General features: G+C 38.5%; 3 protein-coding genes across 4 annotated transcripts in view; 2 read left to right on the plus strand and 1 right to left on the minus strand.

Annotated features, from left to right (window-relative positions):
- Nucleotides 1-3,757: 3,757 nt before the first annotated feature.
- Nucleotides 3,758-6,030, plus strand: LOC142337272 (heat shock-related 70 kDa protein 2-like). Its single transcript, XM_075386437.1, has one exon. It carries the CDS (start codon nucleotides 3,915-3,917, stop codon nucleotides 5,847-5,849), a length of 1,935 nt encoding a protein of 644 aa, XP_075242552.1. The 5' UTR covers nucleotides 3,758-3,914; the 3' UTR covers nucleotides 5,850-6,030.
- A 14,089-nt stretch (nucleotides 6,031-20,119) lies between these two features.
- LOC142336430 (tubulin alpha-1C chain-like) lies at nucleotides 20,120-54,667 on the plus strand. The gene is made up of 8 exons (XM_075385262.1): nucleotides 20,120-20,747; nucleotides 34,753-35,220; nucleotides 35,792-36,011; nucleotides 36,417-36,658; nucleotides 52,197-52,395; nucleotides 53,029-53,219; nucleotides 53,580-53,744; nucleotides 54,299-54,667. Exons 1-8 carry the CDS (start codon nucleotides 20,352-20,354, stop codon nucleotides 54,503-54,505), a joined length of 2,088 nt encoding a protein of 695 aa, XP_075241377.1. The 5' UTR covers nucleotides 20,120-20,351; the 3' UTR covers nucleotides 54,506-54,667.
- A 7,191-nt stretch (nucleotides 54,668-61,858) lies between these two features.
- Nucleotides 61,859-72,089, minus strand: part of LOC142336435 (uncharacterized) — a 289,933-nt gene continuing 279,702 nt past the window's right edge. The window contains exons 6-9 of one of the 2 annotated variants that reach the window (XM_075385266.1): nucleotides 69,049-69,280; nucleotides 68,538-68,564; nucleotides 68,044-68,189; nucleotides 61,859-62,444 (exon numbers count right to left, since the gene is read on the minus strand). In XM_075385266.1, coding sequence (XP_075241381.1) covers nucleotides 62,273-62,444; nucleotides 68,044-68,189; nucleotides 68,538-68,564; nucleotides 69,049-69,280 — 577 coding nt within the window. In that variant the 3' untranslated portion in view covers nucleotides 61,859-62,272. The remainder of the gene's footprint in view (nucleotides 62,445-68,043; nucleotides 68,190-68,537; nucleotides 68,565-69,048; nucleotides 69,281-72,089) is intronic. The other variant, XM_075385267.1, reaches the window with a different exon arrangement.

The raw sequence follows: 72,089 nt of genomic DNA on the forward strand, positions 1-72,089 counted from the left end.
GCAATTTAACTTTTTGAATCCAATTTCTTGCGCTGAGTAAGTCTATAGTCGATACTCTTATATTAAATAGAAAAATAAACCTTATTTTTTGTGCTTTGAAAGCCAAGTTCGTGACTCAGTCACCCATCAGATTTCAAATGAAGGTGATACGGGAACAACAGACCTAGCTGTTCAAAAAATCGATGCTTTGTTTTTAACTTAATGCTAAAATGATCACATTTACCTTAATCTTCATCAAAATCTTTTCATCAATGTCTTACTTTTTTTAAATGATAGATAATCTCTGCTTTTTTTTCTGTTATTGCACTCCCCACGTCGATTCTCACGTCCACCTCCCACTTATACAAGTTCTAGCATTATGATTGCCTTTCATACACTCAAGTAAAGAAATCAGCAAAAATGACGTCTAAAATATGACTATGCACCCAATGTTAAAATTACCGCAGACAACAGAAATATTGTTTCGCAAAAATTTTAAACGGAAACTCAAAACGCTTGCTTCAATCAATTCGTTGTTTAATTTGTCAAAGAAAAATTTAATCAAACAATTTTTTAGTAACCGATATAAAAAATCTTTCAAAAATGCCAATTTTTTCAACCAAATGCCGTTCCCAAAACATTTATCGATTCAAACAAAAAAGGAAGTTTTTTGAGGGGGATACAATTACTGTGGCTGTAGAGGAGTGGTGGCCGAGGGGGCAAAAACAGAGAAGAGAGTGAATCCCCTTTCTCTGGTATATTTTATGGCAACCGTATTTTTCTGATATCGGATTAAAGGTCCTCGGGTTGGCAAGGGCACCCTCACTGTATTCAATGTTTTAAGATTCTGCCACCGTTAGATAATTCCGACATTTCGTATAGGTTAAAATTGCAAAAAAATGATAATTTCAGCTACTTTGGGGTTGTAATTTGGCTGAAAAGGCATCAATGTGACTCTTCCTGAACCACCGGGGTGCAAATTTGTGATGACCCATCGTTTGTGATAGCTCTGGTGAGTTTTATAAACACCCTTGGAAAATTATTAAAGACTAATCCCAAAATCGTGGAATGTTAAAAAAATTTTGAAATTCTAAATCTTCAGTCTGCATTTTTTTCAAGAATAAACTGTAATTATTTAAAGGCTGACTAGCAAGCACAGTGTGCAGGTAAGGTGGAGGGCACGAAACATTTACCTATTCAATAATGCTGAAAAATGCTGCAGATTATTTGGTCTCAATTGGCTCGAGCAACACAAATTTAAGGTGGTTTTCTAGCACAAATTGATCATTTTCACAAAACTTACCATATTCAGGTAATTCACTGATAGATTAAGTTACCTGAAAACTTAGGTTAACTTTACTTTCAACTTGCCTTGTTTTGGTGAATTTCAGGTATATTGTGCATGAGGAACTCGAGCACATTTTAGGTAATATTGCCTGCATTTGCAGGTACGTTCAGGTACCGTACAGGTAGTGTGCAGGAACGCTAAAAACATATTCATGTTTCATTTAGATTTACCTGCACGTTATTAAGAGTGTGCCCGCTTTAATAAATGGAGAAATTGTTGAAAAGGCAAAAATGCTTGATTTGTTTTGATGTTCATTGCCAAAAAATTCTTCAGTTATTCTTCTCAGAAAGTAATGAATTGCTAGTGTTGATCAGAATTTTCAAAGAGCTCAGCAAAACTTCTTCACATTTTTGTGATTTGCAGTTGAAGTGCTGCTACTAAAAAATGCGTTGAATTCTTTGCATAACAACAACTACCAGTCTCAATCAGTTTTGAAACCGAAAGTATGTGACATTAAAATGACCTCTGATTAGTTTAATTTTATATCAGCAAACCGTTAGTGACCGTGATTTTCATAGCAAGTATGTGGGATTTAACTCAAATATATTGAAAAACTATTAATTGCAGTTGTTTGAAATCGAAAAATAGAGTATCTTATTTGGCAATTGATATTAGCTCAAACCGTGCTTCGTGCCGCTAATGTGTTAATTTATCGGATCAACTTTCATTTGATTAGCTTTATTCCATTACTAGTCAATTTTACTTTGATAGCGATAATTTTGGTATAGGGACATATCAAAATATAGAACATTCAGCAATTTTGATTAATTTATTTTTTTACATTAAATTCTTGCACTGAGTAAGTCTTTAGTCGATACTCTAATATTAAATGCAATAATGATTTTTTCATACTTTGAAGGCCAAGGTCATGCCTCAGTGACCCATCAGACTTCAAACAAAGGTCACAATGGAACAACAGACCTAGTTTTTAAGAAAAATTAATAAATTTCGTTTTGAACTTAAGGCTAAATGATCACATTTACTTTAATCTTAACCATGATTTTCTCAACAATGTCCCCTTTTCATTAAATGGTAGAAAATCAGGGCTGTTTTCTGTTATTGCACTCCCCGCGTTGATTCTCACGCCCACCTCCCACTTATAGCATTTTGATTGTCTTTCATTTCTAGCATTTTGATTACTCACATACACTATTGTGCAAAATTGACATTTACAATATGACCATGCAGCGAAAGTTAAAAAAAACGCGCACAATACAGAAAAACAATAGGCAAATAACGTAAGCAGCAACTCAAAACGCGTGTTTTTTTCAATCAATTCTTCATTTATTTTCTCAATGAAATTTTTTATCAAACATTTTTGGTGCAACCGATAGCAATTACAGTGGCAGCAATAAATAACGTTTCCCTTGTTTTGGTAAATTTCAGGTATATTGTGAAGGAGGACCCCATGCACATTTTAGGTATTATTACCTGCAATTTCAGGTACGTGCAGGTACCGTGCAGGTAGTGTGCAGGAACGCTAAAAAAGATATGCATAGTTCTGGTAAAATTACCTGCACGTTATTAAGAGTGTACCCTGTTTTACATAATGGGGGTAATTGTTGAAAAAATCCACCTTCACATCCAAAACGGGAAATCAGAAATCAAAATGTTTTTCCCTAATTCCGTCTGGCCAGCCATCAAGTTTCTACATTTTGGGCCGTCTTTCAGGTTCACTAGCGCCAGTTGGGGGGGGGGGGGAAGTAGCGCGGAATGGCTGCTGAGAACAATGCCATAAATTCTGTTTTCTGTTTTTTTGCTACTTCTTGTTGAGTCGCCTTAACTTATTTCATAGCTGTGCTTACTTTAGATGAAGTTTATTTCTAATATTGCTCGAGAGCCAGCTTATGGACAATGCAATGCGTCCATTCAAATTGTTCATTTATAAAGCCGTTTCATTCTTGGCAAAACAAGAACGGCTGAGTTAGCCGAAAGATCTTTAGCAGAAATTTACAACCTGAGAATTAAGGCATGTAATAAAACAACGAGTTTTACAAACTGTGAGCGAAAAGCTCACTATTCGGCCATGTCAATATGATTTTTTTTTCGGACGAAATTGGCTAAAAAGTTGTTCAATACAGATTGCATTTGAATAAACTGCAAACTGTTGGTAGCACAGTGAAAATATAAACACAAGGCTCTAGAATGAATAATTCTGAAAACTAGCACATAAGAATGGTATGACGACGAAGAATATTCTAGAATTATTATTACCACAAACTAGTGCAGAATGATGGTATTACGAAAAATATTCTAGAATTATTATTACCAAAAACTAGTGCAGAATGATGGTATGGTGAAGAACATTCTAGAACTATTATGACCACAAAGTAGCGTAGAAGAGTGGTATGACAAAGAAGAATATTCCAGAATGGAATATTCTAGAATAGATTAGAATATTCTAAAACGTATAAAGCATATACTCGTAGAGATATATTGTCAATTATTTTTCAAACTCAACTTTAGATTGCACTTTATAATTACAATTCTTGGTTTTCAAGAACCATTTTGCTCGTTTTTATTCTCGATAACTCGAAACTCAATCTCATTCTTAAACTCAGTTTTCATATCAAATTGTCCAAAAATAATGTCTGGATTTGGACCAGCTATTGGAATTGACCTGGGAACGACCTACTCTTGCGTGGGTGTCTTCCAAAACGGAAAAGTGGAAATCATCGCCAATGATATGGGCCATAGAACGACTCCATCGTACGTGGCTTTCAGCGACTCAGAACGGCTAATTGGAGATTCGGCCAAGAATCAAGCTGCTATGAACCCGAACAACACTGTGTTTGACGCTAAACGACTAATTGGCCGAAAGTTCTCCGAGGATACTGTTCAGAAAGACATCAAATTATGGCCGTTCAAAGTTGTGGACAATAATGAAAAACCTCAAATCGAAGTTGAATACAAATCGGAGAAGAAAAGGTTTCACGCCGAAGAAATCAGCTCAATGGTGTTGACTAAGATGAAGGAGACAGCCGAGGCTTACTTGGGTTCAAAAGTGAAAGATGCAGTCATTACAGTTCCAGCATACTTCAACGATGCCCAGCGGTCAGCCACAAAAGACGCTGGAACCATCGCGGGTTTGAATGTCCTCCGAATCATAAACGAACCCACAGCTGCAGCACTGGCTTATGGTCTGGACAAGAAGGTCTCCAGCGAGCGAAACGTTTTGATCTTTGACCTAGGAGGGGGAACATTTGACGTCTCGGTTCTCACAATTGAAGATGGAATGTTTGAAGTGAAAGCCACAGCTGGGGACACGCATCTTGGAGGTGAAGATTTTGACAACCGCCTTGTCAAACATCTGATTGAGGAATTTAAAAGGAAGCACAAACAGGATCCCTCTCAGAACAAACGATCTCTGAGGCGTTTGCGGACTGCCGCAGAAGCCGCTAAGAGAACTTTGTCATCGAGCGCTCAAGCTGCAATAGAAATTGACTCGCTCTATAATGGTATCGATTTTTACACAAGCATCACTCGGGCGAGGTTTGAGGATCTATGCAATGATTTGTTCCGAGGAACATTGGATCCAGTTGAAAGAGCCCTGCGAGACGCACATCTGAGCAAGGGTCAAATTGATGAGGTGGTTCTGGTTGGAGGATCCACCCGAATCCCAAAGATCAGGAAACTTCTGGAAGACTTCTTCAATGGAAAACAGCTGAACTATTCCATCAACCCCGACGAGGCAGTTGCATATGGCGCTGCAGTTCAAGCTGCGGTGCTGACAAATGTGAAAGATGACGCAATCAATGATGTTCTTCTAGTTGATGTGGTTCCTTTGTCTTTGGGAATCGAGACCGCAGGAGGTGTGATGACCAAACTTGTAGAACGAACTACAAAGATACCAACCAGAGCTCAAAACACGTTCACGACATATGCCGACCACCAGTCAGCTGTGACGATTCAAGTTTTTGAAGGAGAGCGAGCGATGACGAAAGACAACAATCTCTTGGGGTCCTTCAACTTGCAAGGGATCCCACCCGCTCCTAGAGGAGTCCCGAAAATCGAGGTTTCTTTCGACATTGACGCAAATTGCATGTTGACTGTGACAGCTAAGGATACAAGTACTGGCAAGAACGAGTCCATCAAGATTACGAATGACCAGAACCGTCTGAGTCAGAAAGACATTGACAGGATGGTGGCCGAGGCCGAGAAGTACAAGGAAGAAGACGACGCATGCCGAGCAAGAGTTGCTGCCAGGAATTCCCTTGAAAGCTACATTTTCACAGTGAAGTCATCGATTGAGGACACGTCAGTTGCGGACAAGATGGACCCGAAAGACAAATCGATGGTAGCGGATGTTCTAAGGGATGCAGAATCGTGGCTGGAAAGGAACCAGCTTGCAGAGAAAGAGGAACTGGATCATAAGATGAAAGAGATCCAGACTAAAGTTGCACCTGTGATGAGCAAGCTTTACTCCAACGGGGCTGCACAGGGCGGGAATGAACCCGGGACGGGACAAAATATGGGAGAAATGAATGGACATGCAGGTACTAACATTGACGAAGTTGACTAAATAAACAAATACTCTTGTGCCAAAAACTGATAAAATGAACTTAATTTTTCAAATGAACTTATGATAATATACATTATAGCGTAGTGTATGATATTAGCGTAATGATATATAGCGTAGTGTTATGATATTTTAGACTGCTAAATAATATGTTATAGTTTCAATTAAATTATTCTTAAATTAAGTTCATTCTTTTCCGAGCGTCATTGTGAGTATCTTAGAAATGGCGCCTAAGTAGTTTTCAAACACTCTAAAAAACGTGCAGGTAAATTTACCTGCATTTTTAGGTAAATTTACCTGCACGTTTTGTCGTGGGAGGAACAGGGTTTGAGCAGGGAAGGATGCAAAAATAAAAGAAATATGATCCCCATCAAGCATCTACATTAAGTAACAAATAGATGTTCATTTGAATCAATCCATATAGCTAAATAAAGGCAGTCTAGACTATTCTGGAATAAATGAAACTTTCAAAAAACTTTGGAACAAACAGAAATTTTCAAAAAAAATTGTGTGATATATAAACATTAAAAGTGATTTTTCTGACAAAGCGTACACAGACTTAACATGTTAGCATTGAATTTAATTACCCGTGCCATATCACCAAGGATGATCAGGCGATTCAGAAAAAAATCAGAAAAGTCCCAGGCCTGATTCAAAGTCTGATCAAGTCAAATACAAGGCTGCTGAGAAAACGCAAAGGAGTCGATCTCTGAGGTTCCTATTGACTGAGAAAAATCAAGTCTTGGCAGTCTCTGCCCAGAGAAATCCCAAGTCTTGGGTCTGTCTCTGCCAAGAGAACGGCTAAGTCTTGGGTCACTCTGTGAAGAGTAGATCCAAGACCTGGTGACCTCTTGGAAGACAAGACGCAAGACTTGGAATTTCGCTTGAAATAAAGAATAAAGACTTAATTTTTTCTGGAGAGCGGGTTCAAATGGTGCATTTCTCTAGTTTCATGGGCACTTTCAACATAATGTTGAGTACCCTAATGTTCAAATAAAGCACCAAACGTACCAAAATTGATTACGAATGCTTTCAAAATTAAGTTCATAGCACTTGGTAAGATATGGTCACCTTTTCAAGGCCTAAGATGTCCTTGAAAATATAAATTCAGTACTCACTGTTGAAGAACAATCAGGCCTGATAGGCTCTGGGGACTCGGTACGGGTATTCTCATTGAAGATAAAGATAGACTAAACTGGCCATCTTTCAATTCAGCGGACTGTGTTATTGCAAGTAATTAAAATTTATAATATGCAACATATGATTATCAAATTAGAGTGAATTAAAAGTGCTTTAATGCCTTTGAAAATTTTGCAGCTAAATTGAAGCACCTTTAATGCAAATTTCCGGCAATAAAAACAAACTTCTGGAATTGCAACTGTTCCAAGGAACAAAAAATTCGCCCAAGAGTGAAGGCCTTCATAAGTAATGAGACAATTGTCAACGGACAGAAGTACAACGTACAAAACGATGACAAGTTTAGTAGTTATTTTTTGAAGATACGTAGTTTTTCAAGCCGATAACATAAAAGAATCGGCATAATTGTCTCAAATGCAGTCAAATAGTTCAACTTTTCAAAAAACATAAAATAATAAAACAGAATTGAAATGGGACACTAAAAAAACTTTCAGTGAATTTCACCAGACAACTATTCTTCAGTGTTTGTTGTCTATAATTTATACACTCGACATAAAGGTTCCGTTTGAACCCATTGAAAACTGAAGTTTCGAAAAACATTATGCCGCATAAGTTGTTGCAAAACTCAATCTGCCGGAAGGAGCTTCAATTAAGAAAAAACCGTCAAGGAAGCTTAAAAATTTAGAAAATTATGACGCACTTTTTAAAAATTTTTTGAAACAAAGATAATGTCTGCCATTAGCAGTTAACAGCTCATTGTTTTGCTGGATGGAGAGATCAACTTCCTCAAGGTTGATTAAAAAGCACTGTTTCGAAATTAAGTTTCGGAACAGATGGCTGATTGAGTACGCGCGAATTTTCAAAACTCTTTCCTCTGACTGTTACATAGATGCCTCACGCGGAGGAGACAGATGATGGCTCAAAATCTTCGATTTGTATTATAATTATTTGAAATTGGTGCCCGGATCATAGTGATACAGTAAATCAACTCTGAATGATAGTACTTCTCATTCTGTGTTTTTACTAGGTTATGAACGTGCCACTTTTTTTCCTATCCCAACAAAAATTTATAGTAACAAAGAAGTTTTTTTAGAAACTCTGAATAGTGAAAAATTGAATTCTTGTTTTATCATGGCCAGTTTACTAATACATTCTGTGAATGCTCTGGACTGCCCAATTCCAGTAACCAAAAAATGACAAAAAAAGAACGAGAAAAAAATCCTTATGAAATCTTCACATAAAAACATGGAACAGTGTTTTTGTTTGAAAGTTAAAAAGCCAGGAAACACAAAAATCAATTGTATCTCTATTGTTATGTTTGTGATCAGCAACCTTTCTTTAACATTGCTGATAATATTATTGGACATAGTAAGTTCAACCAAATATCTATTCGAATATTCGATCAGTTAGCCAACTCCCCTACCTGTTTTTTTATTTCTCAGTTTAAGTTTTTGTTAGGATAAAAATTGATGCAATATCAGTGTTCTGCAGCGCTACACAAATTTGAACAAATTACTTTCCTTTGCGTCTGTTTTTGTTACTAATAGTTTATGAGACCCAGCTAAAGTCAATGAGATCTTCCTTTATTAATCGAAAACCACGTAGATCGACATGTTAGGCCAAAAGATTTCTGGAGCATATATCAAGCAATACATTTGCAAAAAATACTCGGTGGATCCTTTCCGTTGCTTCCCTCACGTGTCAAATTTTTGCACTCTGATTTAAGTAAATGCACGTGCTCGGCACATGGGGCTGCATAACGCACTAGAGGCCAGAAGGAAAAAGGTCATTTTTTTGATTACTCATTGATTTATTTGATATTCTTCAATAAGAAATAACAAAACATTTAAGTACGAAAATTTGGATCTTTTACGTTTGCCCTCTTCAATGCGTCCTGCACCACCAGTCAGATAGCACTTACCATTGTTAAATTATTATCTAAAAATATGTACAAAGCGCTTAAGGGGGGTACAAATAGTACGCACCCAGCCCTTAAGTTTAGGGCACAAACGGAAAAATCTGAAAGTTTCCGTCGAGATGTTTCCATCAGTTTATATATAATTTCCATGGTCTCTAGTCCCAATAAACAGGTGGATTGAAATAATAAAGAACTTTTTTTAGAGACTTTTAAAGCCCAATGATGCCCGGGTCGAATTTTGGAGGAAGGGTAAGGTAAGGTAAGATTTGCGGTGAATAGAAGTGAAAATATAACTTTCACAGCAAAGCGCCCGCATCGCTTTCCTGTGAAAATTCGTTTTAGCGAGGAAAACAGCGAGCGCAGTAGATTTTGCAACAAAGGTAACTTTTAGCGAAGAAAGCGGCAAAAGCAATAAATTTTCTAAATTTGAAAGCGGTGAACTTTTAATTACAGGTGTTTTAAAACATATCTCTAGTCTAATCATTCGTTAAAAGAGCACGTCTAAGTTTCACGTTGTTGGACAAAAGAGTCAAAGTTTTTGTTGCAATTTTGGCGGTTTATTTGAATCATCTTGAAAGTTGCAATAACATTGGCAACATGCTGCAAGGGCACAAAGGGGGCATCAAGGGTTTTGGGAGGCATCAATTGAATTCTTTTGTCATCTTCTTTGAAATTGGCTCTGAAACTGTAGGCTGAAATGTTGTCAATATCATCAGTACATCAATTTGTGGGAAAGGGGTAACTCACGTTGCCTAAAACCAAAGCGAGAAATATTAAAAAAAACTAGGAACAAAAAACGCGTGCGGGACCGGAAACGGGGCGAACGTACGTGCCGTAGGCCGTTTTTACCTTTACGACTCTTGTTTCTCCATCTCGTCCAGGTGTTGTTTCCATGACTCTTCCCAGTGGCTAGATGCCTCTTGGTAATTGGTCTTTCAGCACCCAAACGATGTCGTCCACTTTGAGCGGTCGATCGTTGCTGTTTGACCATTTTGACCGTCGGCTAAGGGTTGGCAGATACTCTTTCACCAAGCGTCGCCATATGTGGTTCATCAGCGTCTGCGTGTTCTTCCATGTCTTCAAGCTTGCAGGTTGCTGGTCTCCAAATTGTCCTGGTGGCAAGCTATTGAAGGGACGCTGGATGAGAAAGTGGTTTGGAGTCCAGGGTTCCTCGTTGTCGGGCTGCTCAGCAACGTTAGTCAGTGGTCTGGAGTTGAGGATTGATTCTGTTTCCACCATGATTGTTACGAAAGTGTCAAAAGAGAGTCTTCTGGATCCTAGAATGAGGATGAGCGTTCTTTGGCGATCTGGATCAACGCTCCCAGACACCGCCAAAATGAGGGCCGTATTGGGGATTGAATTTCCACGTTGTATTGGCTACTGCTAAAGCTTTGCAGATTCTGTCATTGTCCAAGGCTTTAACAGTTTTCTTCAGTTCTTCAGTAGCGCCAACGAAAATTTTTTCGTTGTCGCTGTAGGGAAGTTAGGACTGGCATCGACAACTGCTAAATCTTCTGAAGGCATTGAGAAACGTATCTGTGTCCAGGTCCGGACTCGTTTCTAAGTGAACTGCACGCGTCACCATGCATGCAAATATCAGACAATAATGTTTTTCTATAATGCCTTTGGAATCTTCGATGTAGAGGGGTCCAAAGAAATCTACACCAAAATTAGCAAAGGGGAAATGTGGTTCTGCTGTTGGGAAACGAAAACTGGGTAATGGTGCCATAATTGGTTGAATGTTTTTCGTGTCAAAACGTCGACATAAGAAACAATGAAATCTAACGCTTGCTAACGCTTTCCAAAGGCCAATCACATGGTAAAGTTGTTGAATGAATGCTATTGTTGGTTCTGTGGACAGGTGATTACATATTTGATGGTTACGCTCCTAGTACAAACGAACAATTTCGTCCTTGGCGTGCAAAATTATTGGACGTTTTTCATAACCCAGTTGTGTTGGGGCATACTGCAAATGACCACAAGATCTGAGTAATCCGTTCTCATCCAACAGCGGATTTAAGCATCCTATTTTACTTAGAATCTAGCTTGATTCCACGTTGTAAGGAATTAAGGGTCGAATGGAAAAAAATTGTCCTGAGATAATTTCACGAGATAATTTCTTGATAATTGAATGTCTTCAGTTGTGTATTGGTGATTGTTCGTTCGCATTTTCTTTGCACGATGAATTAGGTTGAAAATTTTTGCAACTGTCAGCAGAAGTTTGTTCCATGTTGAGAATTTACTCGGATCGACTATACGTTTAATTGTCTTGGGACTTCTCGTGACTGCCGCAAATGTTGCGCGTGGTTTGTTAATCTCATTCTAGGTTGACTCTTTTTCGCAAAGAAATTGGGATGGATCTAACCATTTCTGGTGAATTTCGTTTGTCTTAGATAAGGGATTGAGATAACTTGAGATGTGATGCCATTGCTGGGGTGAAGAACTTTTATGAATTTCTTGCAATCTGTTTGAAACAAAAACGTTTTGATTCTTAATTGAGGCTATCAAGTCCAAGACTACTTGACTGTCGTACCAGAGAAAAATTTGGTCGAATGTCAATTTCTTTTTTATTTAGATCAGTTGTAGAAGGCGCACTCCTATAACAGCGGCTTCTAGTTCCATTTTTGGCACGCTTATTTGTTTAATGGGAGCAACTTTGCATTTTCCCATGATAAAACATGCTTGTGGCGGAGTGGTTTGACTATTGGTTGTACGGAGGTAGGCAACGGCTGTCATAGCTGCCATTGAGGCATCCAAAAATTTATGAAGTTGGCTGCTTGTGGTTTTACTGAAATTGTGAACAGTTCTTGGTATTAGGATTTTGGGCATGGCAAAGTAACTGTTTAGGACTTTCTGGAGGGCATTGTGTAGTTCTTGTGGTATGAAATCATCCCAGTTTCTTCCAAGTTTCCAAATCTATTGCAAAACCATTTTTATTTTAATTGTCAGAGGGGACAGCAGACCGAAGGGATCGAAGACTGAAGATAACAAACTGAATATTTTCCTTTGTGTGTACAATGTTGCATCTTTAGGAAATTGTTGTAGGGGAAACATGACAAAATCGTCAGTTGTTATGTTCCATGTTTGACCAAGGACTCTAATGATCTCTTTTGTTTCGTCTTTGTTGTCGGAAGAGATTTCAGCGAGTACATTTGGTTCGTTTGAAACAAATTTTGTCAACCTGAAGCCACCATTTTTCAGTCATCTTGTCTGTGATATGACTTCTTTGGCTTCTGAAATTGTTGGCAGGGATTGGATGCAGCCATCCACATAATGGTGTTTAATTGCATTCAAGGCGGCTGGAAATTTAATTTTGTTATCTTCTGCACATTTATTGAGCACATAAATTGCGCAAAATGGCGAACATGTTGCGCCGAAGATTAATCTAGTGAATTGGAATTGTCGAATGGAGTTGTCTATCATCCAAAGAAAACAAAAAGCAGACTGGTTTTCTTGTCTCACGGCAATCTGCATGAACATTCCTTCGATATCTGACAAAACAGCAGCAACCGGGTGTTCTCTGAATCTCAACAGAACTCCAACTAAGTTATTCAGCAAATCAGGACCAGTTAGAACATTTGAGTTCAGTGATTCACCGCGGAGTTTTGATGCTGCGTTGGCAACTCTTCTCACTTTTCCGGGTTTGTTTGGATTAGTGACTGGATGATGAGGTAAGTACCAAATTGACTCTGGAGTTGGTGCTTGCATTTCGACTGGCTTGACAAAACTTTTATCCAAGTCTGTTTGGAGTGTCTGGTTGTACTTCTGATTGAGAACGGGATCGTTTTGTAGTCGTTTTTGTAGATTTTTTAGTTAACTGACTGCTGAGAAATAGTTAATCTGGAGTTTCTTTACAGGTTTCAAAGGAAGGCCAATCTGATATCTTTCACCGTTGTGACAGATTGTGTTTTCCTTTGTTTGCACTGCTAATTGGTCTAGTGAACTGACTTCATTCTGTTCGCGTAATGTACCTACAGCTTCTATTTTCCAGAATCTTTGAACCAATTTGTCCAATGGTTCTTCTTCAATGCCTTTCCGGCAGACATGGTAAATGTATGGTTGGCGCGGGGGCTTGTTTGCGTTCATTGTTTTAGGAGATAGCTCGTACTCTCCAGCGAGATTCCAACCAAGCTTTTTTTGACGCCGAATGGACGCTTTTTGCTACCTTGGATTACTTCGACTGGGTATGTGAAGGCAAACGTATTGACACCAAGGAGGGCGCCTTTTGCACCGTTGGCTAAGTCAGGGAAATAAATGTGACTAAGTTTGTTGAACGTGTCGCATAATTGATTGAGTTCAAGAACGTTAGCGGTCGATACATTGAGACATGGCGTGCTATAGGCTCTTGCAATGCTGAATTGCTGATTGACTTTGTCAAAAATCTTTACTGTCACTGTTTCACTTATTTTGGACATTGGCATTTCATGTTCAGTGTTTAAGTACTGCAGATTTGTTGATGCTTGAGCTTCGCAGGGAAGCTCAAAAAAGCTAGTAACTTTATCCAGCAGGAAGGTGAACTGGTTTCTGAGGTCGATCAAGGCGTAGTTATCAAACACTTTACTTCCGTTTACAAATGAAACTGGTAGTATTTGTAGTTGTTCATACCATTCAGGAGGAAGAATTGTATTTCGGTTGATAGTGAAGTTCTGGATCGGATTCGAAGCATTCAAATGGGCGCGTTGAATATTTTGTTGCTGTGATTGTTGTTTACCAGAAAACGATTGACCATATCTTGTGTGCTGGCTCTTTTTTGCTGCAGACAGTGTCAGTACTTTTGTTTTGATTTTGTTGTTGAAAGCATGGCTGTGTTTGGTGGCTTGCTAGATTTTGTGTTGGCTGATTGGGATTGCTTGTTGAGAAAGCAGCGGTGGGCCGCTCAACTTGTTTCGAAGGATCATGCAAAGTTGTGTAGTGAAATCCAATCCTTTAAATGTTTGGCATCGTTTTGTGGACGGACATGACTACTTAAGTGTTTGTTGCTTAAACAGTTCGAGCAAAGATTGTTCTTGCTCACAATGTCATACCTTTGGTCTGTCGAACATTTCTGGTATTCAGGGCATGTGGCGAGTTTGTGACTTCCTTTGCATTTCTCGCAAGACTTGTTTGACTGATCAGCATCTTTACGCGGAGGAAAGGGTGGTTGACAATGCTTGTTTGCAGGGCGACTTGATTGCAATGAATTCTGTTTCCAATTATTTTGTGAATTTTTAGAATATTGATTAATAGCATTGCTGTTCCTATTATCATTATTGTTGTTAATTCTGCTAAGATTATTATTGTTTTGACCGAAAGTGTTCCAGTTATTAAACGGCTTATGAATATTTTCTCTGTTGATTCTGTCGTATACTTCAAGCCACTTCTGAAAATCGGAGACGGTTGGCTGATTACCAATTGATGTTATTGTATACTCTGTCCATTTTATCAGAAAATTATGTGGAATTTTTTTTTGCTTTTTTCATCAATGTTGAACTTTGCAAGTCAGCTTTGAAGCCTAAATATTCAAAAGCTTGCACTAGTCGTTTGAGAAAATAAGCAAAAGATACAAAATTCTCTTTGTTGCAGTCATTGCTCGGACGCCAGGCTTCCAGTTGATTGATGAAGGCATTTACAACAATGCCGGGACCTCCAAAGTGGTCCATAAGCTCTTTCAAAGCAATCGCGAAGTAAGCTGTGTCACATGAGTAGGCTTGAATTTTTTCTTTGGCTTTTCCTACGACCGAGTTCTGTAAGTAGGATATTCGGTGTGTATCTGTAAGGCTAGTATCATTGTGAGGTTGACAAAATTGCTTATCCACTCATGGTATTTCAGTGGGTTACCATTGAATATTGATATGGTTATTGGTGGAAGTTTGATGGAATTTTTGTTTGTGTTTTGAAATTAAAATAGTTTTTAAAGGGGATTGCTTCTGTTTGTGTTTCAGTTAGTGGCTGAAACAGTTGCTTTCCAAAAACGACCAATTTGGAATTTGTTTCGAATTTACCGAAACGTTTGGTTGGCTAATATGTTGAGTAATGGGGAGGGGGTGAATGGCTGTTTGGTAGTTTGTTAATGGATTTTCCGGAGTAAGCGGAAAAATAAGTGGCTGAGATGATGTACAGCAAACAAGGTTGGTACCTGGTTGTTGAGTGTTGTATTGGGAGGAAAAACAATTCCATCGTTTGGTTCTTCCGTTCGATTTCCATTGCTAAAATAAACTCCAGTTGGGTAATGTGGGTTCTGAAATTGTTGGGAAACGTTTGTTTGCGCTACTGTTGGTAACAACACTGCTGACGCCAATTTTCCGCTGTTCTGGTTTTCACTTATTTGAACAGCTGCACATTGAGTGTTTGAAACGGTTTGAGCAGCTGCACTTTGATTGTTGTCAAAATGTGAGGGATTGTGACGACTGTCTTCGTAACAATATGGATTTGGCGTGGTCTCATTTGTCACTTGTTCCTTTTTCTCAATGAAATTGACATTGAAGCATTTGCTCATTTAAATTGCATGAACTTGACGTTTGGTATGTATTGGTTTTGTTAACTGAGCAGTTATGTTGAAATGAGTTTTGTAAATCTAATGCAAGACCTTGTATGCTTTGATCTTCTCTTTTGTTATTAAAGGGAACAGAAGTTTTTTTTTGTCTAACTGTGGCACTTGCTGGTTGATTCATTGGCATATCGGGCAATGTGATCAACTTTGAACTAGAGAACTGGTTCAGTTCGCCTTTTGAAGTATGAATGAATTCCGGCTGGTTATCAAAAGATTCAACAGGAAATAAGACTGCATTTAATTCGTTGGAATGGTGGATTGTTGAATTGAAGCAAACTGGTTGAAAGTGTTCTCTTGTCCTCTGAGAACAACGTTGTGTTCTGGCGATTGCGGATTACTAAAGGCAAATCTGTCCTGAATGTTTGCTCTGAATAATAGAGCTAATGCTGGTGTTGGGGCTGCTAACAACGACATTGATTGATTTACTTGTTCAACCGTCGTAAAATTTTTTACTGATTCTTCAATCAGATCTCTAGTATCATGAGCAAATTCTCTGTTGCTTGGAAGGAATTTGGAGAGGAGTTTGGGTTTATTTTCTCCCTGCGGATGGAAAAACGATGGTTTCGCCGGTCTTGGGGGCACTGGAGGGGAGACATCGCTGGCAGGGTTCTTTACTGTCATGTTGTTTTGCTCTGAGTTTTAGGAAACCAGTGTCAATCGCTGCGACCCGAGTTGTCTTTGTGAGGACTGTGAGATGCTGCTGATGTCATCGCGCACTCGAGTTGATGATTGACTCAATTTACCATCATCGTCGAGACTGTTGACTTCTAGTTCCAACTTTTCTAGACGAGAGATCAAGTTCGATTGACGTTTCATGACCGAGTTTATGCTACTAGAGCTCACTTTTTCCTTCATGATGCTGTCAAGGTTCGTCTTCAGCTCTTCAACGCTTTCCCTGATTTTGTTGATCAACAAAGAAAGAGTGCGGAAGTTTTTTCTCTGCTCAACGGATGTCTGTAAGAGATCAAGCTGATTTTTCATGTTGAGCTCAGTCAATTTGAACTAGTTCAATGCGTATTGTAACTTCTGGCTGTTTTCTTTTGTCATCTTGATGAACCGGCTGTAGTCAACTCGTAATGGTTCTGTCGTATGTAAAGTTAAGGTAAAGAACGGCTCGAAATTTACGAAGTGACGAATTTTTTGGAAAATTAAAAAATCTTTTATGTTTATGTAGGTTAATCTGCCTAGCTTTTTTCATTCCAAAGTAGCCACGCAACCTTTCACAAAACAAGAGTCCTAAATGTGTTTTTTGGTGCTAAATCTAGCTAAAAAATTTCTTAAAAAAAGGAAAACAAAACGTTCGAGCTTGTGTACCGTTGATTTGTTGAACAGGACCAAATAATTGCTTTCAATTTTTTTAACATATATGACTTTGCAACGATTCTCCTGTAAGTGTTAGTTCTCCTTTAATCACAATCAAGGTACCAGAAAAATTTTACTGGAGTGTTTTCTTTTTTTTTGCGTGTGGAGTTTTAGGAACAAATAAAACCGAAAAACCAAACAAACTAAATCTATATTGAGACTTCCGCAAGAAAATTTAAAATTTTTTAAATTTTGAAATGCGATGCGACGAGGCAACGTGAGCTACAGACAAGCTGAGAAAACTGGTTGCTTAAATGCTGGGTCTACTTTGAAGCTCTTTTCCAAGAAATTCTGTTTTGCGATTCTTATGAAGTTAAGGACGACTGCTACCACTAAACTGCTTGTATTCGTTTCTGGATAGTATCTGCCTCCTATGAATTGCTCATATTTACTTTGGTGACTACTGCGACCCAAAGGAAACACACTCCTCTTCAGTTGGTGACTACTTAGTCCAAAGGGGAAAAAGGGACTTCTTTCGGCAACTTCTGAGACCGCTGACCGAAAAAGAAGAGAAGTTTGAGTTTTCCAAATTAAAGGGACTATATGCGTGAGCAAATTTGAGTGGGGAATTATTCGAGAGCTTTTGTTTTCCTTCTTTTTGAGAAAAAAAGAAAATAGATCTTATCTTCTCTTTTTTATTTCTCTTGAGAAGGTATTTTCAGTGTAAACTACTCAATTAACTGGATTCGCGGCTAGTAGAATGCAAAAATGAAAACAAAATAAGTGTAAATGTCGGCTTTTCTTAGGTATGCATACTACCCCATTAACTAGGCTCGAGGCTAGTAGTATGCAATTAAGATAAAAAAAAACAAACCTTTTTGTAGGTTTTTTTGCCAGAAGCTTTTCAGGAAATTTCTCTGTTCTTATCGGTTTCGCAGAATGGTTATATAGTTTCCCAGATGGTTTTGTAATGAGCTGAGGAGGTTTATCAAATAGCTCTTTTTGAAAATTGATTGACTTTTTTAATAAGAAAAAAATGTTAGAAAAAGCGTTTTTTGATTTTTATATAACAGAGAAACAATTTGGCCACTTTTCTTTTGCTTCTTTGCAGTTTTGCAAGGGGATGAAATAAATTTTCAGCTTGTTTTCAAACAAACAAAAGGGGCTTTTTCGAACGCTTTCTTGTTATCTACTGAAAATTTCCAATAAACGTTAGAAATTTGTTTTTTGAATTTTTTAAGTAAAAGAAGCAAATTTGCAAATTTCAAGTTGCCTCTTTACAAACTTGTATAATCAATCAACTAATTTCGAAACTTGTTTTCCAACCGAACCAGGGGGGCTAATCAATGGGTTTCAGTTGAACTATTAAATGTTTTACTCAAAACGTTAGAAAAACGTTTTTAGAATTTTTTGAGTCAAAGAAGCAGTTTTTGTCAAAATTTAGTCGGCTCTTTTGTAAAATGCATAGCCGATAAACTGACTGAGGCGCGTGTTTTTTGACAAACCCAGGGGGCCTACTCAATGTGTTTTTTATTTTTATTAAAAATTTTTCATTAAAACGTTAGAAAAACGTTTTTTGATTTTTGACGCTCAAAAAAGCATTTCTGCGACTTTTTCATTTTTTGAGCAAAAAATTTTACATGAGGAGTTCAACCAAAGTAAGTTGAGTTTAGGTCCAACTGAAGTGTTCTATTCAAATAAAATTTTTACTTTCATGTAGATTTTTTGCGACAAATTGAGAAAATTGTTTTTGAGTTTTTCCGATGCAAAAAACGCTATATCGCTTTTTTTCGTGCAATTTGTGTTTTGTTTTCGTTAATTGCTGACTTGTAGTTTCTGATGGCTATTTCATTCATTAACCATCAACAAAAGCTCGTTAGGGGACAATTTTTGTGTGTTTGAGATTTTTTGTCGCAAAAAAAATCATGTTTTTTTTGGATACGTCTAACCGGGGAAAGGACTTCTAAGGTGACGTCTGGAACCTTGGGCGATCATCTCTTGGTGACGTCTGTAACGAGAAATGTCAGGCCTTCTTGGTCGGGTGACGTCTAAAAACCCTTGAAAAAAAAACTGTTCGTCTTTGGTTGGCTCGTCTGCAATAAGAAACTCTTCCTCTGTCGTATTCTTGGATATTAGTCTTGGGGTGTGCCCCTTCTTTGTTTCAAACAAAAATTAAATTATATTCAGAAGTTTCTATGTCATTTTTATCAAAGTGGACGGTCACCAAAATTATTATTTAAAACATATCTCTAGTCTAATCATTCGTTAAAAAAGCACGTCTAAGTTTCACGTTGTTGGACAAAAGAGTCAAAGTTTTTGTTGCAATTTTGGCGGTTTATTTGAATCATCTTGAAAGTTGCAATAACATTGGCAACAACAGGTAACACAATTAGACGCGAAGCAAAGTAATTTACCAAAAAAGTTGTAGCGCGGCAGAAAACTGATATTGCGTAAATTTTGTTCCAAAACGAAATTTAAACATAACTTAAGAAAAATGTAAATTTGCGGTGCATTTAGCCATGACTTTGTTAGAGTTGCGTATTTTTTTTCACGGCATTCATTTAAAGAAAAATTTCGCTACCAGAAAAATGCTGAAAAAAATCACTTATTACAATAGCAAAACTTGCAAAACTTCACCGCTAAATTTACCGCGCATCTTACAAAAATTTATCGCTTGCACCGCTAAAGGATGCTAGCTAGCACTTTGCGGCGAAAATTTTTTTTCACTGCTATTTATAATTTTCCGACAAATTTCTGCTAACTGAAGATGAGGTTCATTACATTACATTCAGCGGTCAAACAAAACAACAGCATATTTGTTTTATTGACTTTGACTAACGCGGCTTTCGGCAATTTTTAAAATTTTTCAACCAGAACGTTTTGATTCTTTTAGTACATTTCTACAAAGTTAAGTTATCGATCTTTCCATCTGTCTACTGTTTGTTAAAGCGTTTTGTAAAATTGTCAAAAATAAAAGTTTTAACGCTTTCACCTCAAATCTTACATAGTTTCATTAAAAAGTTGAATCTGTAGAAATTTGTGCTAATTTAGCGGACAAACTTTGTACGGTTTGCGGTGTTTAGAGTTGGTGTTTTCAAACACTCTCAACTCATTCACAGCTATTCTTATATCTATTTTTTGCAGTATTTTCTTGGGTGAAGATTATTGGTAAATTATCTTCACCCAAGTAATTTGTAATTTTTTGTAAGATTTGCTATTCTTAGTTGTGAAGTTTTTACCGCGTTCAGCACTAACTCGCATTTCTTAATGTTTTCACCGCTTTTTTCACAATTCTTTTTCACTTTTGAGCATTTTTTAGTCTTAACATCTCGATCCGCGTGCCGAGAATATGGAACTGAAAAGTAGCACGGTTCACATTCTTGATCGGAACAATCTTTGTCTACTGAATGGACCAAAACAAACAAAAAGGAATTGTGATTTGAATTTGGTAGAAGTCAAACGCACATAATAAAATGCGGCTGCCAACGAATTGGATGTTGAATCATTTAATTCGCACGTGACTTCGATTCAAGACCAAGTCAAAAACACAGAGTGAAGAGGCTCTTTTTTGTACACCATCAATAGCTGAATTTTGCAACCGGATCGGGGAGGAGAGACAATGCGTGAAATAATCTCGCTTCACTTGGGCCAGTGTGGGTCCCAAATTGGAATGGCATGCTGGGAACTGTATTGCCTGGAACATGGAATCAAACCAGATGCTACCATGGATCCGGGCTTTGCAGAGTTTGTGAGCCAGGAATCGGTCACTAGCCGCAATGAGACGGCATTCCAGACATTCTTCCACAGGAACTCGTGCGATAAGTTTGTGCCTCGGGCTATCTTTATTGATACAGAGCCTACAGTTATAGATGAGATTAGAACTGGGGCCTATTCCAGACTTTTTCACCCGACAAGGTTGCTAACTGGGAAAGAGGATGCTGCTAATAACTATGCGAGGGGAAAGTACACCATTGGAAAAGATATGGGAGATGTTTGCATGGACGCATTGAGAAAGGTAAAATGCAGTGCCCACATTTAAGCCTCCCCGGACCTAACGGCAAGCCAATATCAGTGCTGTGTACGTCTAATTGTAAGTGCTGTATCAGTCCTGATTCAGAGCTATGATCATGTCTTTTGTACCACTTTGCAGTCAGAAACACCTGAAATGACCCATTCTGGCTCCCAGAGTACTCCAGTAACTTTTTGGTATCATTTGCCATCAGCTGGTATCAGTTTTGAAGGACCCCGGGAAAGCTGTAGAAAATTAACCTCGGAATCGTGACAGGTTACAAAATTTTTCGAAATTCAGTAATTTTCAATAGAAAATTCTTGAGAATTCGGTTTTGACTTGGGAATCAATTTGCAAGCGTTGTTATCTTGTAAGACTTGCATTTAGACTTGCCTTTGTACTGGTATTGGCTTGCAGTTATGTCCGGGTCTACCTACTTGAAAAGACCATGCTCGACTCAAACAGACCATGAAAAGACTTTGGTTTGAATTTAGTGGTCAAACGGACTTCAGCTCGACCCAAGTATTTGCTGCTGGACTATGGCTTGACCCAAGTTTCATGGTCAATTTTAGCGTAACCCAATATATATGCTTGCAAGAAATTAAAATATGAATCTTTTCCGTTTGTGCCCCCCCCCCCCCAGGTAAGTGGGTGCATATTAATTGCAACAAACAGACGCACGTGCCATATTTTTAGATAAAGATTTACTATGTGATGTTTAATTTGGGGGGGGGGGGCGCATAACGTACTGGGGGGCATAAACGGAAAAGATCCGAATTTTCAGTTGACAATATTTTGGGATCTTTTCCGTTTGTGCCCCCCCCGTACGTTATGCGCCGACCACCCCCCCCCCCCCCCCCCAATCAAACATCACGTACCATTTTCAGTGTTACTATTTCCGCAACTTCGCGTGACTTACTTATTTATTCTTCTTTATTTATACTCCTCAACCTGCATGGGGCAACTATAAGCTATGCCCCCCAATCATGGTAGTTATTATAATGGGGGCTACATGTTCGTCGGCGGAGTTATGATGGGAAAGACCCAAAATGTCTGGGCGAAGTGTATGAAGTTTTGGATCTCTTGCGTTTGTGCCCCCCGCCCAGTGCATGCATATTATTTGCACCCCCACGTGACATACTTTGACATAATGATTTACTATGTAATGGCACTTGTCTGTTTCGGGGGGGGGGGGGGGTTCATCACGCACTGGAGGACACAAACGGAGAAGATCCCAAGTTTTTCACTTGGGAGAAACAAAACTAAAATTAAGTTTTTTATTCACGTGAAAAAAACGAACCATGCTAATGTTTGACAGCAATTTATACTATTGGAATGCAAAATATTTGGACCCGTGTTTTTGTGCACCACTTCCAGATTATGTAAAAGTTATATGCCTACTAAGCGCGGGGGAGAGAAACAGAGCGAATCCAGAGAATCTTCTCAGGAATTTCATCACCGAAACTGACACACCTTTGAACAAGCTTTCCTAAGTTGTTTCATCTGAACTGTACAATACAAACAGATCTAGTTATTTTCAGTCAGATTTATTGGGTGCAAAACTTTTAGGATCCTTGGATCTTTTTTGTTTGGCCTCCCAGCTTAGTGAGTTCATATTATTTGCACCCCCAGAGGCACGTGCAATATTTTTAAATAATGACTTACTATGTAAGTAAGAACGGTGCTGTGCATTTGGGGGCGCTTGACTCACTGAGGTGAACACAAACGGAAAAAACTCCAATTTTAAAGTGTTCCCATAGGTACAAAAGGAAAAGATTCAAGTTTTTTTGCCTCCGCTTAGATGCATTAGTTATTTAAAACACAGTAAAAAAGGCCAGTCTGTAAAGGGAACCAACGGTGAAACATAACAAAATCTTGCTTGGTTGCTGTACAAAAAAATTTTCGATAGTCTTTTTACCATTCTTTTTCTCTTTGCGTTTAATTGAAACATAATTGGAATAATGTTCATATATAATTAATTTTGTTCTTGGTACATTGGCAAAAAGACGAAAGTTGATTTTCCATTAATTTCTTTAAATTTTTGTTATTTTCTGTAAAACTAGAGTTGTTGACGCTATTTAGGCTCTATTATTTGGGCAATTTAGTTTTCTCATTTGCTATAGAGAAAATTTTTTTCGATGTTTAGTTTAATTTTATCATCTGACAAAGTAATTGTTTATTTTTCATTATTGTTTCTGTTATTCTGATTTTTCCTGCTTAGACTTTGTTCAATAGTTCCTGCGGTTGAATTTAGTGTTTTTGAAATTGCGCGGGTCGTTCCTGTTAATCGCTTTCGTTTAGGCGTTTAGGGCTTGTCTGAATCTCATAATAGATCCCCCCATAGTGTGGGTTAATTTTTCCTGGGGGCTGAAATCGGAAAGAACCGAGTTTTTACCTTAGAGCTTTAAGGATTCTCTCTCAATAAGCTAAGAATTTTACATCACCCCGTCCGTTTCAACGGTTTAAAATCTGTCCGGACATTTTGTTTTTGCGGTTCGCTTCTGTAACTGTATGTCCACTGCATTCTTACCGTTGCATTACAATTCGTTTGACAATTTGCTCATCTTAATTTTTTTCAATATCAAACTCAACAGGGTTGCTACAAACCACACAATAGTGGATCTCTATATGTTTACCAGTTCAATCCGATAGATAAACAAATAGAAGACACATATAAATGACTATGATCTGTTTACACAGAAATATTGAACCTTAAACCTAAATTGGGTTTGCTTTTGTACTCGCGATTTGAAATACCAGAATCTGGGGATTGTAAATATTGAATTGCATCTTCAATAAATCGCACATATAGGACAAAGAAACAAAAAAATGGACTGCTCAAGAAAAACTTTCAATATGAGACACGGTAACAGCTTACTGCTCAATTATGTTTTAAAGGCACAGCATAGTAACATTTAAAAGCAAGACGCAGTAACAACGCTAGTATTATTTCCCCTTTTTTTCTCCACATCACGTGACTGCAACTGTATATTTAACAATAACTAAAACTGGGACTATTACAATGGCTAATGGACAACTTATACAAAAGAATCATCCCTCTTTCAGCTTTTATTCTGATGTGTTCTCCTACGCATTATCTAAAAGCTCAACTTCAACAGCTCCGGTCCTGTTTTCTGTGTGAATTTATCTTCGTCAATTAGTTTTAGATGATCAACGAATTGCCCTGCGCATGGTAAAAATGGTAGACAAACGTTTTTGTTACCAAGCAAAAGCGAATTGGGTCAATAGCTTCCAAACCATTTAGCTGACTTGGTTCAATTGTCATGCATTCAATGATTGCTCAAAAACATACATTGTGGTTCAGAGAAAATCTTCTGCAACTGCATAAATTGCCTTGTTGCAACGTTTGACAAATCGCTCCGTTGACACTGACCGTTTTTTATCGGCTTGCCTCTTCGAGATATGAACCGCAAAATTGCGTTCAGACAATTGACAGTATCCAGCTTGGGGACTATCTCTATATGCACGGCTCGCACCGTTAGACATGTGAACAAATAACACCAACATTTTTCACTTCTGCGCTCAATTTTAATTTTAATGAAGAAGGTCCGGAGTAAACTACTCCAGCATTTGCAAAAGCTGTTAAAGCATCCAGTTCTTCTATAGATAGATTTTACATCACTGGAGCCATTTTTTGTGCTCTGCCCCTTCGATACGTGATATGTTTATTCGGGTCTTTCCCATTATAGCCCCCCCAGAAAATTATAGCCCCCCAAAAATCAAGTTATAGCATACAATTAAATTCATCATTTAAGCTTACAATTGTTGGTTACAAGTTTTTGTTTTGTTCCTGTATCGAATGCTGGAATTTTCCAATCGCCGTCATTATTTCATGGAACGGGTCCAGGTTTCTACAATTTTCATTAAGTTCATAGGAGCCATTTCGTATTATCTCTGTAGCAGCTGAAATGCGGTTATGAGAAGTCAACTAAAATCAATTATAATGGGCAAGCCCATGTCATCGTCCGGCGGCTCGCCTAATGATTTCTGATTTTGTGTTAAAAAGTGGTTACTAATTTCAGTGGCTCGCCTACATCGATTTCCGATTTTGTGTTAAAGAGGTTGTTATGAATTTTCATCTGGGGGGTGGGCTATAGGTTACATGCCCACTAAGCTGGGGGGGGGGCTATAATGGGAAAGACCCGTTTATTCTTTATTGAACGTAAGTCAGTTCTCACGTCGATAATCCAGATTCGTTGCTAAACTATGTTTCTGATATGTTCAATTCCTTCGTGCTGACTTTTCTTGCGCAAGAATAAATCAACAACCTGATCCCATATAACAACATTGGATGCTTTGCATTAAAATCCAATGGACTTTTCCCCATCCTGCCTTTGGTATGAAAAAGTCCCTCATTGTTCAATAAATGAGAGCTGCAGTTTTTTACTGCCCTTTGGAATTTCCTTTCCAGCATTGAGAGATTTCATCTCTTCAGCAAACTGTTCTTGCTGTACTAATTTTAAGATGATCGACTTGGCATTTTCCTTTTCCTCAATGGCAATTAACTTTGTTGTCGGTTTCGCTTTGCTCAATGCTCGCTTGATATATGCAAATTTGGTTATCAATCGGTTGAAATTGATTAATCGTTCCACCTGAATTGCAGTTTTCATGTCTTCAGTACCAAAAATCTGGGGATCTAAACAATTGAATTGCAGCTGTAAGAATTTGTAGATACAGGACACTGTAACAAATAATAGACTGCTCGAGATTAACCTTCAGTACAACATATAGTAAAAACTTTCTGCTCAATTACATTTGAAACGCATGACACAAAAACAGGTTATTTACTTCTGAAGAAAGTGTTTTGCCATAATTTGTTCAGTTTTATGAACAAAGCAGTTTTCTGCGACTGCTATAGCTGTGTGCGGTTGTTTTGCTTGTGTTATTCCCCCTTTTCTCCACATCACGTGACTATGACTGTACTAGTGAAAATAAACAAAACGGTGACGATTACGAAAACTAATGGACAATGAATACAAAAGAGTTTTCCCCATCGCAGTTCTTATGCTGATGTATTTCCCTAAACATGCAGTGAAAGCTCAACTTCACCATCGCCGGCCCTGTTTTACTTCGTGAAAACGTCTTCGGCAATTAGTTTTCGATGATTGACGATTTCCTGGGCGCTTTGTCAATGTAATGGCTCGTGATGTTTAATTTGGGGGGGGGATATGGGCGCAAAACGTTCGGGGGGGGGGGGGGTATAAACGGAAAACATCCGAATTTTCAGTTGACAATTTTATGGGATTTTTCGGTTGGTGCCCCCAGTACGTTATGCGCCGAAAACCAACCCCCACCCCCCATCAAAAATCACGTACCATTTTCAGTGTTACTATTTCCGCAACTACGCGTGACTTACTTATTTATTCTTCTTTATTTATACTCCTCAACCTGCGTGGGGCAACTATAAGCTATAGCCCCCCAATCATGGTGGTTAATATAATGGGGGCTACATGTTTGTCGGCGGAGTTATGATGGGAAAGACCCAAAATGTCTGGGCGAAGTGTATGAAGTTTTGGATCTCTTGCGTTTGTGCTCCCCGCCCAGTGCATGCATATTATTTGCACCCCCACGTGACATAGTTTGACATAATGATTTACTATGTAATGGCACTTGTCTGTTTTGGGGGGGGTGCATCACGCACTGGAGGACCCAAACGGAGAAGATCCCAAGTTTTTCACTAGGGAGAAACAAAATTAAAATTAAATTTGTTGTTCATGTGAAAAAAACTAACCATGCTAATGTTTGACAGTAATTTATACTATTGTTTGACAGTATTTATACTATTGTTTGACAGTTTGACAGTATGCTAATGTTTGACAGTGTTTGTTTATACATACGGAAAACTGTATCCAAAATATTTGGACCCCAGTTTTTTTGTGCCCCACTTCCAAATTATTTAAAAATTATATGCCTACTAAGCACTGGGGAGAGAAACAGAGCGAATCCAGAGAATCTTCTCAAGAATTTCATCACCGAAATTGACACAACTTTGAACAAGCTCTCCTTAATTTTTTCATCTGAACTGAACAAAAGAAGCGGATATATTTAATTTCAGTCAGATTTTTTGAGCGCAAAACATTTAGGATCCTTGGTTCTTTTTTGTTTGGCCTCCCAGCTTAGTGAGTGCACATAATTTGCACCCCCAGAGGCACGTGCAAAATTTTTAAATAATGACTAATTATGTAAGAACAGTGCTCTGCATTTGGGGGCTTGACTCACTGAGGTGAACACAAATGGAAAAAATTCCAATGATAAAGTGCTCCCATAGGTACAAAAGGAAAAGATTAAAGTTCTGTTGCCTCAGCCTAGATGCATTAGTTATTTAAAACACGGTAAAAAAGGCCAGTCTGTAAAGGGAATCAATGGTGAAACATAACAAAATTTTGCTTGTTTGCTGTACAAAAAAGTTTTCGGTAGTCTTTTTACCATTCTTTTTCTCTTTGCGTTTAATTGGAACATAATTGGAATAATGTTCATATTAAATCAATTTTGTTCATGGTACGTTGGCAAAAAAAACGATAGTTGATTTTCCGTTAATTTCTGTAAGTTTTTGTTATTTTCTGTAAAACTAGAGTTGTTGACACTATTTAGGCTCTATTATGGTGTCAATTTAGTTTTCTCATTTGCTTTGGAGAAGATTTTTTGACTTTTAATTTAATTTTATCATCTGACAAAGTAATTGTTTAATTTCTGTATTGTTTCTATTATTCTGATTTTTCTTGTTTTGACTTTGTTCAAGAGTTCTTGCGGTTGAATATATATATTTTTTTGAAATTGCGCGGGTTGTTCCTGTTAATAGCTTTCGTTTATGCGTTTAGGGCCTTTCTGATTCTCATACTAGACCGCCCCATAGTGGGGGTTACATTTTCCTGGGGGCTGTAATCGGAAAGACCCGAGTTTTTATCTTAGAGCTTTAAGGACTTTTCTCTCAATCAGCTGCGAGTTTTACATCGCGCCGTCCGTTTCAACGGTTTAAAATCTGTCCGGACATTTTGTTTTTGCGGTTCGCTTGTGTAACTGTAAATCTGCTGCTTTCTTACCGTTGCACTACAATTCGTTTGACAATCTGCTCATCTTAGTTTTTTTTCAATATCAAATTCGACAGGGTTGCTACAAACCACACAATAGTGGATCTCTATATGTTTACCAGTTCAATCCAATAGATAAACAAATAGAAGACACATATAATTGACTATGATCTGTTTACACAGAAATATTGAACCTTAAACCTAAATTGGGTTTGCTTTTGTACTCGCGATTTGAAATACCAGAATCTGGGGATTGTAAATATTGAATTGCATCTTCAATAAATCGCACATATAGGACAAAGAAACAAAAAATGGACTGCTCAAGAAAAACTTTCAATATGAGACACGGTAGCAGCTTACTGCTCAATTATGTTTTACAGGCACAACATAGTAACACTTAAGAGCATGAAACAGTAATAACGCTCGTGTTATTTCCCCTTTTCTCCACAACACGTGATAACAACCGTACTATTAACAAAAACTAAAAATGGGACTATTACAATGGCTAACGGACAACTTATACAAAAGAATTTTCCCTATTTCAGCTTTTATTCTGATGTGTTCTCCTACGCATTCTCTAAAAGTTCAACTGCAACAGTTCCGGTCCTGTTTTCTTTGTGAAATTATCTTCGTCAATTAGTTTTCGATGATCAACGAATTGCCCTGCGCATGGTAAATATGGTAGACAAACGTTTTTGTTATCAAGGAAAAATGAATTGGGTCAATAGCTTCCAAAACGTTTAGCTGACTTGGTTCAATGGCCATGCATTCAATGTTTGCACAAAAATATACATTGTAGTTCAGAAAAAATCTTCTGTAACTGTATACATTGCCTTGTTGCAACGTTTGACAAGTCGTCAGTATCCAGCTTTGGGACTATCTCTATATGCAAAGCTCGCACCGTTAGACAAGTGAACAAATAACACCAACAATTTTCAGTTCTGTTCTCAATTTTATTTTAATGAAAAGGTCTAGAGTAGTCTACTCCAACATTTGCAAAAGCTGTTGAAGCATCCAGTTCTTCTAGAGATAGATTTTACATCACTGGAGCCATTGTTTGTGCTCTGCCTCTTCGATACGTGATATGTTTATTCTTCATTGAACGTAAGGCAGTTCTCACGTCGATTATCCAGATTCGTTGCTAAACTATGTTTCTGATATGTTCAATTTCTTCGTGCTGATTTTTCTTGTGCTCGTTACGCAAGAATAAATCAACAAACTGATGTTTCCCACGTAACAACATTGGATGGTTTGCATTGAAATCCAATGAACTTTTCCCCATCCTGGCTTTGGTAAGAATAAAACCCAGCTGCAGTATTTTACTGCCCTTTGGAAATTCTTTTTCAGCATTGAGAGATTTTATCTCTTCAGCGAACTTTTTTTGCTGTGGTAACTTTAAGATGGTCGACTTGGCTTTTTCTTTGCCTCCATTCTAATTATCTTTGTTGCCGGTTTGGTTTTTCTCAATGCTCGCTGCACTTATTCAATTGTATTTACCAGTCTGTAGAAATTGCTAAATCGTTCCCCTTGAATTTTATTTTTCTCTTCATTCGTGGATATGAAGGCTGTTTGTCCGTTCTGTTTGTCGGAGGCGAGGTTTAAATGCATTTGCTAAGGTCATGCGTTATTTGGTTGCTTCAACCAGGCCGGCCCGGTGAGCCACTCACTTCGCTTGAGATCATCAACATTGATGGCTCTTGTCCCACGTCGGCTGTTTGGTTGATACCACTCACATGATTCCACTGTGAAACGTCAGGTGTATCTAATATCTCCGCAACTCTGTTCACTGCAGACAATTGTTGTTCGCGAGGGGAGCTGTGTTTTTACTGCAAAACAGTAGTGAAGCGTGTCACAAAAATGCAAATGTCTTTCTTCACATCGTGCTTCTTGACAATCTGATCTTTCAATGTCACTGGCATGACTGCTGGTTGCAATTCCAAACGTGGTATTGAAAGGTGCCTCATTGGTACCACTCTGCATTTTCCAATTTTAAAAGCTAATTATGTTGATTATTTCTTGGGCTGCAAACGTAGATATGCAACTGGAAAAATTGTGTCTTCCGATGCTTCAGTGAAGACATGGAGTTCCACTTTGATCTTGGCTGTGCTGAATTATCTTCTCTCGATGCTGGTTTACTCAAATTCTGGAAGCTGGTCTTTTCATTTCAGAAACTGCTCTTCATCGGTAGGTTCCACGGAGTTGTTACAATGTTGTCCATTTTTGGTCCGAAATTTTTTCAGGAGTCATCTCATGTGAACACTGCATGGTGCAAAAAATCAGAAGATCAAACACTGAATCAACTAGAGACAACATCTTTCTCTGGGTGATTTGTGTCCTATCTTCCTTGCTAATACCTCTGCAAACTTGCAGACTATCTTCAGCAACAGTCCAATGAAACCCAAGCACGGACGAACCCAGCTTACTAAGTTCTATATCTCCAAATGTTTTGTGTTGCTGATTGGTCTTAAGTCCTCAGGGGTTTCTTCGGTCACTCCACTGCTGTTGGTGATCCGCTTTTTCAGTTCGAATCCATTTTCCGAGCGAAGGATTGCAGTTGCTCGAAAACATTGATTGCTTCTTCAGTAGTGTCGACTGCCTTGATGAAGTTTTCCTTGTGAAGATTCTTTTTGATTGCCTTTGCTCAAATGGGATGCGCAGCCTCGTTGTCATCCGCCACTTGCTTTTGAGCGTAGTTTGCAAAAATTGGCAAACCCTTTGCACCAAAAACATGACTTTTATACTCTTAAGTTTGCACAGAATCGTTCACTATTTGTCGCGAAAGGAATATCAAAAAATTTTTATCTCGTTCAGGAACTTGCACTTGGTTCAGAAACATTGATTCAACATCTGCGGTTAGGACTATCGATCCCTTTCGAAATCTGAATATTGTTTCGATCAATCCATTTATAAGATCGGGTCCGACTAACAACTTGTCATTTAGGCGTCCATTTTTGTATTTTTCATCAGCGTTGCAAACACGGCAAATTTTACCAGCCTTGTTTGAGTCTTCGACGCTGGCGAAATGGCAAACGTTTTCTGTTCTTTTGCCCTTTAATGGATCCAAGGACTCCCCATCCTAATTCCGTCAGGACAGCGACATGTTCATTTAGTGTTCCTATCTTGTAGTCTACTGTCTTTCGTGGTTCACAGTCATCTTAACTTAGAATGATGCCAACCTCCTTAACATTATAACTTCTGTTTGGAAGTACACTCAAGCCACTGAAACTTTGTTTCAAATTGCTGTAGTCATAGTTTGTATTTCCCAGTAAAATTGACGGATAAAAAAACGCCTCAAGCGAGTGCACCCTTGAATGCAATCTCCTTATTGTTAGAGGAACTTTGGGCCTGAAACTTCTCTTGAACGCTTTGATCAATGAATGATACCGTTGAGCCACTATCTAGGAAAGCATATGCGTTCAGTCCGTTACTTTCTTTCCGGATTGAAACGGGAAATATCTGAAGAAAGCTTGTAATATCGTTACTTTGATTTACTATTGCAGCGCTTTCATAGACTGCATGATTGCCCATGATAGTCTATTTGGTTTTCTGACTGCAGCAATCAGTTGTGTTTGTTGTGCATCCATTGGTACCACACGCGTTGATTTTCCAATCTTTTATTGCTGGTCTTTTTCCTAGATATCCGAAACAAAAGCGTTGATTCCTATTTGCCAAATATCTATCGTTATCATACATAATTTTGAATAATGGGCAGTTTTAAGTACAGTGGGTGCTATCAGCTAGTGGATATTGATCGCTTTGCGTTGGCTTTGTTTCTTTTATATTGGAACTCCAACTGAAAATTAATGTCTTGGAGCATCGTTTCTCTTCTTTGATATTGCGTCTGTTTACTGCAATCTTATTTAAACAAGGAGAATCTTTCTTGCTCACATGCTATTCTTCCAATCCAATGTTCGAGAAAAATCAGATCAAGTGTATCTTCATGGCAGTCATCCACTTAAAACAACCATTTTAATTGAGAATTGTGGGCAATTTTTCTATCGCGAGGTGATGTGTTGAGCTTGATTGCAAATCGCAATCTTAGATGTATTGCTTTAAGACGTTACCGAAATTGCTTATCAATATTGAGTAAATAGTGAAAGCATGTATTTCATGAGTTTTTATAGGCTGGTGTTTACGCAACTTCTCCAGCGGGGCGTCAACAATCAGATGTGGACGGCCAAATTTCCGTTCTAACAATGACTGAGCATGAGTGCAAAAAGATCCAGAACAATGCATACCGATATCGCTGAATTCAAGTGGCTTTCATTCAAGGTATTCAAGTGGCTCATTTTCTCTGAGAGAGGAACATTTCGTCGGAGCACGGTGGCGACAAACATCCTTTACTACTCTGGCCATTCAAGCGGATTACCATCGAAAGAACTAGTTTAACTTTGGGTAGTTGACTACTGCCACTGGTTTTGTTGTACACAAACTTTTCCTGATACTGGGTTAAACCGTAACGATCTTTATTTGATGATCGTGGCTTGCCTGACCAGTTTCCATCAAAAGTTACTCGTGGGTATGTGTTTTCTGGTTCCTTTTCAAAACGTTCGCAGTTATGGTTGCAGGCTTTTTCAGGCAAATCTGATCGGTCAAGCCATAAGCATACATGTCTTTTTCTAGTCTCCTTCCATTTGAACGAGGATCTACTGTGTATACTCGGAGCAGCATCATCGGCGGAGTCTAAGTCCTTTATGTCAATGGCTTCTTTTTGGTACTCTAGAGTTAGTGCATCAGTTCCGTCGAAAATTTGCATCTCTAGCTCAACTTCTTTTCTTGTCATCTCGAATTCCATTTTCTTCAATAGAAATTTCGTCAAAAAAACCTTCTCCAACGCAGCAAATTGCTCAGCTTAACTAGACTTCCGGTTTGTGGTTTTTGAACCGTTGTCTTCGTTTCCATTACCGTTCCCGCTGTTAGACAAAAGTTTTGTTCAACTTGCTCTGAATTATCTGCGGGTGGTTCTCCTCATTGATCTCTAGAACCGTACTTTTCTGCTGATTTGACAGCTGTTTTCTGTCCATGAAAATACGGTAACCACTAAGCGTTCAAAAATCGAAAATGTCCTTCTCTCAATTTTGCGTTCTCTACAAATTTTTGAATTTCGACTAGTCGGAGTTTCTTGTCCACAAGTTTCTAAACGCTGTTATCAGATCGCAGTATCTGCTGATCATTAGTCTTATGTTTTCTTGGTCGATCTCGGTTCCTGATGAGCTCAGAACTCTCTTGCTGTTTCTCTTTCAAGTGCGTTCTCAAGTTGTTAAATTGTCTTTCCAAGTTGTGCAGACTCTGTGAATGAGTCACTTTACCTTTGATTTAGGCTGCAGTTTGAATTTGTACTGCTGCTAGTGTTATTCGTTTCAGTTATGTTTCGATTTTCAACGGCTAATGCACTTTGCCTAACTAGCTTTCCGTCGTTGAGTTTAGATGTTAGGTTTTGTTTTGTTCATCGATGCCTTTAACACTTCGATTGTTATGTTTGACAGCAGTGTATATTCAACTGTCCAGGTTTGTGGACCAAATTTAACGGCTGATCTCACAATCGTTTGCAACAGGGAAAGTTCCACTCCGCTTAGTTCGTTTCAGCTGTTCAAAATCTGTCCGGATATTTTGTATTTGCAGTTCGCTTTTATAACTGTGTATCAGCTATATTACTGCCGTTGCATTACAATTCGTTTGACTATCTGCAAAACTTACTTTTTTTCAATATCGAATTGGACTGGGTTGATACAGATCACACAATACAGGATCCTTATATGAATACCAGTGGAATCCTACAGAAAAGCAAATCGAAGACACATATTTGTCGAAGACATGTTTATGCAAAAACATTTAAACTTAAATTTAGATTGGGTATGCCTTTTGTACTCACGAGTTGAAATACTGGAATCTGGGGATCATAACCACTGAATTGCAGCTGGAATAATTCGCATATAGAGGACACATTATCAAACAAATAACTGCTGAAGTATAGCTTTCAATACAAGACACAGTAACAGTTTACTGCTCAATAATGTTTTAAACGCATGACACACTATCACGTTATTTTTCTCTCAAATCAATTTATTTTTGTCATATTTTGCTCAGTTATGTGAAGAAAACCGTTTTCTGTGGCTGCTATAGCTGTGTGCTGTTGTTTTGCTAGTGTTATTTCTCACTTTTTCTCCACGTCACGTGACTATGACTGTACTATTAACTATAGCTAAAACTGGGACTTTTACGATGTCTAATGGACAATTTAGACAAAAGAGTTTTTCCCTATCTCAGTTTTTATGCTGATGTATTTTCCTACGCATGCTGTATAAGCTCAGCTTAAACAATAGCCACCCTCAAAATTACAGCTTCCATGGGATACATACGGTAGTGGGGGAGAGACCATAATGGGAAAGACCCGAATGTGTAGACTCATAATTATCGTAAATACTTTGTTTTAGGTTGCTCAATTTTGTGGGTGTCTTTCTGAAAAATCAATAACACTGGATAAAAGTGGCTCAATTGTTTGTTTGTAAGATAATTGGAGCTGAATTTGGCAATGCTTGACAAATCTTGATAATTCGCGCTGTATCTCGTGATTTCTTGTTTGATAGGATCTATTCTGCTTCGATCGCCGGCTTACTGGGCATATAATTTTCAATCCCCCCAGGTGCACGTGGTATTTTTCACATGCTAACGGGCTATATAGTAATGAAAAAAATGTAATAGGGGCGCGTGAAAAATTCTGGGGTGACAGATCCGTTTATTTTTCAGTGCTACTTATTTTCTAAAACTTGACATGTTAATCCGGTTTATATTCTCAGCAAGATCTTATTCCTTAAACGAACGCAGAGACCTGTCTTGATCGATCCTGTCTTGATAATTGCTTGCAATGTACCATCGCAAGATGGTACAATGTGCAAGATCTTTGCAAGCTTTACCATGTTTTAGTGTGTTTCTTATAGAAGTTCATTTCACAGTGTCCATAGGTAGCCGATGAATGCGATGGCATGCAAGGCTTCGTGGTGTTCCACAGTTACGGCGGAGGAACCGGAAGTGGACTCACGTCACTCTTACTCGAACAAATCACAAACGAGTTTGGCAAGAAGAGCAAACTCCAATTTCCAATCTACCCCTCCCCCCAACTGTCCACGGGGGTCGTGGAACCCTACAACAGCGTCCTATGCACACACGCAGCCTTAGAGAACTCAGATGTCGCTTTTTCAATTGACAATGAAGCTGCATATGACATCTGCAAAACCAGACTTTTTGTTCAAAGACCTACATACACAAATATCAACCGGTTAATAGCTCAAGTAATCAGTGCCGTCACCTGTTCGTTGAGGTTCGAGGGTCCTCTCAACGTTGATTTGATGGAATTTCAGACAAATCTAGTGCCCTATCCTCGAATTCACTTCCCAAGTGTGACTTATTCGCCGATAGTACCCGAAGCACAGGTAAGTTCCGGCCATTTACGGACCTGTTGGAAAGTGAGATTCTTCGACCTCTTATTATGTGGTCGAGGAGCCTAACTTTTTATGTATAATAATACGTGGCAAAAAATCATTAAGTTTTTTTTTCACTGTTTTCCACGGGAACCGTATCAATCGTGCCAAATCATGATTCGGGGAGATTTTATTCACCAGATAGGCTTTCATTCATTTCTGGATTTTGGCACGTTGATAAAATGCACGACGGAAAATCGTAACAATTGCATGCATAGATACTCGGAAAAAGGAGCTGATTGGCACTCAAAGACAAATGGCTCGAGCCAATTTTATTGCAAGAAGTTAGATCAAGTTGAGGTGAAGATGGCTTTCGGTGAAAGCATTTGGATAACTGAAAGACGCTATCATACTTACTTAGAGCAGACTAGACCGTGCAGACTGTAGAAATTGGGTTGTCACCAGAGACTCCTAGAACCCTCTGACCACAACCCAAGAAGTCTTTTCAGAACTCGATATGTGTTTTCGATATCTTGCACATCATTCTTGGACATGCTTCCTTATCTGCTCCATTATATTTGAGGTTGAACACGAAGACAACTCGACGTTTGAGATAACGAAGCAGTGCTTCAGTGAGAAGAACCATATGGTGAAGATGGACTTGACAGACCAGAAGTACATGGCTATCACCCTCCTCTACAGGGGAGATGTAGTCCCCAAGGACGTCAATGCAGCCATCAGATACCTCAAGACACTCCGTGAGGTCTGCTTTGTCGACTGGTGTCCCACTGGATTCAAAATCGGTAAACGAATGTCAATCTTATCCACATGTCTGTGCATGCACGTTCTTTATTGCATATTGCATCCGGAATGACTTAGATGCACAATTTATAATCTTACTTTCATTTTTAATTTTCCACTTATTTTTCTGTCTTCAATCAACTTTTCATATAAATCGCGTCTTTTTTTCTTTTGGTATGATCTCCGATATTCAAAATAAATTAAAAATAAAGAATTTTGATATGAAACAACTACTGCAGTTCTCTCAACTTCTCGTGCCTTCTCTCACAAATCGCCCTAGTTTCTTTGCAAAAAGATGAAATGAAATATGTTCACAAGTTTTAAAGAATCTATGAAATAGCCGGTGTCTCATCAACATGTAAAAAATGTAAATGTAAACGCAAATCCAGACTACGATCTGAATTTAGGTATCAACCATCAACCTGCAACTCGAGTTCCAGGCTCAGACTTAGCAGCCACTAAAAGAGCAGCTGTCATGTTGGCGAACACATCAGCCATAAGCAACACATTTGCCAAGATCACAACCAAGTTTGACCTCCTATTTGCCAAGAGGGCTTTTGTTCACTGGTTCGTATCAGAAGGAATGGAAGAGGGCGAGTTTCCAGAAGCGAGGGAAGATTTAGTCCAACTTATAATGGATTACAACGAGGTAATATTGTTAATTGCTCTCGTACGAAGTTTGAACCAATTACTGTAAACATGTTTCATACAATTTTTTTTTTGCTTGACCATTCGACTTTTCGAGTGACTTTTATGCCCTTGAGGTTTTCGTTTTGGATGATCTAAATTTCTCTCTCATTCACAAAAGTCGACAGCTGAACTCAAGCGGCGCGCAGTTCACTACTAAAAATCGCCTTCAAAATGCGCCGAATTTAGTTTTTAACATTAGTTTTTATTAGGTGTTATAGTGATAATAACCTCAAAGACGTCATTTGACGGTAACTAGTTTTGTTTATTAATAGCCGCGAAGCGATAGCGGTTATTTCTGGGGACATCGTGGTTTTTTCTAGATCGTCGTCTCCATCGATGATTTTTGCGACCATTGACCTTTTCAATTTGTGACTTTTACTGCTTTGCAGTTAAAATTTGTGTGCGTGACGTCATTTGTTCTGCTTTTAGGGTCAATTGCTTAACTTACCTCGCTAAAAAGTGACCTCTGAACTCACTTAAATTTTGGACATTTATTAGTTAAACTTTAAATTTTGGACATTTATTAGTTAAATTACTAATATTTTGGACTTTAAATTTTGGACATTTATTAGTTAAAGATCAATAGTGTGCATCTAAGTACTGCCAAACGTATGTACATTAATTCTTTAGTATTAGAGTCTTGAGTGTGTGATTAATTGCTCTCAATCGAAGTTTGTAGCAATTATATTAGTCCTGTCGGTCTTTTTTTTTTATGCGATTTTTCGCTTGACCGATTTTTCGTCTGACGCTTTTGACTTTTCGTCCTCAAAAACGGGATAAACAGGTAGCGCCCAGCGGGCATTAACTGCTCTTAGAGCCTCTCAGCTCAAACTGTTTTGGAGACGTATACTTAGGTTGTGAAGGGCGGTTCTTAGAGGTTGACGACACCCCCACTGTTGACCCCCCCTATTGCCCTCACCCCCCCTCACCGCGCTGTTGCCCCCAGCCCATTGTTGCCCACCCCCTCCCCATCAGACCCCCGAAGTACCCCCCTCCCACCCACCCGCCTCCCGTGGCTACTGATGAACAATCAATCGCTAAAAACACGCCATTTTATACTAATTTTCACAAATTTTTTCAAGTTTTTTTTGAAAATTTTTGTCATTTTTTGTGTTTTTTCAACCCTAGGTGTCAAGAAACCTCCTCTAGGGTTTTATATTACGTTACTGCATAGTTTCGAGTGGTAGTGGAATGGTTTCAACATTTGAACAACCCGAATTTCAGCCTTTTTATGACAAAACGTGCATTTTTTTTTCAAAATTTTTGACATTTATTTCTAATTATATACTTCTTTCCCGATGCAGGGGCCAGAAAACGTCCTTAAGGGTAAGTGTTTGATAATAAGTTACTGAAACAATTTTTTTTGCCATGGAATAGCTTTCAATTTTTTAATTTGACAAATTTTATCAATTTATTTTGATAAAATTTGCATTTTTTTCAAGTTTTTGTTGGTTTTTAGTTTTCTCTATCCTCAAGACTCAAAAAACCTCCTCTAGAGGTCAAAAGGCAGTTTCTGTATAATTTCTAAATGTAATGAATTGTTTTTCCAGATTTCAACACCACGAATTTCAGCTTTTTTTAAATAAAATTTGCGGTTTTTAAATTTTTTTTAACATTTATTGTCAGTTTATTATCGCTATTATCAGTTTATTTGTCGTTATTGTCATTTTTTCAGGTTTTTCAGCCCAACAGAAAATCTCCGTTAGGGTTTGATAATGAGTTACTGAAAAATGTTTGTTGGCCATGGATTAGTTACAACTTTTATCACAAAGTTTAGCAGTTTTTTTGCATTTTCTAATTTTTTAGTTTTTTGAAATTTTTTTTGTCAATTTCTTGGTTTCCCCAACCTCAATGGCCAAATAACCTCCTCTAGAGTTTGAGTTGAGGTTACTGCATAGCTTCTGGATGTAACGGATGGTTTTCAAGATTTTAAGATCAGCAATTTTTAAAATTATTTGCAATTTTTCAAGTTTTTTTTAGTCTTTTTTACTCTTTTATCATTTTTTTCCGGCATCAGTGTCCTAGGGACCTCCTCCAAGGCTTCTTGAAAAGCTGTCGCATAGTTTCTAGATTCATGGAATTTTTATCAATATTTTAATGACTCCAGCTTTAGCACTTTTTTGATAAAAATTAATTTTAACTTTTCGAAAAACTATGTCCAAGTTTATGTATGTTTTTGAGCCAGTAAAACTAGTTAAAGCTTGAAATAGTGATGCTGGATGGTCTCTTGAGACAATGAAATGGTTTTGAAGATTTTAATGTCTTGAATTCTAGCAAGATTTAGTTAAAAATTGTGATTGTTTTCAAAATTTTTGAGTGTTTTTGTCCTTTTCTGTGTTTAACTTTCATTACTGGCCAATGAAGTTTTTCAAGTCTTGCAGATGGGTTACTTGACATAATTCAGGAAGGAAAAAATAGTTGTGAACATTTTCACTGCGAAATCTGGAAGCTTTTTCAAATTTTGCAATAATTTGCTAATTTTTTAATTGTTTTCTATTTGATTTGTTTGCTAACAAAGCTAGAAAACTAAAAGTTGAAGAGCCGAATCAAGCAAGCGCTGGGTTCAATAAACCGTGGCTAGCTACTGACGAAGCCAACCGCTCGCCGGTCGTTTGAGAGCAATTCGCCCGACGTTAGTCGGTTATGTTTTCAAACATTAATTCTGAAAAAATTTATAAGGGCTTTCTCCTTATAGAGCCTATGACGGTCCAAATCTAGCTCAAAAAGTTTAGTGGTCTATTAAAGGACTGGGTAGTCAATCTGTCTAACTTTTTTCTCTATCTGTTTCAATTTCATGGAAAGCCACAGCCGTCTATGGCGACTATTTTCCGTTAATCTGTCGGCTATGTTGTTTTTTGGAGCATGTCGTATTTTTACCTAAAACTGCAACAACTAAAATAGGAAATTAAAATTTCCTAAAATCTATTAATATATTTCCGATTTATTTAATTTAAATACAGTCAATTTATTGAAGAGTATTTAGCCGAGTTCGTCGAAATAGATATATCCAGAATTTCAAAGTGGGGAAATATCTTGAAGGAAAATGAATACTGAAAAACTACCACTCATATCAATCATTCAACATTTAGCTCATCAATGTCAAATAATTTACACAATTCTCTGAACTTCAATCAAACTCAATGATACTCTGCAACATCTGTTAGCAACTGTTTTTCTTTGTCACAAGAAAACGGTACAGTGTTTTATCGAAGTTCTTTTGGGTTCTATTCTCATGAACTATCATTTGTTTGTTTCGTCTTTTTAGTCATGTTCCTTAAAGACCCCATCTTGCTCGTGAAATCTGTTGAGGGTTTTCATACCAAACCATATTTAGCTCTGATCTTTTCCAATTGTGACTCCATCAACGATCCACCTGCTTAATTTGTACATACTATTTGTAGAATTTGGTAAATCCTACTTTTATCACAAAAATGTCGCAATAAAATAGGATACAACTTGAATTTCGAAAATTGGTTACCATCAAATTGTTAGTAAGACTGTTGGCGTGCAATTCAATGTCATTTGACAAACCAGACTTTTATGGAACAAAAAAAGGCCGACTTAAGAATTGAGGGGGTGCAATGTTGGTTTTCTGAGGGGGCCCGAATTTATAAGAGTTAGTTATCATCCGGTATTTACCTCAGTGTGAACGAACTTGGTAGGGAGTTAGTGCATATCTTGAGGCAAGTTCCGCTGTTGTCAATTCTAGGGAATTTGTTTTAGAGATACCATGGGGGGAACTTTAGACTTCCAAATAAGGCTTAGATTCTTGAGTTCATAGTTTGACCGATTGATTAATTGGTAGCGTCATAAGTCTGATACGGCTTTTGTGTTAGTTTGAATAGCTTAAGTAGAAGTCAGCAATGTATAAAGAAGGCGTTCAGGTCATTCAATTGTTCTTTTGAAGTCATAACGAACTCTGCGTAAGTGAGGACCATTTGTTGTCCATAGCAGCGGTTTGAACAAAGTTGTTGTTCACGCGTTGTAATACGTCGTGATTCGAGTAGTTGCTAAGTGGGAGTATACCAACATGATTGTTGTTGTGGCAGCTGAGCTATAGAAGGCTCCAAATAACTCTGACATCGTAGAGGAGTTCAACTTGAGTTACAAAAAAGAGAGAGAGAACAGCTGTTGTGAAGTAAAGTTGGTCTTTATTGATAGAAGAAAGACTTTTGTAAAGAATATCGAGAGCCAAGAACAAGAGATTCGTGAGGCTGATATCAGAGCAGACAACTTTACCTATTCAGTTTGATTTAGAGAGTTTGGGATCTTGTGATAAATTCCAATATAGTAATTTGAACTACTTTCTGTTGCCTAAAACCAAATTGATTTATTCTTGAATCTATTGATTTATTCTATCAAATTATATCAATTTATCTTTGAGCAACCGAGTTGATTCCGAGCCGGAGACAGAGCAAGCCGGGGACACCGTGAGTAAACTTTGAAGAAAACCTTTCCACCAAAATAAACCTTTCAAGTTAGGATTTCGGGTGGTAGTGTCTCCCCGTCTATTAACCTAGTCTAAATACAAAATTCTACAGTAGCGCTCTTGGGTGGGCCAGTTCTCTTCGAGTACACTTACAATCAGTTGAGCAAGGTGAGTAACCCGAGCTCCATTCGAGAAGAAGAAGTCCTGAGTTCATAAGTAAGCAATGAACGAAAACGAAAGACAGTTTTTTTGCGGAGGCTGTGGTCGTGGCTCAAAACCAGTTGGCGGTCAACAACAAAGCTGGCAGGCCCGAAAAGTTCCCGTCGGCGTTGTTTCCCGATTGGTTTTCATGGAAAGCCCACTTTTCATACCTCATGGACAAACATGGTTGGACGGATGAGCAGGCTCGAAGCACAATACCTACCCTTCTTGTTGGTTGGGCGATGCAGGAGTTTAATGCCATGCCCCGACACTATCGAGTTCAGGAGCAAGACCAACCCGCTCCCACTCTAGCAAGAATGATGACGTACTTGGACCCGAGGATGTCACCCTACAGGAATCCGAGGACAGCGAGAACAGAGTTCAAGAACTTGGCTCAGGGCGAGAAAGAGGATTTTTGAGAGTTCTCCAGAAGGGTGAGGTCGGTTGGGGAAATTGCCAATGCCACCATGAATGCAGCTACGAGGGATAACATGAACCGAGAGCAGTTCATCGATGGGCTGTTTGATCTAGAGATACAGGAATTGCTTCTGCGGGAGGACCCCAACACGTTCAATGATGCTGTTGATAGGGCCCTTAACATCGATGCAATCAGTCGACGATCTAGAATGAGGCAGCGCAGGCGGTTGGCGACCACCAGGTACCTTCAACAGTCAGACCAATTCGTGGAAAGACATCATGTTCAAGCTGTGAGTGGACAAATGGAGCCCGACTTGATGAAGGTAGAAATGGACGAGATGAAGAAACAAGTAAAGAATCAGGCAGACATGATTAAAGGGATGTCCGCAATGATGATTAAATTTGTCAACTCGGTAATCCCCGGACCACCAAAAGAAACAACAGGAGATCAGGACGGAAACCCGCGCCGATTGTTCAATCCGTACCCAGAAACCAGCCGCTACGGCCAGAACTTTGGCAGCACCGATAGGAAGCAGTCTGGGACCTCAAAGCAAGGAGTCCGGTGCTACAATTGCTCTAAGATGGGACACTACGCACGAGAATGCAACGAACCGAAACAGAACCATTTAAACTAAGACGGGCTGGGAGTCTCCAAGGATTTAGGAAAGAAGGTTTCATCCCGGCCGAAAACAAACAAGATTCAACTAATAACCGTGACACTTTAAACGATATAGAAGCAGTCAACAAACTACCGGAACCACGGTTTCTCAAACCCAAGGCTGCAGTGAAGGGGGAACCAGACAAACGAACTGGAAGTATTACAGTTACAGGGGAGGTAAATGGGACTCCAATAGAGATTTTGGTGGACACGGGAGCTTCAACCAATATAACAAGATCTTCCACATTTGACCAAGTTAAGGAACCGCGAAAACTGATGCGGTACCGTGGACTCCTGGAGGCAGTTGACGGTCGGTATGTAAACGTTACAGGATCAGCAACAATTCATCTCAAAATGGGTGGTATTGATGACGAGTGTGAAGTCCTTATAATTGACGGACCCAAACGGAAATGATTCTCGGACTCAGGGATCTTCAAAAACATAACTGTGTAATCGATCTGCAGACCAACCAGTTGTGGACAGCCCCAGTGGAGTCAGCTATAATACCGTTGAACTGCGGAAAATTGTGGGGAACTTCGCAGAATGGTAACACGAGGCCGACACATGAAGCCGAAACGAAAGAAGCGGTCCACCTGATCCTGGAAAAAGTTGGCAAGGAAGACCAAGTAGAGTTACGATGGCCTCTGGGAGTATCTACGATGAGGATGGCGAGAATGACGACAACTTAGGACCCAACAGAGAAGAGGAAGAGGAGACCTTAGCTGATGGGGTGACTAGAAGCCAACAAAACTTATGTCTAAATTCAGGGGATGAGTTCAAAATGCAAGCTGGTGAGGATGTTGTTCCTCTAAATTCACCTGAACAGGAAGCCGAGCAAATGTGCCCCGGAAGCACGAGGAGATCACTGGATAGCACTGCGGGACCTTGTCATCAAATACAGAGACGTGTTTGCCTTGGATGATTCCGAGCTGGGATCTACCGACGTGGTCGAGCATCGGATTGAAACAGGTAGCAGTAAGCCTATCAAGGTACCGCCACACCGATTCTCACCAGCTAGGATACCAATCATCCGGGAAGAAATCAGAAAAATGTTAGAGAGAGGAGTGATACAGCCATCAAGAAGTCCGTATAGTGCGCCAATTGTAGTACAGAAAAAGAAAGACGGGAGCTGGAGGTTCTGTGTGGACTATAGGAAACTGAATGATGTCACTGTGAAGGATGCCTATCCGATGCCTAACCAAGGCCAAGTGATTGACGCTCTGGGAAGAAACGCATTTTTCTCTTCTGTGGATCTAGCAAGTGGATATTGGCAAGTTCCTGTAGCCGCCGAACATAGACATAAGACCGCTTTTGTTACCCCAGACGGAGGTCTGTATGAGTAGTTCCGAATGCCCTTTGGCCTGTCCAATGCGCCCGCAACCTTCCAACGACTTATGAACGAGCTATTTCAGCAGAGTATCTACCAAACTAATCTCATCTTTCTGGACGATGCCCTCACCTATAGTAAGACGGCAGAAGATCACTTGAAGCATCTCGAAGAAGTGTTCGTGACGTTACGTCATGCAAATTTAAAATTGAAGCCGACGAAGTGTCAGCTTTTCCAGAGACAAGTGGTGTATCTAGGTCACGTCATCGGAGTAGATGGAACGTCCCCGACCCCGAGAAGACGTCAAAAGTTAAGGAATGGCCCGTTCTCAAGTCAGTGAGAGATGTCCGGTCCTTTATTGGATTCGCTACCTACTATCGAAGACTCATCAAGAACTTTGCAAGCATCGCCAAACCCTTGCATGATTTGACTAAGAAGAGTGCACGATTTGAGTGGACCCCAGCCCAGCAAGCATCCTTTGACCAGTTGAGATTAGAGCTGGTGACTGCCCCCGTTCTCCAGTACCCAGACTATTTGGGTTCATTCATTGTAGACACTGATGCCAGTAATGTTAACATTGGGGTCGTACTTTCCAACGAAATCAATGGAGTGGATCGACCCCTGGTGTTTTCGTCACGAGTGTTAAGCCGGACAGAGATGATGTACTCGACCACCAAAAGAGAGGCTTTGGCGGTAATACAGGCTCTGAAGTGGTACCGACCATATCTGTTGGGCGTTCCATTCGTCCTAAGAACTGACCATGCCAGCTTGCGTTGGATGTTTCGACAGGACGCGGATGGGATGACATTCCGGATGATTCAGAAGCTTCAGGAATTTGACTTCATGTCTGTGCACAGAGCAGGCAATCAACATGGCAATGCTGACGGTTTATCAAGACGCAGGTCAGAAGAACCAGACTGGGCTCCCGGAGAGAGAGAAGAACTGATTGGTAGTTGTCCTGAGCCTGTTTCCCTAGAAGTGGCTTTGGCAAGAACCCGAGAATCTTGTGGAATGATCTGAAAAGAATTGGGAGGAGGCGCCGACTCGGAGGAAGATGCACTGGATGGTCAAGCAATAACTTGGAGTAGAGAGACGCCTGATGTAGAGAAAATGCAGCAGGAGGACGAAGCTATTAGCTGAGTTTTCCTGTGGCTTCCCTACAATCCGGGAGATCTTGAGAGTTTTGGTTCCAACTTAGTGACGCGAGAAGAAGCAGTGCAGCATGGGCCCGAAGTATTGGCATATTGGTCTAGGTGGAACGAACTCACCGTGAGAGAGGCATCCTCTACCGGCGATGGTATTGCTGGGACGGAAAACCCCCAATACTTCAAATCGTTGTTCCCGTAGTGGGTCGGAAGGAAATTCTGGATCAGTTGCACGCATCCCCAGTCAGTGGGGGGCACTTTGCTGTAGAGAAGACGTTAAGGGGAATCCGCCAACGTTTCTGGTGGAGCACATGAGACAAGATGTTGAAAAGAATTTTGCTTGGTGTCTGCCGTGTGCAGCTAGGACTACAGCTGGGAGAAAGAGGATTGGAGGACTTGGGCCATTTAAAGTTGGGATACGATTCCACATGGTTGCAGCAGATATCTTGGGTCCAGTTACGATGGACAACGAAACGCGAGCCAAGCACATATTAGTCATGACAGATTTGTTCACGAAGTATGTGGTCAGTGTCCCATTGAAGGGTACTGAAGCACCTGATGTAGCAAAAGAGATTGTGGAAGGTTGGATTTTGCGATTTGGTGTACCCGACGTACTCCACACGGATCAGGGAAAGAACTTTGGGAGTGAGCTCATGCTGGAGGTCTGCAGGCTGTTGAAAATTGATAAAACCAGGACCTCACCATATCACCCTCAAGGCAACGGGCAAATTGAGAGGCACAATCGGGTGATTGCCGATGTCATCTCGAAGTATTGTGCGGACAACCCACGAACATGGGATAAACTGTTACCCTATTTAAGTTTTATTTACAACACCACAATTCAAAGGACAACACAAGCAACTCCCTACAGCCTTGTGTATGGACAGGAGTGCCAGTACCCCATAGACTTATTCTATCCAAAGCCCCATGACGATGAACTAACAAGAGACAGCTTTGCGGAGGATTTGTCACGCTTATTCAGAGAAGCTCATGCATCCGCTAGGGAATCTCTAGGAGTAAACCAGAGGAGGCAGAAGGATGAATACCACAAGAAAGTCTATGGGAAACCATATGAAAAGCAGGACAAAGTGTGGGTTTACTCAAAGCATAAAGCAAAATCTCGGAAGTTCTTCCTGCCGTGGGAGGGTCCTTATGTAATTTTAGAACGAACATCGGAGGTTAATTACAAAGTAGCAAAACCAAGTCAAATGGCAAAATGGAGGATACTAAACTACAATATGCTCAAATCGTACCTGGAGGAAGGCGATGATTGGAGCCCACAGGAAAAGAAGAGGACTACGGCTCTCAGGTCCGAAGGGTTTCTGGAACATCCAAACGTAGATCAAGACGATTGGGAAGAAGAGGGATTCGATCTACGCCCAACAGAGCAGAATGCGAGGATGCGACGCCTTGTACAGAGAAGGGAACGAAATGAAGGGGTTGAGGAGGACGTGCCGAACTTGGAGGAACTGTTTCTCGAGCAAGTTGTAACGGAACCAGCCAGGGTACCGGAGGAAATTCCAAGAAATGGGGGCAGGCTGGAAGCGCCAGTAACTGCTGACGATGCACAAGCAGAGTCAACTCTTTGTGAACCAGAGCAATTAGCCCAGGACCAGTCATCTGGTGTTCCTGAACCTAGGGAGGTAACAGTAGTCGCTCCAGATACGGGAACTGCAAGACGACGCAGACGAGAGATCCGCCCAGTCATTCGGCTGGGTATTGACGAATAACTGATAGAAATGGGGGGAGGCACTACCACCTACTAACAATTTAACGCAACACTTTTTAGTTATCGACCCCAACTAACGACAGGCTGTTTAGGATTCATTCAACTGGACAATGTTGACTTTCAACCTCATTCTGATTTCAATTGCGGTGATGGGACCGATGGAAGCAAGGAAGTTGGACGGTATCTCTTTCAATCATACGGCAGGAGCGGTTTTCACCACGGAGACGCCAGTAATCCTAGCTAGTGCCATGGAGTCGACTTGGGTCTCCATCCCTTTTCCTATTCTTCCGGCTATCAACAAGACCCACCTAGACTTTGCCTTTCAAGATTTCCAATTCAAGTTTGCAAAACGATGGAATGGTTACTACAAACAACGAATCTGTGGAAACAAGGAACTGACGCAGAGCTATATAAATGTCACTTACATAGCACTCAAGGGGATAGAATACGAAGTGGACGACATTGCTCGAGTGCTAGCAGAGATGAAGATACGTGCCGAAACGTTCATCAATGGTTCTTTACACATTCACAGTGGGGAGCGACGATGGGTGAAACCACTATTGATTGGAGTCAAGGACGCCATCGTTCTGGCTCCGGTCCTCAAGCAGGGATTCTATCACTACTTCTCATTCTTTGGATTTTGTGGAGGAAGGCAAGCAATTGACGAGTTAGGACGGGAGGCAGAGTTTCTTGACACTGCTGTCAGGACAATAACTTTGGAAACCGGGGAGCGGATTCATTTGCTTGGGCATTCACCTAACAAGACCCAGAACCAGTTTAAAATGGTTTCTCACGATGCGAATGCGAACTTCCAAATGATCCGGGATGCGATGAATCGGTTGTTGGAGGAAACCGACGGAGCTTTGGATGGCCAGCGGCTATGCGTCAGTTCGAAACATCACGATGTCTACCAGGAGGCTTCACGATTTTCAACGGCCATGCTAAATTACTCGCAAGCTTTGAACGCACTGCGTGAGGAACTTTTTGCTTTCAAAATCGGGTTGCACAACTTTGGATACATTTTGGATGATGCGTTGTCTTCATTGACAAGGGGACTAATTCCACCTACCCTAATTCCACCAGAAGTATTGCAGAAGGTCCTTGATGGTTTGAAACTAGACAGGATGCGGGAAGCCACACCTCGATCCGAGCTGATGACCTACTACGGATTTGAGCTAGTGGATTCTACGGTTATAACGACCACGGGAATTAATGTACTCGTGAATATCCCTCTTCATCACACTAGCGGATTGTACCATGTCTACCGAGCTGTGGCGTTACCCCAACCTATTGATGATGGAGTTACGGCAACCCAATATTTGTTCCGAAAGTCTCACCTTCTAGTGTCGGAGTGAAGAGACCATTTCGCTGAAGTGTCTGAAGAGAAAATTAATTCGCACTGTGTAGGAACCAACCGTCTGAAGTTGTGTCTGAAACCATTCTCAATGTCTCGAACGAGTGAAGCCACTTGTCTATCCAGCTTGTTTTTCGACCTTCCTGCCGCCGCCTTGAAGCTGTGCCCGCAGGAAGTTGTTGTACTACCAGAGGAGCCAACAGCGGACTACTTAGACGACTCGACTTACTTGGTTACAGCCAGGTCTTCTGCTTACAAGTTCTTCAATTTTACTCATCGGTTGAAGCAGACTGGTTATCCAGTTCCTGGATGTCGTAGCTGTTTGCTCCGGCCGCCTTGCGATGGACGATTTGAGAACCCCAGTGGAACTCTAATTCTGTACCCGGACCCCAGGACATGTCAGTACAGCAGCGGAATGGTGATCAATATCCAGCAACATCCTTTGCTGCGCACCCTATTTGCTACGCTAAGGAAAGTGGAATCCAAAAAAGTGGGAGCAGAGATCCCCAATGCTTTTCGTGATCAAGCTCATGGAGAAATGCTAGAGGTTCTAAGACTTAACCTGATCGAATTGCCCGAAGAGTCTGTGGACGAGGAAAGTATGGAGCGGATCTCTCGTCCTTTTGCCGGAGGAATTTTTAACCAGCACATGCCTTTCCATTGGAGTGCGTATCATAGCCGACCAGCCAATGTCGTGGTGTGGTTCTTATTAGCCATAGTCCTGTTCTTCATGGCATACCTTTTCTATCGATCTTGTATGAAGAACCCCGCCCCGCTGTATAAGAGACTTTTCCGACAACAAATGAACCGCTTTCCGTGGTCGAGGATACCCCGAGATGACACTACTGACTTTTCATCGAGACCTGACACCGGTCAACCTGGCTTTTCACCACCTCTTGGAGCTTCACCCAGCTTCAACTCGATCTTCGAACTGAATGAGGCGGCTATCTCTCCGGCGTCGATGTCAGAGACTCCAAGACGTGACAGAAGCACGGGAATGGGTATGAGAGTGAAGAGAGTGTCGCTACCCCAGGAGAGGTCTTTCTCACCTGGTGAACAATTGCGTGGTGGGGAGTTATGAGAAGTAACCGGTTCCTGTACTAGTGGATAATACTCAGAATTAAGCTTGCATACTTTGACCTTGATTACTCTGACTTCGACTTCTTATGTGGTAGGCCTTAATCACCCTTTCATTCTAGTGTTTAATCACAGTATTACTTGCTACTTTCATTGTATATAGATTAAAAGAAATGAAGCGCCAGCCTAGAACAACCCCCCCCCCCACCAATGCAGTAATTGATATCAATTGTTTTAGGGAGTATGCAGGGTAACTCCAATGGGTTTTACAACCCCCCTTAACTTCTAGGCGGAATGGGTATAAAACTGCGCTTCATTGTAAATACTTTTTTTGTCGTGTTACTTGTATATACGAGATCTATATGATCTTATTTTAAAATCCCAAACTCTCGAAAACTGATCGATGGATAAAAGGAAGAAAAGCTAAAATATTTTAAGCATATAAGATACGTAGGCATCGGTAAGGCTACAAGAGTAAAGGAAGAAATATGTATGGATTAGAGGGTTGAAATACAGGGGAGAGGCGAGCAGGTATTATTCCTTTCTGCGGTTGGGGAACACAACTCGTGGTCTCAGATCATCTAGTAAGCTTACGACATCCCACGAGCTATTCAACTGACCCGATTTAATTAGGCCTTCGATCAAGTTGAGAAATTCGTAAGTCTCGTATGTGCTAAACATTAAGCTATCAATTGAGTCAGGGTCAATGACAATAGTGAACTCGTAATAATTTGCGGGACTTTCCTGAATTTGAATATTAGAAAATCCCTCCCCAACCAAAGTTTCTAACGCAGGAACGTAATAGTTGGTGTTGGTCATTTGTTTTTGTTTTGCGTTGATAAGATATAAGGTGTTGTTTAAATTAGAGCCTTGGAACAATGGGATATTTATACAGTAGAAGTCAAAATAAGCACGCGTTGGTGGTACAAAGAAGTGATTTCTGTTCATTTTTTTTGTTGCTGTTGAGAATTAACGAGTTCTATTCAGCTTTGAGTTGATTGTTCTGCAAGCAACCATTAAAAAATAATGAGATTCAAGAAGAATGAAACCAGTGTAAGTGACCGAGGAGAGGATAAACTGTGTAGAGAATGAGAAAGTCACAAGTAGACAATTCATTTTGTTCTCTTTATCTTAACGCTAAGTTCAGTAACTTAGACTTCAGAGAGCTAAAGAAGTGAAGTTAAAAAAGCCAACACCCGTTCGCGATGGATCTAACTATGTACCCGGTGATCCCCGAATACCACCCGGATGAGTTAGAGGATGATGAGAAATGGGTGTGGGAGTCCTTTATGTTGGGACTGAGGTTACGAATCAAAATGATCCGTGTGTCCTTCCACTATCTGATAGTGCAGTTGAGGGAAGACGGTGGATTTATCCTTCTGGAGGAGGGGAGTGGAGTGGCCCATGGCACGAGCTGAGGGGCTTCCTATTGAAGGATTGGTCGGCCAGTTCCGGTGGGATTGCAGAGGAGGGCGATAGAGCTAGTTCCTTCCATCCAAGTGTTGGCTCAGAGAGCATCGACTCGCTGAAGCTGGGGTCTACCGACAGGCTTACCAGCTACTCCTCCTACTTCGAAGAGCTATCGACGGAGTCGGAGAGTGGAGGAATTTTTGAACTAGAGACTATTTCCAGCGAAGATGACTGCGTTTTTGTCAGCTAAAGTTTCACGATTGGTGGAAAGAGGCTGATTTGATCCTAAATTCTAAAGTATATTACTATTAAAACCAAATTAAAGCAAATGGGACAGGTGGTTAAGGTAGTATGAGTATAGTAATTAGTCTCTTCCCAGTTTTAGAAATTATTCGGGAGAATAATAGTCTAGAACCGAGGAGTGTAGAATTTGGTAAATCCTACTTTTATCACAAAAATGTCGCAATAAAAATGGATACAACTTGAATTTCGAAAATTGGTTACCATCAAATTGTTAGTAAGACTGTTGGCGTGCAATTTAACGTCATTTGACAAACCAGACTTTTATGAAACAAAAAAAGGCCGACTTAAGAATTGAGGGGGTGCAATGTTGGTTTTCTGAGGGGGCCCGAATTTATGAGAGTTAGTTATCATCCGGTATTTACCTCAGTGTGATCGAACTTGGTAGGGAGTTAGTGCATATCTTGAGGCAAGTTCCGCTGTTGTCAATTCTAGGGAATTTGTTTTAGAGATACCATGGGGGGAACTTTAGACTTCCAAATAAGGCTTAGATTCTTGAGTTCATAGTTTGACCGATTGATTAATTGGTAGCGTCATAAGTCTGATACGACTTTTGTGTTAGTTTGAATAGCTTAAGTAGAAGTCAGCATTGTATAAAGAAGGCGTTCAGGTCATTCAATTGTTCTTTTGAAGTCATAACGAACTCTGCGTAAGTGAGGACCATTTGTTGTCCATAGCAGCGGTTTGAACAAATTTGTTGTTCACGCGTTGTAATACGTCGTGATTCGAGTAGTTGCTAAGAGGGAGTAAACCAACATGGTTTTTGTTGTGGCAGCTGAGCTATAGAAGGCTCCAAATAACTCTGACATCGTAGAGGAGTTCAACTTGAGTAACAAAAAAGAGAGAGATAGAGAGAACAGCTGTTGTGAAGTAAAGTTGGTCTTTCTTGTTAGAAGAAAGACTTTTGTAAAGAATATCGAGAGCCAAGAACGAGAGATTCGTGAGGCTGATATCAGAGTAGACAACTTTACTTATTCAGTTTGATTTAGAGAGTTTGGGATCTTGTGACAAATTCCAATATAGTAATTTGAACTACTTTCTGTTGCCTAAAACCAAATTGACTTATTCTTGAATCTATTGATTTATTCTATCAAATTATATCAAGTTATCTTTGAGCAACCGAGTTGATTCCGAGCCGGAGACAGAGCAAGCCGGGGACACCGTGAGTAAACTTTGAAGAAAACCTTTCCACCAAAATAAACCTTTCAAGTTAGGATTTCGGGTGGTTGTGTCTCCCCGTCTATTAACCTAGTCTAAATACGAAATTCTACACTATTTATAGCTACTCCGTGTGTACTTTAACAACCAGAAAACTTCCTTTATGAAATCATGTTAAACTTTGATGGGTGGATACGATTTCCTAATTGCTTTTTAGCATTCCGTTCAACGACGAATACGTAAGAATTTTTGAAAACAACTAGCATGATCTCAAAATTGATTAATTTGACAGGTAGTCCAGAACACAGACCAGCAGTCAGAAGATGGCTACCCGTACAGAGACAAACCCCAGAGGGTGCCAGACTCAGCTGTGGAGGAAGACAGGGTGCAAGAACCCTTCCAGTATTTCATGGGTGAACAGCAGAAGATGACTGAGCTGAGTAACAGTCGGGCAAACGAGGACTTCTTGATGGGATCCCCCATGGCACCTGGTGAGTCCCTTGTCTCAATGGTATAAGAGTATGAAGATTTGAACAAAGACCTGAATCAAAAGGGATGGTTATCTATTGAAACTCTTGAAGGCGCTTGTATGATTACGCGTCCACTTGCACGAGTCTTAGCTGATAAAGATCAGTTTTGTACTTCGACAGCATTTTGCCTACTTCCATTAATTGAGTTTAGTTAAGTCACACAGCTTTAAAAAAGTACCCTAAATAAGAAGAGCTCAGCTCAAAAAATGAGATAATGACAAAATGCCCCGAGGTCTTATTCTTTCCCTTGTAGCCATGCGTTAATTGGCTGGCATGTATTCCGGTTTCCAGACTTACTACTTTCTACCACCTGCAGAATATATGCCCATCTATAATTATTCTCTTATAACGGCAGTAATAAAATGTAATAGCTATTCTCACAAATTATTACCCCAAATCTTAGCATTAGTCTTAAAATGAGCATTACCAATAAGACTAAGGATGTGATTATCGATAAGACTATGACCATAGTCTGTTCACGCAGGCGTATTAAACCAAAAAAGGAAAAAAATCATTCTATCACTAGACCCATTTAGAGATCGCAGCTTAAAATTCGTAGATAAGTGTAAATTGGAAACAGATTTGTGTTCTTAGGTCAAGACATGCAACCGAGTGACAACAGTGTCTATCAAGTGCCATCTAATAGACCCAAAGTCACTGGCAGTTACCAGGATGCCTCAGCCTCCATGTCCCAAAGAGGTCAAGATGGTACTGGTCAGAAGCAGAGCATGTCTGTGGTATCAAGTGGAGCCCATCCTCCTCAGAACGGAATCAGGCAATCACAGGTACGAAAATCCACACTTGATAGGTACATTAGCAACACTAGAGAACACCCAGATTTTAGGCCTCGACTTATGAAAGGTCTTTAAGAGTCTTGTGGGGGGGGGTGGGTAGGGTTTACTGACTAAAATTACAATTCCAAAAAATTACACAGTCGAGCGCCGTACTTATAAATTCGAGCAGAAGTATTTTCATAGTTCGCAAAAAAAACATTTTTTTTTCAAAGAGAGTAAACTAGTTACTGAAATTGGGTATGCTGATTCATACAAAGTATCAAAAAACGTGCCACCATAATGTACTGATTCATGCGTTTTGAAAAGTTGATAATACTCTGGAGGTGCTTTTAAATACTTTGCTAATTTTAGGGTTCCGCGAGTCAGCGCGATCCCTCTGGTGCGGGAGGGAGTCTTCCGATGGGTGGCAATGGTATGCCAAGAGGGGGAGCTGGGGCCATAAGCCAGCGGGAGCCTCCAGGTGGAGGTCAACCACAACAGACTGGAAGACCCAGTTTCACGCAATACGGACCTCAGGTAATTGATCAGTTTCAAGTTAGCTATTCACTATTTACTCATGAATAGACATTTCTGAATGAGTTAAGCTTTGATTAACGTTTGTTTTTTTTCATTGTTTTCTCAAATCTTTCCCAACTTCTATCTTGAAATGTTGTCTTTTATATAACTGAATGGTTAGAATTGTTCGTAGTTTTGAGGTAATTTATATGTTTTAAGGTACATTTTTAATAGCAAGTTATATGCGAATGCGCGACAAGTTGCTACAGCTGAGCTATAAGGAGTATTAATAAAAACAAACACAATTTAACTGAAAACTCGAAACAAATCTATCGGTCAGTTTTGAAAGAGGGGTTTCAGGATTAACATTGCAAGACATAACAGAAATATCAGTACAAAAACAGGAACAAATATAGCATGCGTACACTTGCACAAACAAATGGAAGATTAATTTTTAGAGGTCTAAGCTAAAACTGAGCAAAAATTTAAATACGTTCAGCATAAACACAATCACTTCACAAGCATCTACACTAAAATCACGTGGGTTATGTTTGCAGTTCATTGTTGTTAATAAGGTGGAAATGAAGAGCAACTTGGAGAGAGAGCACGGTCAAGTGGCCAGCTGGACTGGCATCAAGGCTGCCGGATACGACTCACCCAAAAAAGAGCCACAGGATGCTGAACCCAAGGGTTCAATAGGAGGCGGAGGAAGTGCAGCCGAGGGTGGTGGTAGTGTGAACGAACCACTCGAAAGGGAGGAGCCCGAAGAACAGGATGGATGAGCAAAGAAAAGCAAAATCAAACATTTATCGGACAAGAATTGACAAAAATTGGAGATAGTACAAGCGAAAAAGCATGTGAAAAAATTTGAAACAGTCTTTCGACAAAAATGTTGAAAAACTGGGTTGTAGCGTTAACCAAGATAAATATTTTTGCTTCTCTTATCGTTCTCATAGTACAAGTTAAGCACTCCACCGAAAAAGATTCGCGAAATAAGGCAATTTTCAATTCCTACAGAACAAAAAATAGAAAATTTTTCAAATTAGGATTTTAATGGCCTTGTCAAACAATTAATTGTCATGCTGGCAGCACTGTTTGCTGCAGACACAATATTAGGGGTTCTAATTTGATGAGAATATTGCTAAGCTGTTTGATTGACAAGCTGAAATGATAAACGAACAAGATGGCTCGTGCGAGTCTGTGCGTGCCACAGTATGTTCCAACATAATTCTCAAAAACATTAATTTGTGTCAGAGAAACCATTGGGAGTATCCGACAGCAACCTATATGCATTCGCTAGAAAAAATACTTGTACTGTTTGAACCAAAAAATACGATGTCTATTTTTGGCAGAAAAAAAGGAGAACTACTTAGCATAATCTAGAAAGGTAAGTGCAGTACAATTTGAAGGACTCAGACTTAGACAATCCATACAATGACACACACCACACACAGACAAAATCACAAAAAACAAACCTCACCACAAAAACACTAAAAGAAATTATTTTACCAACTGAACTTTACTCAAGGTTCGTCACATTCAATTAGGTTTTGCTCTTTTCTTGTTTCGGTAACTGTAATTTTGGCTTTAAACTTTGAAATAGAACTTTTTTAAGTAATTTAAACAAAATTTGTCTTCTTTGATGTCTGATGATCATAATAAAAATTTGACTTTTTAAAATTTCGCAGATGTGTTACCAGCGAGATTACAAAAATTGAATTTAGTTATGAAGATAGCGAAAGCCGGACTTTCATGGAAGTACTGCATAATTTTTCCATTTGTGATTTTTTACAGTTTTTGCACTCCGCTTCTAATTCGGTCCATCACTTGAAGGAACTAACTCTGTCCTACACACACACATACCACATACCTTTGATTTCATACACACGAACTCACAGAAAACACAGAAGAGCATCCACGCAAAAAACTAAAGAACAATAACCCAACAAAAACAAATTTTTCAATTGTCTTTATGGCAACTGATCTTCACCCATGGTTCGCATCGCTCATGTCTTAGACTTAACTGGTTCACTAAATGTGAACTTCTTGGGTCAATGGTCGAGGTAAATCGAAAATTTTGTCATTTTTATGTTTCATGAGCACGATGGGACAATTTGCTTCTTTCTGTTTTCAACGTATTTCAAACCGCGATTTGTACCCAACAATAATTTTTTGTATAGTTTTAGTACTCTTCCTCTATTTATGTCCAAAATTCGAACTAACCCTCCCTCTCTTTCTCTCTAAGAGACACGCAGCAAAGGCTTTACACAGGCACGCACACATACACCTTCACAATCGCGCGAACAATCAAACTCAAATACGACAAGAATAAAAAATTTTTAAAACTTTCTATTTAGCAACTGATCTTTACTCAAAGTTCGTCACTGTCCAATTAAGTCATGTTTGCTTTATTTAATAAAGAAGGTGTGGTTATTTGAGACAATTTTAGCGGTAATTACAAAACAAACAAATTCTTAAAGGAATTTTTTCTGAAACTTTTTGTTTTTTGATTTTAAATGAGAATCATGGGTAAATTCATTTTTAATATAAAATTGCAGAGGTGCTACCAGCTATATCTATTACGCAGTCTTGGTTTTCAAGATATTTATAACACAAATTGAAGCGAAAATGACGTAATTTTTAAAAACTTGAGATTTCCGACAGGTTTTTCACTCTGCCTCTATTTGCGTCTAACATGTAATGGGACTTTAAAGGCTGACCTTAAACGCTCTTATTTAGTGGTACTGAAGAACTTTTGTCATCATTATGTTTTGAATTTCGGCTTTTTCATTCTTTGATTTTTTCATATAACAAAAATTTTTAATAACTTTGTTAAGCACTGAAAAAGGGAAGTTTTTTTTAATTTTCAATTATAAGGATTATCACCACTATTAAAATAATTAAATTTTCAATGTACAGAATTGTCCACAGTCTGGAATAGATCATTTCAAATTGAAATTTCAGAGCACAAATTTTCATTTAGAAGTCAAACATTTTTCCAATTTTTACAAACTATAAAAAATTTGTTTTTGGCTATCCATAAAACCTCTAACCCTCAACTCGTCTGTGTTGCATTATATTAATGGAAGTTAGTTCGAATGATTTTCTCTGGCAAAATAAAGAATAGAAATAAAAAAAAAGATAAGAAAAGATTTCCAACTATACTTTTCAACACTAAATATGATTGATTTGTTATTCATTGTATGAAAAAAGTTTTTTAAAGTCACCGCGATTTGAAGATACTGAAATTGTTAATTCTGATGAGATATTTTCTTGCAAAAAAGATATTCGAATTTAGAAATGAGTACATTTTTCTGGCTTTAGTTTTACATTTACTGGCTAAGTTAATTTTTTGCTATTTTGACGCTCTGAAGACGTCTATTTTCCCCAAACATGAAAAAGATGAAAATTTCAGACAAGTTTGTTAGAAAAAAATTTTTCGAAATTTTTGGTCAAATACTGAAAATCGTCAACTTTTGGGCTTGAAATTGCTGAATTACTCCTGACGATCAAAACTCCCTTCAACTCAACTAATTTACTATGAATTTCTTATTTGTTTTCATCCTAACTTCCAACGCGATCTCATTCCCCAAGTGACTTTCCTTTTCAAAATTGTCGTTACAACTGACAACTTTTTATTTAAATCAAAACTGAATCTTGAGGCCTACAAAATGATTTTTTCCTCTACGATGCGTATACCGAAACTTAAAATTTGGCTGAAATAAAGCCAGCCTCGCATAAATATTCGCCCATTATGAAAAAATGTTGGAACAATGAGCTTATCTTAAAATTATTGTCATTACGAGCCAGCACCACTAACAAATAAGGAAGGCCCATTCAGCTTTTATTTCACAGAAAATATCTTAATACAGGTGAATAGGGACTTACAGTGTGGGATATGGCGACGAGGCAACAATTTTACGATTCAACTATTATGCAATGTCTTTATCCTTTGTTACTTAATTCCACATAAAGCGCAATATCGGTTGAATGCAGGGCCTCTGGCTCATCATGAATGGCATTCTTTCTCTAGGGTAGCAATTTTAACTGACACTGACTTCTTGCTAGCCTTCTGTTAAATAAATAGAGAATTGTTGAAATTTAAAAATCTTTAATTTGAAATATTTCAACTTTCCCTAAAAAGTCAACTGGATTCCCAGAATTTGCTTATTAAAGTAGAACGAACTGATAAACCAACTTATCAGTTTTTGTGCCGACTTTTTTTTGGCGCAGACGACCGAAACCGATTCAGAGAAAGACCCTTTTCCAAATAACCCTGAATGGGCATTTAAAAATTTATGACTAATTCTTTTTGTTTTTGTTCTAGTTTCTTTTGTTCTATCAATTTTTGGTGACCATCTAAAACGGAGATGTTCAAATTTGAGGATTTTTATAGTAAATCATTTGAAGGCATTATTAAAAAACAAATCTTAGGCTTTAAGGTCAATTTAGTTACTTCATTTCACTCATTTTTGTATCAGTTAAATTAGTACAAACTTCATCAATAAAGTTTCAGATAAACAAACCACAAAGCAAATATAGAGACGATTCTATTCATTCTTCTCTTTAGATAAGTGGTTAGCCAATTCAATGTTTCGGGATAAGATGCGCAGTTTAACTCATATTGCTGGGGTCACAGGCAGCCAAACCACATGCAATTGAATTTTGAATGAGCTTGATTCAGGTTCGCTTTAGAGATTCAAATCCAACACCTTGGCCTTCTGTGGCTTATCCAAATGCAGTCATTTTTTCAAGAAAATGAAACTTTTCAAATTAAAGGGATTGTGCATAAATACCACAGTGTTCACTGATATAAAGAACGCGTGTGCCACGAAGCCAGAATTTAAAATGTAGGTTTTGGAACGTCTACTTCCATCTAAACTGATAACAAGTGCCGTTCAGTAATCCAAAAAGGTCAAATTTAGAGAAAAATATGAGCCAATTTTGACTTTGAAACGCGTGATGGCGTTTCTTGAAACGCTTGAGTTTTCTCGAAAATACATGTGAGGTTCATCAACTGCAGGCTGGTAAAATATCAATTTTGTATGTATGCCAAAGAAGTCAGGTAAAAAACAAATCCAAAAGAAAATTTCAGACAAGTTTGTTAGAAAAAAATTTTTCGAAATTTTTGGTCAAATACTGAAAATCGTCAACTTTTGGGCTTGAAATTGCTGAATTACTCCTGACGATCAAAACTCCCTTCAACTCAACTAATTTACTATGAATTTCTTATTTGTTTTCATCCTAACTTCCAACGCGATCTCATTCCCCAAGTGACTTTCCTTTTCAAAATTGTCGTTACAACTGACAACTTTTTATTTAAATCAAAACTGAATCTTGAGGCCTACAAAATGATTTTTTCCTCTACGATGCGTATACCGAAACTTAAAATTTGGCTGAAATAAAGCCAGCCTCGCATAAATATTCGCCCATTATGAAAAAATGTTGGAACAATGAGCTTATCTTAAAATTATTGTCATTACGAGCCAGCACCACTAACAAATAAGGAAGGCCCATTCAGCTTTTATTTCACAGAAAATATCTTAATACAGGTGAATAGGGACTTACAGTGTGGGATATGGCGACGAGGCAACAATTTTACGATTCAACTATTATGCAATGTCTTTATCCTTTGTTACTTAATTCCACAATAAGCGCAATATCGGTTGAATGCAGGGCCTCTGGCTCGTCATGAATGGCATTCTTTCTCTAGGGTAGCAATTTTAACTGACACTGACTTCTTGCTAGCCTTCTGTTAAATAAATAGAGAATTGTTGAAATTTAAAAATCTTTAATTTGAAATATTTCAACTTTCCCTAAAAAGTCAACTGGATTCCCAGAATTTGCTTATTAAAGTAGAACGAACTGATAAACCAACTTATCAGTTTTTGTGCCGACTTTTTTTTGGCGCAGACGACCGAAACCGATTCAGAGAAAGACCCTTTTCCAAATAACCCTGAATGGGCATTTAAAAATTTATGACTAATTCTTTTTGTTTTTGTTCTAGTTTCTTTTGTTCTATCAATTTTTGGTGACCATCTAAAACGGAGATGTTCAAATTTGAGGATTTTTATAGTAAATCATTTGAAGGCATTATTAAAAAACAAATCTTAGGCTTTAAGGTCAATTTAGTTACTTCATTTCACTCATTTTTGTATCAGTTAAATTAGTACAAACTTCATCAATAAAGTTTCAGATAAACAAACCACAAAGCAAATATAGAGACGATTCTATTCATTCTTCTCTTTAGATAAGTGGTTAGCCAATTCAATGTTTCGGGATAAGATGCGCAGTTTAACTCATATTGCTGGGGTCACAGGCAGCCAAACCACATGCAATTGAATTTTGAATGAGCTTGATTCAGGTTCGCTTTAGAGATTCAAATCCAACACCTTGGCCTTCTGTGGCTTATCCAAATGCAGTCATTTTTTCAAGAAAATGAAACTTTTCAAATTAAAGGGATTGTGCATAAATACCACAGTGTTCACTGATATAAAGAACGCGTGTGCCACGAAGCCAGAATTTAAAATGTAGGTTTTGGAACGTCTACTTCCATCTAAACTGATAACAAGTGCCGTTCAGTAATCCAAAAAGGTCAAATTTAGAGAAAAATATGAGCCAATTTTGACTTTGAAACGCGTGATGGCGTTTCTTGAAACGCTTGAGTTTTCTCGAAAATACATGTGAGGTTCATCAACTGCAGGCTGGTAAAATATCAATTTTGTATGTATGCCAAAGAAGTCAGGTAAAAAACAAATCCAAAAGAAAGATACATGCTTAAGACATGTTTGTGCTATCACAAGCCTCAATTTAATAGATTGGAGGGGGTGAAAGATTTTGTTGGATAGAGGCGAGCTGTGTTACTTGATTGAGTTCGGTAGTTCCACAATTCGTTGGGTGTTGTAATAGTTCGATGTCCACAAGATAAAAAAACAAACATATTTGTTATAATGGATTGTTTGCAAGCTTTTCTGGAGTAGTCATGGAAATATTTGCGGAAAATTGAGCAAATTGGAAAAGAAAATTGAGGAGGCCATTTTGAGTTTCGATAAACAAATTCATCGCGTTTGTTGCTTTTATCTTATCGTTAAAACTTTGGGCCAATAGGGACAAAAACTACGCTCACGCTGATAGTGAACCGCATTTCTATTTTGCCTATCGGCCGAGAAATAGAGAGAACGCACTCGAGAGAATGAGCTCATATAAAAAAAATTCAAAAATTGCAAAGTTAAAAATACAGCTATAATTATTTGCTAAAGATATTGGAGAAATATTCATACTTATTGAAAGTTGAGAAGTAGCCTTTGTCTGTAGCGATTGTGAGTTGCAACAAAACAATTTCATTTCGCATCTTTCTTTTAACTTATGAGTAAAAATTTAAGCCGGTAGGGGGCTATGAACTATGTACAATTTCATAGTAAAACTGTTTTCTAATTTTCCTATTGGCCAAAATTTGAGGGAATAAACTCTGCTCATCAAAAAACTGCTGTTTTTCCTTTTAAAAATATGGCAAAAGCGGTAGCCCTTGAGCCCTATTCATAGCGTAAGCGCCTAATTTCTACTTTTATTAAAAACTATATAACCTTGAGGTTTCCGGAGGAATTATAGATTTCTTCCTGATCTACCTGCTTTGCTCTTAGTAATTTCAAACGAGAATTAAAGAGCAGGAAAATTTGGAGCTTCAGCGTCGCATACTTAGATTTAGTTCTTGCTCTTGTTTACAGGTAGGCTAGAATAAACCAGGCCTGAAGTAACTGGGAAAGGTGAAATAATACACCTCATCGAGACACACACATGAAATACGCACACAAATAAAGCTATCATTTGTGTGGGTATTACATGTGCGTCTTTTGTTGTGGACAGGAAACATGGAACGAAATATCTAGAAAATTCTGTTCTGGCTGCATCGGTTAGGAGCGTATGAAAAAATATGTGTCTAGTACTCTCTCACCACCTACAGGTTCATGCATCTACGTCTAGCAGTCTAATTTTGCCTAAGTTTTTTCGGACTTGAAATACCAACGTATAAAACCGATTCGTCCGCTACACCCGGTAACTGTTAAGAGACATAAGAAACGGCATATTGTCTGTTTTTTAAAAAATCTCAGCATTCTTTAACGAAGTTTAAAAAGTGATACGGCTAACTGGTCTCAATTAATCTATTAAGATTTGTACATTATTTAGCATATTTACAACTGCGTGCATGATTTAAAGACAAATTAGATCAATCTCTAATACAAGCCGCCGCTTAAAGATTTCTGCAGATTAGCTTGAGACATTTGATTACTTTTGCTGAAGAACACGTAATGACAAGGAGAGCTTGATAGAACAGCTTTGCGCTTATTTCTACCAAACATGTTAATTAAATCAATTAGCATTCGAACATTGAATATTGCTGCAAACTAAATTGAATAATTAGCTGTACAGTTTTAATCACATTCTTCGCTCGACTCCCCCATGGGTGATTTTATATTCTGAAGCATGAATTTTTTCTTTTTCAATGAACTGATTTCTATACAAACAATAGATAGAGGTGAATAGTTTCATGTTCAGTATCGATAGCCGTAATGGTCAATGAATTTGAACTGTTGGGCTAGTTTGATGGCTTGTGCCATTTGGGCGGACTTTCGACTCTTGCGGGTAAGGACGGCTGAGGAGGCACGTGAACTTAATAAGAAACTCTTCTCCTCCAGTTCTTGACGCCTCTTTTGTTTCAACCATCTAAAACAAACATGGCATATCAGACAGCAAGGCAAACATGTTGAGTGTTTGATAACAATCTCAAGATTGGACCCCATGACAGGGTTTCAAGGGGCTCAAAGACGCCAGTCATATGATATAAGCCCTACTGTATCAGTTTGAGTAATCTAAACCAGCATGCGCACGATATACTTCAAAATGCTGAACATCTCAAAGCTTGATAATAGTCATTTCACGAAGATACATTGATACTCTATAATCACGTGATTCAATATATAGGTTCGAAACTATTTCGTATCACAAAATACAGCAACTTCAGATCAAAGACTTAATATTCAATGGACTACAGTTCGCTCACACTTAAATCTACAGATTAACCCAAAAATATGATGTTAAACTCAACGAGTGTAGTTACGCTAAAGTTTAAGCACAGACTCTCAAGCAGAATAGCTTCTCAGATTCAATGATGATAAGAATTTGAAAGTTTTATACACAGAGGCTTCAAAACGTTACTGTTATTCTGTAGTATCTTCTATTAGATTTTAACGTTTTCGAAGAACTATATAGAGCTGTGGCAACAAAACAAGGCGTACACTGTTGCACATCCGAGTTCAATAAGAGATACCTCTAAGCTGTATCACAGCACCATCAATTAAACTTAATGACGTTTTGATAAGGTTCAATAGTATGTAAAATCCCAGGTTGCAGGAACTATGAGAATTAAATAGTTCTAGAACAAAAGAAAAAATATTTCAGCTCAGCCGATTTAAGACAAAAAACAATTAAACAGATAAATTAAGTTAAAAGCCAATTTTAATATGGTAAGTCACGAATGACGGAACCTATTAATACACCCTAGGAGAAGTTACCTGGTCACTGTCTGGAGCAAATTGCAAAATCAAAAACTTTCAATAAACTTACTACAACTTTTTATAATTAAGTTTGCATTACCAAAAATACCTCAGACAAAAAATATGAAGAGCATTTCTAGCTTGTATAAGACCACTAGGATCTTAAACAAATGTCAATTTAAGTCCTGTATCAGAAAAATCCAACAAAACGTACAAAACGAATAACATAGCTGGCAGATTGCCATAAAATAGCCACAATTGCTTCGTAGAGCTGCAGTGCCAAAAAATCCGTAAAAAAGACAGCCCAAAAAATACTTAGGGATGACATGTTATATTTTGATTAAGAATTTGATTAAATTATTGCGGCTTCTATTAGCTGCTCTCAAATAACCTTCATTTAGAGTAACACACACATTTACTTGACCTTATCTCTTTGAACTAAAGTAAAGAAAAGTCAATTTCAAAGCGAGGAAGTCGTTTCTGAGAGTGAGGTAAGTCAAGTGTGACCACAAACTCAATCACGCGAATGAACAAAAAACTCGCTCCACTAAGAGTGAGAAATGACGTCACGCACGCACTTCAGTTGAGATTGCATGAACAAACGAAAAAAAGCAGACTTGAAGTGGCTGTGACGTCATATGGTCGTACCAAAAATGTTGACAACCAAATAAAAACATAGCCGGCAGATTGCCGGAAAATAGCCGCGATAGACGCCTGTGGCCTCCCATGAATTGAAACAACTAAAGGAATAAGAGAGACAGATCGACGACAAGTCCTTTAATAGACAACTAGACTTTTTCGACTGTCAATTTTATGACAGATCCGGTCTATAAGGAAAAGGCCCTAAAAGAGCTTTTTCAAAATTGATATTCGAAATCAAAAACTCAAGACTAATAATCAAGATTTAGGGCATATAAGATCGACACTACTTACATGCACACTATTAACTAGCAAATGTTCATAAAATTTGAAGTTCCATAAGTGAGCGCAGAAGTCATTTTTTTAGTGAAGTAAGTCTCGCAATTGACCTAAAAGCATAAATGACGTCACGTAGAATGAACTACGAATGGATTGAGAAAACCATTGAAAATCCGTAAAAAAATCAAAAAGCAGTAAAAATCAAGGCTAAATTGCCGAAAGTGAACAACATAGCTGCAGATTGCCAGAAAATAGCCGCAATAGCTTCGTAGCTCTGCAGTCTAAAAAACAGTAAAAAAGACAGACAAAAAAATCGTCTTTTCATTGAAGGCTGATATGTTATATTTTGATTAAAAATCTGTATAAGTTTTCGCTGCCTCTATTAGCTGCTCTCAAAAAACCTTCATTTAGAATGACACACAACCATTTGACCTTATCTCTTTGAATTAAAGTAAAAACAGTCAATTTCAAAGTTAGGAATTCATTTTTGAGAGTGAGGTAAGTCAAGTGTGACCAAAAATTTAATAACGCGAATTAACAAGAAAACTGGCTCCACTAAGAGCGAAAAATGACGTCACGCACGCACTTCAGTTGAAATTGCATGAACAAAAAGCAGATTTAAAGTGGTTGTGACCTCATTTGGTCGTAACAAAAATCGCGGCGACGAAATAGAAACATACCTGGCAGATTGCCGGAAAATAGTCGCCGTTGATTCCAATAAGCATGATTGGGATTGAGAGAATAGAAGATATTGAAAAAAAAGATTTTTGTACAAAATCATTTTTTAAGTCAGATTTATTTTGATGGCATTTCGTCGTTGAACATACTTCTGTTTCTTAGAGAGAGGCTACAGGGGCTACTATCAAAACCAATAAGCATTAGAGATGGTAACTAAGACTTATAGGAACGACGTTCAATTAGCGGGCATCTAAAATTGGACTTTATGGGTTTATCCCGTTTCTATTTCTGACTTCAATTTTTTATACTGACTCCTTTCGTTTTGAACTGCTTTGCTGAGCAAATGATGTTCAAATTTACTTTAAGCAGAATGATAGAAGAGAGAAACTAGCCTAGAGAAGTCAAAAAGTTTTCACGCAAAATGTCGAAAAAGCGGCAAAATGGTAAAGCGAAAAAAGTTCGACGAAGTAAAAAAAAATAGGAGCGCTATAATAGCCGGCTGAGAAGATGAGGGCGGCTATTGAAAAACCAAGAGAAGGCCAATAATAGCCCCAGCTATCGCTATGCGGCTATTAAAAAGACAGCACACCAATACAAGCCAAATGCTTCGGATAGTAAAAAACGAAGAGAAGGCTAATAGTAGCCCCAGCCATCGCCTTGCGGCTATTAATAAGAAAAATTTTCAATTAGAGTGACAGTAAAAAAAGTTAATTTGATAGCAAGGAAAATCGTTTTAGAGAGAGAGAGAGAGAGAGAGAGAGAGAGAGAGAGAGTTAAGTCACATGTGACCAAAAAATGTATCACGTAGATGGAAAATCGCTAGCAATTCTTCCAAGCCACTTCTGAAACAAAAAAATCTTGAAGCCAGAGCAAAACTCTACTTCTGGAGAGGCTTGCAACCAAGAGAAAACGTAAACAAACGCTTCCGAAAATGCCTCCTGGTGTACTGAAATTTTCGAAGTTATACGACTTTCGTAGTTTTCCGAAAAATATGCCCATGACTTGCGTCTTAACTATGCGTTAAGAAATCGAAAAACCACAAACGAAAGGAGATACAGATAAGTTTGTCGTAAAACTATCTGTAATCGTGACAACTACATAGCAATTAAGATGATACACTCTTTGGATCTAGCTCTTACTAGTTTTTTACAACCGATCTCATAATTGATGCATCAAATTAATCCCAATTGTTTTCATCTTACAAAGTGAGTCCCCAAGTTGCATGAAAAAAGTGCAACCTTGGTAAAAATGAAAACGTGTTCAACGCGTAAAGAAAATTAAACATACCCGGCAGATTGCCGGAAAATAGCCGCCGTTGATTCCAATAAGCATGATTGGGATTGCACGAATAGAATATATTGAAAAAAAAAAAAGATTTTTGTACAAAAATATTTTTTAAGTCCGATTTATTTTGACGGCATTTCGTAGTTGAACATAGTTCTGTTTCTTAGAGAGAGGCTACAGGGGCTACTATCAATACCAATAAGCATTAGAGATGGTAACTAAGACTTATAGGAACGACGTTCAATTAGCGGGCATCTAAACTTGGGCTTTATGGGTTTATCCCGTTTCTATTTCTGACTTCAATTTTTTATACTGACTCTGTTCGTTTTGAACTGCTTTGCTGAGCAACTGATGTTCAAATTTACTTTTAGCAGAATGAGAGAAGAGAGAAACTAGCCTAGAGAAGTCAAAAAGATTTCACGCAAAATGTCGAAAAAGCGGCAAAATGGTAAAGCGAAAAAAAGTTTGACGAAGTAAAAAAAACATAGCCGGAAGAATTCCGGAAACGACTCGAAGTGGAAATCTATTTAAATGCCATTCAACTACTCATCAGACAAAACGTGCCTCCACTAATTTAGGATTATCTTGAAACAAAACCATAAAACAAAAAAGTCTAAAGAAAATCAAGCCTATTAGAATATGATGAAAAATCTTATCAAAATTTGTCGTCAATCGAGACCCCGAAATAACCATCTCTGTCAAAATTACTGCATCAACACAACTAGTACTTACTAAAACCACTCATGAGAAGTTTTTAAAATACTTGATGCCAGGTCATGAAAAAATAAGCTCTTCCAAACAACTTTGACTAAAAAACTGGAAAAAGTTAATAAATTTTTTAAGAATACACAAGCACAAAAACCCAAAGACAAATTCTTTTCAGCCAATAGGGCATACAGATGATCGCAAAACAATAGGCTAGTCATAAAAGGCTAAGAACTGTGTCTAAAGGACAGATAAAAAAGGAAAAACTGCAAAAAAATAAAAATAGTTCCAATTTTCGCTATTTTTCGTCAAATCTCTCAACAAAAAATTGCTTCATATCCACAAAACTGCAACTATTTGTTAACAAAAAATTTCTCACGTAATAGGGGTCTTTTCTATACCCATTTGAGGCAGTAAAACAAAACAAAATTCAAAAAATCGCAAAAATTAGCCCAAAAATCAGCAAAATACATGAAAAACATCCGAAATAGCATAAAATTCATATAAATTTCCAGAAACCTGCAAACCGCTACCAACACCAGCCTACAAAATAAAAGAAAATCATAACCAAACCTTTTAACTAAAAAAATGAAAAAAACCCGCTTTAAAATGCCGCACGTGAACAAAAAATTCGCTCGCTTAGAGAAAATTTTTTCACACATCAATTTTTCGCTCTCTCAAAAACAGCGGTATGAACAAAAACCACTCTCTTTTCGCTCCGCTCTTATCTTTTGTTCAGCACCAAAATCACTCCAAATTTTTTCACGCGTTTCATTTCACGCGCTTCAAAAATCACTCCAATAAAATTGATTAAAAAAAGGACTTCTCCAATACTCCTCTTCGAGTCGTAAAAAATACGAGCGCAATAATAGCCGGCTGAGAAGATGAGGGCGGCTATTAATTAAAAAGGAACTGAATAAAAGCCTCGTCCTTAAAACCAACACACTAAAAGCTCAAAAATTTAGAAATAATCATAGAAACGAACCAAATTGCCACACAAAAAAATTGTCTTCGGATATCAAAGGTTTCTCACTCAATTGAAAATCACTGAACATTCAGTGTGACCAAAAAAGCTGCTCAAAAAAATGTCTTTAACGTGAACAAATAGTTTTCTCTAAATCTCATCTTGCTCTTTTTGAATCGTACCACCACACAATGGAATGCGCGAACTGTTTGAATTATACCTCCTGTAAGCCTTATCACAATCTTTCTGAGAGCGAGTGGCCACCCATTGTGCATCTTCCTCTTTCTGGTACTTCTGCAGTAGTCGCTCTTTCTTCTCCTGTTCGTTCTTCACATTCAACCACTCCTTGAACGGGTCTTTGTCCGGCTACACATTGCAATCAGATGTAAGAAGATATAATACAAAAAAATGAAAAAAATTTTTTGAAATCTACTCTCAATTAAACCATGCATATATTTCGCACACTCGTTTCAAATCATTGATGTCAGTTTTACATTATTCCTCATCGATTACTTATCGCATTGCTAACTTAATCAGTCAAATACTGTAACCACAGATATCCCAAACCTTGCTTTTTTTCATTCGCGTTCAGAAGATAACGGATCAAAAACTGCATCAAACGTTACGTTGACAAACATTTAACTACTGCATTATAAGCTAGCAAGAATTTCGATAGAAATCTAGAAGCCACCCTACAATCAGAAATAAACGAACCTCCACTCCGAATGCATCATTGTAGATCTAAAAATCATTACGGAAATAACATGATCTCAAAAAACCGTTGTTCAAAGTTGCTAAAGGTGATGCATTGGTGGCTATGTACAAAATTAACATAATAATGTCAAGTAATAGGAAAGAAGAGTGAGAAAAAATCAACTTCAACAATTTCATGATGCCTGTAATGACCTTCAGAACGAAATTGGATTCAACTTAATTTGTAATGACTTGACATTACCATAAATCGCCACAACCAATGAAACTTTGCACAGATTGATCTACATTTAACTTCTGCTTACATCATTACCTAAGTTTAATTGTACTTTTTGGCTTTTTTAGGCAATAGAGTACTCTAAAAGCACTTTTACTTAAAAAGAGCACAGTTGCCTCATTTCTCAACCCATATGCTTAAATCTTTGCTTGAATATAACTTCTTTGAAATGCATCTTATTAAAACCAATTTAACATCACAGGTTTTTCAGGAGTGAAAAAAGTAATGGTAACCAACGTCTTTATCCTCTTGTTCTTCCTGTTGTCTCCTAATTGCATCCCTCTGTTTCTTCCTCTGTTCCTGGGCAGTCTTATCTTTCTCCCGACACCATGCCTCAAATGCATCCCTGTTTTCCCTCTCCTTCGCCTCCTTTTCCTCCTTCTGCCTCTTCTGGTTCTCACTCTGCTCCTTCTGGCGTTGTTTGGCCTGTTCTTTGGCTTCTTGGATCATCTCCTCACTCCGGTGACCTCTGTCAACATTAGATATCATACTACTGCTTCTACTGCTGTTTATGCTCCCGCGAGTAACCATAATTCAGTAACCATAAAAGCAATGATTATCTCAACCAGTAGCACTAACGAGCTAAAGAAGACGCAATAGGGGATTGTATATTAAATATGGAATATCTCATCAACAATTGATAAAGTCTGCCGACTTAAGAAATTGAAACGCAGTAAATGGAAAGTTCCACGTTCTGAGGGCAGCAGCTAAATCAAGCTCAATTTACCTAAAAAATTTGCACATTTTCATTTCGCTCAAAGCAACAGTAAACAATATGCGTTATCTGATTAAAAGCCATCTTCGATTCAGTTCAAAAACCTCTCATCGTAGTGGGAAGGCTCAAAATAAACCATGCACACTCGAATGGCTCCGAAAGGAGGAAAAGAAGAAAGCAAGTATTGCAGTAGTGAAAAGTAAATGTCTATTGAATGCACTTGAGCATGTCGGAGCCTTGTAAAATCTCACAGACTGTGATCCTATGCAAAGACCTGCTCAGACAGAGGTTACATTTGATTTATGCCATTATAGAACAAACACAGCCCCCATAATACCATACAACAAATCACACAAAAATAAAGCGTGCAAGCATTATTCATTTTTAATCAACAAATGCAACGGACAAAGGAAAATCAATGCCGTTTGTGCACTCTTACCAATGACCAGACGGACTTAAGTGAAACAAGTCTATTAGAGAGGACTGGCTCAAAAAATATAGATAAAAGCAGCTACTAACTTTGAATATGCCTGCGGCATTACAATTGCAGAATAACACACTCCACAGCAGACAGAGTTCAGATTAAAACCATCAAATTACGTTCCTTTTCCAATTGCATATATAAGCATATACAAACAAAATTTGGCAATAAAATAAGCAAGGCAAACAGTTGTGTTCTTGATCATCCGATATCAAAGAATATTGAATTTATCACAAAACATCTTATACGTTTTCACAGCTTGACAAATCCGCCTTAATGTTGCATTAAATTGTTCAGTCAAACGAATTGACAAAATTTTAAGCCATTGATAAACCGGAACAGTAATGGAAAATCTCGCACAAAACATTTGGCGATCGCTTGATCATAGAAAGCACAGTCCAAAAAAGCCAAAGACAGTTCTTGTGATTACAAATCCGATAGCATTGGTAGTACTTTACATGCTGAGTTAATAGGGTGAAAAGGGCAAATCTGACAATTTATTTTTAAGAAACATAACCGACTAACGCCGGACGAAGTGCTCTCAGACGACTGCCGGGTGGTTGGCTTCGTCATAGCTATCAGCCGCTTAGGGAGGCCAGCTGTAGCTTAATTGAGGGAATGTGTGTGAACGTGTGTGGGGTTGCGGGTGAGTATACGGTTCAAGTGGGGGAGGGGTTGAAGTGGTAAAGTCAAATTCTAAGAACAGCCTTTCGGATCATGAATTTTTGGCTTAAAGTTTCAGTGCATAGCATACACACAATAGTGAGCAGTCAGAATCTTGGAAAACTTAAAGCACTCCAGGATTTAACTGTTTATCCCGGTTTGAGGACAAAAAGTCAAATGGTCAGACGAAAAACGAAAGACATATAAAATTGCAACAAACTTGCAGTCCTGAAACACAATCCAACGAGCTGAATGAGAACTATAAAATACGTTATCTGGCCAGCAGACCAATTGAACATTACGAGCCAAATAGTTGAAAATGAGCTTTAAAATTTAGAGAAAATTAAGACTATTGGCAATTAAATTGTTATTCTTTGGTATCAGCGTCTTGAATACCAAGATTTTCAATTACAAAGCAAAGAAGCAAGAACAAAGGGAAAATAATTACAGTCCAAGAGAAATCTAGTGACTGGTAAATAAGAGAGAAGCTAACGCAGTTAAAAACAACAAATTTGAAACAAATGTCAAAATTAAACCAGGAAAGAAATTAAGATTAGCAGATGATTCATTGTGTTCCAAATCAGAACCAAAATTATAATGCTAAAAATAACAGAAGAACAAGTTTCGAGCCCAAGAGAGGTTTGCCTGACCACATGAACTCAAAAAAAATACAAAATACAAAAGTTCAATTTTTTAAATAATCATTGCTAATTTTTCGACAAATCGTATTTGAAAATCAACTTTCTTCTTGCAAAAACCCCAAAAAACCTGACTTGCAGTTTAGAAGAAAGCTGGTTGGACATATAAAAGATATGGACATAAATCTGAGGAAAAAAACTGAGGAAGTTCTTCATGTATATATATCCTCAAAAACAATTTTGTGCTAATAAAATCTACTAACTACCCCAAAAGCAACCTACAAAAAAAATCTTGTAGTCCTAAATTGTCGAAAAACGCAAAAAACGACAACAAAATTGGGTAGATTGGATTTTTGTTCTCATATACGTTTTCGCTAATTGTAAAACCATAAACAAAACATAGCCGGATAATCGCCGGAAAATAGCCACCGTTGATCCGCTTGACGCACATTAAGAGATAAGAGATAGAAATTGACAGAATTTTTTGAAGGGTCAAAGTGTTCTTATTTGGTGTGCAAATTCTGGATATTCGGATAGGTTCTAAAATTACACTTAAATCAGCTTCTAAACTGAACGCTATTAAGCATAATACTAACCAGCTAGCAATCGCTTTAATGAACTTTGATAACCTATTGCACTTTGACTTAATGACGGGGCTTATATGTTAATCCCGTTTCTTTTGATTTTGCTCTTTGATTTCGACTTTGACCGCATTCACTACATTACGTAACTCAATGAACGAAAGAATTTAAAATCCAATCAGTCGAAACAGTGAGGTAAG

The sequence above is a fragment of the Convolutriloba macropyga genome, chromosome 3 (assembly GCF_964194025.1).
Source record: "Convolutriloba macropyga chromosome 3, txConMacr16.3, whole genome shotgun sequence".
NCBI classification, from domain to species: domain Eukaryota; kingdom Metazoa; phylum Xenacoelomorpha; order Acoela; family Convolutidae; genus Convolutriloba; species Convolutriloba macropyga.

What these genes read in the sequence shown, in the direction of transcription:
- LOC142337272 (XM_075386437.1), top strand. Translation starts at nt 3,915, where the DNA reads ATGTCTGGATTTGGACCAGCTATTGGAATTGACCTGGGAACGACCTAC.
- LOC142336430 (XM_075385262.1), top strand. Translation starts at nt 20,352, where the DNA reads ATGCGTGAAATAATCTCGCTTCACTTGGGCCAGTGTGGGTCCCAAATT. An exon ending in GGGATCCCCCATGGCACCTG is followed by an intron (nt 52,396 to 53,028) that starts GTGAGTCCCTTG and finishes TTGTGTTCTTAG; the next exon opens with GTCAAGACATGCAACCGAGT. An exon ending in ACGGAATCAGGCAATCACAG is followed by an intron (nt 53,220 to 53,579) that starts GTACGAAAATCC and finishes TGCTAATTTTAG; the next exon opens with GGTTCCGCGAGTCAGCGCGA.